Genomic DNA, 72,089 nt, shown 5'->3' with positions numbered 1-72,089 from the left:
GAGGAAACGGAGACACAGAGATGCTGTGGAGCTGGTGAGCGGCACAGCTAAGCCTTGAAATCTCCCGGTCTGCTGTCCAGCCAAGCGGGACCACCAAGGTGAGGCAAAGACAGATTCTCCCCAGTAGGAAGTTTGATTTCCAAAGTGTGTATGGGTTCATTCAGCCTTGCAAATAATTCCACCGAAGGGTCAAGCCTGTAAACACACCCCATCAGCCTACATTGTTGCTCAAGGATCTGACACATTTACTGCTAATTATCCTCTCCCCTTCATTTCCCCTTCTATTTTTTTAAAAATCTACCCCCTCCACCATCACCCCAAGCTTTCAAATGGTTATTTAGAGCTTAGGCATCAGGCCCTCACTGGTATTGATTCAAGACTTTGTGCCCACGTGACACCAGTTTATGGCCGGAGGTTTTCTCTGCTCCCAGGGTTGACGCCCTTCTCTCCCTCCAGTTTCTCCCAAGGTCAGTGACTCCTGGGAGCTCTGGCTGTTAATTTGTGAAATCCTCTCCCCCTGGCAGCATGAGAAGTGGCCGTGCAACAGATGGCATCAGATGACTTCACTTCTACCAAGCTGGTAATAAATTGCATACCTGGAAAATCTATATTTCAATAGTCACATTATTTACATTTTCATTTATTAATCCTATTAGGAATATTCCCTCCAGGAGAATAATAAAGGTGGAACAAAGAAGCAAGACAAATGGGCAACTGTGGAAAAACATCCCATTCAAAGTCCTGCTGTTTCCCTCGGAAACAAGCTTATGTATCACCTGTGTGCAAAAAAAAAACATCTGACGTGGTGAAGATATGACAGCATCTGCTGCTCCAAGTGGCTTCTGAATTTCCCCGCAGACCCTGTGATGTCCCAGCCTAGGGAGTCTATTTTTCATGGGAAGCTGCAGTAAACATTTCTTTTAAAAATTCTGGTAATAACCCTATCCAATGCTACAAGAAGTGTTGAAAAGACAAAATGTGTTTTAAAAAAATAAGCCAATGGAAGAGCAAGAAAGCACGGGCTGTTTAGGTGGCTGGCTGGTGGTAACAAGTGTGCAGTGGGCTAAATATTGACCTGAGTTGACCAGCAACACAGTGGACGCTCCTGCCTGCATTTCAGCCCCGCTGGCACTCAGGAAGCCCAGGATTCTGGCTGACTCACAAGGTCATCAGTGTGTTTCATCATCAGTGGAAGAAGACAACTCACCCTTAGGGACTGGCTCGCACACTGCCACTTCCGTTAATGCCTCCTGGCATCTGTGCCTCCTCTGAAACTGTCAAGCAGGGCTCCACTTCTGCGCGCTAATGTTTGTTAGTCCTTTTCCTATTTTATATCCCTTATTGGATTGCTAGCTCTACAAGAACTATACATTTTATTCACCCTTTTTACCACTCCCATGGCATGCAGCAGGGGCACAATAAATAAGGGATGCATTTTTCTAGATTCCACATATATGCACTAATATATGATATAGAAAGTTTTTCTCTATTTGCAGAGCAGAAATGGAAACACAGATGTAGAGAACAAATATATGGATACCAAAGGGGAAAGAGGGGTGGGAGGAACTGGGAGATTGGGATTGACACAGGTACACTATTGATACCATGTATAAAATAGATGATTTTATATATATATAAATGATGATATAAAAGATCATGACATAAAATGATGCCATGTATAACTGATGAGAACTTCCCTGGTAGCTCAGCTGGGAAAGAATCCGCCTGCAATGAGGGAGACAAGGGTTTGATCCCTGGGTTGGGAAGATCCCCTGGAGAAGGGAAAGGCTACCCACTCCAGTATTCTGGCCTGGAGAATTCCATGGACTGTACAGGCCATGGGGTCACAAACAGTTGGACACGAGTGAGCGATTTTCACTTTCAATTTCAATGAGAACATACTGTAGAGCGCAGTGAACTCTACTTAATACACAGTGGGGACCTGAATGGGAAGGAAGTTCAAAAGGGAGGGGATACATAGGACTGCATGGAGATCCAACCTGTCCATCCTAAAGAAATCAGTCCTGAATAATCATTGGAAGGACTGATGCTGAAGCTGAAGCTCAAATACTTTGGCCACCTGATGTGAAGAACCGACTCATTGGAAAAGACCCTGATGCTGGGAAAGATTGAAGGCAGGAGGAGAAGGGGACGACAGAGGATGAGATGGTTGGAAAGCTTCATTGACTGGATTGACATGAGTTTGAGCAAGCTCCGGGAGTTGATGATGGACAGGGAGGCCTGGTGTGCTGCAGTCCATGGGGTCACAAAGAGTCGGACATGACTGTGCCACTGAACTAACTGACGTAATACATATACGTATAGCTGATTCATTTTGCTGTACAGTAGAAACTAACACAACACTGTGAAGCAACTATACTCTAAAACAAATTAATTAAAAATACGTAAGTGATGCAGTCTCAGAAGTTGACAGCTGCCATATTTTTCTTGTTTGTCGGTAGTTTAATTTCAGCATCCTCATTCTCATATTGTAGTATTAGAGATGGGAGAAAGATGCCATAGAGCAGACATGCATAGGGAAGGGAAAGTCTTTTTCCCACTTGCCTTCTTGCTTTAGCCTTCTTGGATTTTGCGAGAATAGAAAGGATCATGGTAAAGAAAAATAAATAAATTAAGAAATGCAACCTATTCTTGGAATATAAGATGGAGTCATGAGTTTCTAAAGTCACAATATTTTCACCTCTATGATGAATAGTAATTCCTATTCTAGTTACCTCACAGGGCTATAGGCTCTGTGAGGCTCAAATAAGATAATATACATCTGCAAGCTCTTTGCTGGTAGGAAAGCATGATATCCATGTGAGGTATTATTATCCCTTTAATCTTTCTCTGCTCATAATGGAGAAAATTTTCCAAAGACAAATTGGGAGCTTGTTTCAGGCTCTCAGCTGCCTCTTGCTACATGATGTCCATGATAATGAATGCCGCAGAAGAGCCTGGCTGAATTCAAATAAACAGCAGGTGGAGCACAGTTGTCAAGCCTCCGGGGCTGCTGAAATCAGGTGGGATTCTCCCATAAGCCTCTGGGACTCAGCATGGGCTGAGACGCCACTTCACATGAGAACACCACAGATGCCATTCCAGGTAAGCCTTTTATTTCACACCTTCCTGTATTCTGTTCTTACCAGGCCACCAAGGGCCGTTTTGCAGGAGGGCATGGCTGTTCCCTGTAGAGCACAAAGCCCCCAGTAGTGAATTAGGGGAGCTCTGCATAGACCCCAGCCCACTTTGGGACTGAGGAACCCATTTCCACAGCTGCAGGGAGTCATGGCAGCTGATGGCTATCCATCAAGTCCCAGTCTGAGCATTGCCCTCAGCCTGAGGGCCCCTGTTCCAGGGCCACATCCCCTCCCACGCCCAGTGACTGGTCAGAGTGGGGAGGGGTGGGATGAGGGCCTGACTTCCTTGTCTCAGAGTGGGACAACTCTGAAAGATGTTCCCTCTCCAGAGCTCCCCAGAGGATCTCCTAAGAGCTTTGAGCCAATTTTATTGCCACCCAGCTTCTTCCTTTGCCAAGTCTTGTGTCCTTCACCCCTCACAGGTGTTGTCCTACAAAGTGAAAGTGATAATCGCTCCGTTGTGTCTGACTCTTAGCGACCCCATGGACTGTAGCCCACCAGGCTCCTCTGTCCATGGGATTTTCCAGGCAAGAAGATTGGAGTGGGTTGCCATTTCCTTCTCCAGGAGATCTTCCCAATCCAGGGATGAAACTCAGGTCTCTTGCATTGCAGGCAGATTCTTTACTACAGAGCCATTCTACAAACACTACTTAATAAAGTGCCTGTGTGCTGATCTGCAAGCCGCTGTAGCTATAATACGGAGAAGGCAATGGCACCCCACTCCAGTACTCTTGCCTGGAAAATCCCATGGACGGAGGAGCCTGGTGGGCTGCTGTCTATGGGGTTGCACAGAATCGGACACGACTGAGTGACTTCACTTTCACTTTTCACTTTCATGCATTGGAGAAGGAAATGGCAACCCACTCCAGTGTTCTTGCCTGGAGAATCCCAGGGGCAGGGAAGTCTGGTGGGCTGCCATCTATGGGGTCGCACAGAGTCGGACACAACTGAAGCGACTTAGCAGCAGCAGCAGCAGTAGCTATAATATGGCTCAGTTTTATGGTGAATGGGTGGCTGGGCTACAGGGACTGGTGCTCTCAGCCCTTGGAGAAGTTGGGTGGGTTTCACGTTAACCCATGTCCCTGGGGCGAGTTGCCTTATCCATAAGCCGTGTTCTCCATTTACCCTATGTTGCCAGACCAGCCTTATTTTATAGGTCCCATGATGCCAAAAAGGAAGGTTAGGAGACCCTAAAGGAATATGCTGAATGGAATGTGTATTAATGTATTTTAATACAGTAATTAATCTATTTTAACATAGTAAGGCTGCCTTTCCAATATCCATTCCCTCTCTTCCTTACTAACTACACCCTGATTTTAATTCCAGCTGAAAAACAAAACCCCACACTCCCCAACCTCCTCTGCAGCCAAGGAGAGTCACGTCCACAGTTCTTTCTCAGTGGCGAGAAGCGAGGACTTGTCAACCCTCTAGCTCCTCCCATAAGGGCATCTCCCCACTTGCTTTCTGCTGCCTTCCTTGTCTTCCTGCAGAGAACAGGGGTGGGAGGCTGGTGAGCAAGAGGAGAGCCACGTGCTGAGTATATTCATCATCTATTGTTGTTTAGTCACTAGGTCGTGTCCAACTCTTTTGCAGCCCATGGACTGTAGCCCACCAGGTGCCTCTGTCCATGGGAGTCTCCAGGCAAGAATACTGGAGTGGGTTGCCATGCCCTCCTCCAGGGGATCTTCCTGACTCAGGGATTGAACCCACGTCTCTTACCTCTGCTGCATTGGTGGGCGGGTTCTTTACCACTAGCACCACCTGGGAAGTTCATCCAGGGCATTTCCACCCCCAACTCGTGTTCTCTACAGCAGAGGTCTCCAGTCTCCAGACCTAATGCCTGATGATCTGAGGTGGAGCTGATGTAATAATAATAAAGTGCAAAAAAAAAAAAATGTAATGCGCTTAAATCATCCCTAAACCACCACCCCCCTACTCCACACTCCATGGAAAAATTGTCTTCCACAAAACCGGTCCCTGGTGACAAAGAGGTTGTGGACTGCTGCTCTGCAGCACAGCATTTCAGCCTCAAGCCTGACACGTGAATGTGTTAAGACAAAGGGGGAAGGAAGATGGTTTGGTTGTTACTCCAACCCTCTCTCTGCCTCCCCATCCACTGCACACTAAAACCAGAGGATGTTGATATGAACCTGTACACGCACACAAGCTTCCCCAGAGCACACTGTGAGAAGTGGTGCTTTAACCAAACAGGCAAGACCAAGAAAAGGGCACTAAGGCAGGAATACCAAAACTGATATTTCTGAGATGAGAACAAGATCAGAAATGCAGCTGGCGAGTGGCCGATCCAGCAGAAGCCAGCTGGGGGTCCAAACTCTTCTTCAACCCTCCCTGAAGCTCCCCATAGAAAGCGGTGATATAGCACAAGTGGGATGGGGTGGGAGATGCTGGTGGGCTTAGGACTGAGATGCCTAGAGCTGGGAGCAGGAAAGGAATAACAGAACAGTTTCTAGAGCAGTGTGCCCATCTTCCTTTAACCTTCCAAGATGTTCTGCAAAGCCAAGGACACAGCACCACCCCTTGGGAGAATATCTCTAGTTGTTGAATTGTCTAACTGTGACCTGAGGTCTCTCTTTCATGGCTCGTTGATGGTCCATCTCTGGCATCTTGTTAATTTCTGATAACTCTCTTGGGCACAATTAGTTAAGCACTTCCTTCACTGTGTGATCTGTGTGAAAAGTCACACTTACAGGTTCTTGGAGGACAATTCCAGAATCAGATCTAAAAGCCAGCCCTGAATATCACTCTGCTGGCTCGGCTATCTGTGCAGATGTTCCCAGAGGTTCAGTCATTCTCTGTGTGTGTATTTTTATAGTTCATTCCTCAAAATTAACATTAATAACCAGATGAAATTCATTTATTTGCTTTTTTCCAACTGAGGCCGCCAAACCAGATCTGAGGTTCAACCTTTTCCATCTTGTCCCCAAGTAGCAAAAATTTTAGAGCATATAACTAGTAGCTAGCATCAGACCACCTTGGCTATCAGTCTCTATCTGATCCTGGTCCCTCGTTTCCAATCATTCCTCCTGCTTTGTTTAATCCGACCCCAGCTTTGCCGTGAGCCCCAATTCTGACCGAATCTTGGCCTTGGTTCCAAGGACTTCAGCACATCCAAGGATAGGATAACACCTCATTCTGCATCCTCTAAGGACTGAGGTCCTCTTTTGGAACCTAAATTCCTTAAGGAATCTTGTTTTCTACCTAGTGGGGTCTCCCCTGGCACCTACTTGTTCCAGACTTGGAACTTGAGTTTGTTGGAAGCCTAACTGTTCCAGATCAAGGTCAATGGTCTTTCCACTATGTTTCTCACTTGTCCAGAAATTGAAAGTTGTTAGTCACTCAATTTGTTGGAGAAGATTCTTGAGAGTCTCTTGGACAGCAAGGAGATCCAACCATTCCATCCTAAAGGAAATTGGTCCTGAATATTCATTGGAAAGACTGATGCTGTAGCTGAAAATCCAATACTTTGGCCACCTGATGTGAAGAATTGACTCATTTGAAAAGACTCTGATGCTGGGAAAGATTGAAGGCAGGAGGAGAAGGGGACGACAGAGGATGAGATGGTTGGATGGCATCACCAACTCAATGGACATGTTTGGGTAAACTCCGGGAGTTGGTGATGGACAGGGAGGCCTGGTGTGCAGTCCATGGGGTCACGAAGAGTTGGACAAAACTGAGCAACTGAACTGAGTCACTCAATTGTGTCTGACTGTTTGTGACCGCATGGATGCAAAGAGCCTGCAGGGCTCCTCTGTCCGTGGAATTCTCCAGGCAAGAATACTGGAGATGGTAGTCATTTCCTTCTTCAGGGGAATCTTCCTGACCCAGGGGTTGAACTCAGTCTCCTGCATTGCAGGCAGATTCTTTGCTGTCTGAGCCACCAGGGAAGCCCCTTACTTGCCCAACCACCTATGAAAAACATGGTTCTCATAGCTGGAAGGGACTTGAAATATCATTTAGTTCAACCTGTCTTGCCTGACAATAAACTCAGAAAGTTATTCAAACAACTTTACAAATTCAGAGCTCTCCCCTTGTCATTTTTGAATAAGAACAACTTAAAGTCAACCATTTCAAAAAATTTCTCTCTAACAATCATGGCCACAGCCGCCTTTGAAGTCTAAGGATGCTATTTTTCAGACTGTTTTAATAACTGTCTGGATAATGAGTAGAAGAAGCCTGGCCCTTAATGTCAGACACACACAAACAAGTTTCAGACAGCCAAGAGGGGACAGGGGATGAGGGGAAGGCAACCCCACACACTACTGGCTTCTCAGTCCCTGTCAGCTTTCTGGGGGGGGGGGGGCGGGGGTGAGACCTCCACTGCCGATTCAGTCCCAAAATGAGTCCACCTCCTCAATTACAATCAAGGGCTTGACTGAACAAGGAGGACAGCCTTATGGGTTTCAGTTTTTCAGTCTGGGGATGATCTAGGAGTCTATGAATCTGGACTGCTGTTGATGGCCCTTTGTGTGCATGCTCAGTCATTCAGTCATGTCTGACTCTGTGACCCTATGGACTATGTAGCCCGACAGGCTCCTCTGTCCATGGGATTCTCCAGGCAAGAATACTGGAGTGGGTTGCTATGCCCTCTTCCAAGGGATCTTCCCAACCCAGGGATCGAACCCAGGTCTCCTGCATTGGCAGGCAGAGTCTTTACCTCTGATGGCCCTTTAATTAAAGACACAGAATAGCTTTCCTGACTCATGGTCGGCTACAGAGCCATGGACAAGCCATGCAAACAGGCTCCCAGCTCTACCCAAAACTTTAGAGCTTCTTCAGACTGCAACCACTCCCTACAGCGAGCCCTGAGGAAACTCAGGATACTGGCCCCAGATTGCTGAGATGCATATCAAAGGAATGACTTCAGTGAGCCTAGATGCTTGCATCTTCCCATACAGAGAAAAGTACTGAATTCCTTAACTTAGGAGATCTGGTTTTCCTTTAATTAACAATTATCTTTTGATTTTCCGACTACCTGCCCTTTGTCGCAAAACATCTGTATAACCTGGGTCCCCCTCCTCACCTCCTCTGAGCAGTTCTCTCACGGTTACTTGAGATGCTGTCTCCTGGGCTTGAAGTCCTAAAAGTTCCCACTGGATAAAACAACTCTCAACTAAAACAAAACAAAACCCTTTAGATCTTCTTTGCAAATCAACAACATCCCTTGAGTAGTCCGTGCAGGCTCCCCCCAACCCCGATCCTACCACGTCTGGGCACGGTGCTCAAGCCAGTCCTGGTCCCTCTTTGTCCGAAATGACTCTCTCACAGGCCAGCCAGCCCACAGGACCCCTGACAGGCTGGATGGCCAAACTCATTAGGGGAGGCTGGGGTGCGGGCAGAGTGCATTTTGTAGACATGGAGAAAGCACTGTCAACTAGATCTGGGGAGTCCATGAATTGTGGCAGATTTGGGGCAAAGTGGAATCAACAGGGACAAAAATAATTTAGGAGACGCCCTGCTGGGAGCTCCAAAGCTTCTAAGAAGATGCTGCCTGACGGCACCCAGCTCAGCTTGACTGTCCCACAAATCAAGGGCACACTTGGCTATGGTGATGATAGTACCTGGGCAGAGGGAGAAAGGCATAGAACCACACGACTCAGATGCTTTGGGCCACTTCTAGAATATTTATTGAAGCAGGCAGTTTGGAGGTATCTAGCCAAATTACTTAATCATTCAACTATTAATCATTCAATTAGATGTAAATATATCCCTGGGAATGGATGGGGTTCACTCAAAAGTTTTAGAGGGGTGAAAAGTCTTTTTAGGGACTTCTGTCTTGGTTCAGTGGTTAAGACTGTGCTCGCCATGCAGGGGACTGTGGGTTCAATCCCTGGTTGGGGAATGATGATCCTGCATGCTGCTCATTGGTGCCAAAAGAAATAAATAACAATTTAAAAATTAAAAAATTAAAGAATATCAGCTTTTTTTAAAAAAAACGACTTTTTAGGGGGTGGTAAAATTGCACAGCTCTCAGAACAGGTGTGGCTTGTCCACATGGAGATCCCTGATGTCTGGGGGCCAGAAAATTCCATTGGGACCCCAAACACGGGGGAGACCCCACAGGGCCTTCAGAGACCTACAGGCAGAGCACGCTCCTTTCCACCAGCACCGGCAGGGCGTGGAGTCGATGAGCACCATCCATGGCAGAACTTGGCCGGGAAAGGCGATTCCAGAAGAGAGCAGACCTGATTAATGCGCTGCAGCCTCTGAGAAGATTAATGTGCGGACAAGGGGAAACCAATGAAGGCAATTTATTTAGACTTTCAGAAAGACTCCACACTAAGGGCTATTTTTAAAAGTCACTGAGGAATCTAGGTTTTAAAGGACTAGCTTTTTGAGATTAACGCCAACGAGACACCCACATTTTCCTGTTGCCTCCACTACGAAATATGAATGACTTCTGACTTTCACCCCATGGGGCATTTCTAAGCAGGTTCCCTCCTCTGCTGGCCCCTCCAGAAGTAGTTTTTGATTCTTCTCTCTCTTACCTAACGTCTTCCACTTTATATGTAATTATATGTATAAATGCATCCCTGGTAGACTGGAACTCACCTGAGGACAGGGCAGAGTCTTCCCCATTTTTGTATCCTATCCAGCACTCGGACTAGGATTCCCTCTCCCTGATTCACCCTGACGCATGACGGCAGACCAGCAAACTTGACCACTACAGTTTATGTCTGGGGCTATGTTCCCACGAAGGCTGCCCTGGTGGCTCAGCAGTAAAGAATCTGCCTGCAATGCAGGAGATGGAGGTTCGATCCCTGGGTCCGGAAGATCCCCTGGAGGAGGGCATGGCAACCCACTCCAGTGTTCTTGCCTGGAGAATCCCATGGATCCAACTGAAGCGGCTGAGTACACACACATGTCCCATGCACCTCAAGTTCAGCCTGACCAGCCCTGCAGTCCCCAGCCCCAGCCCGTCACATTCAGCTGCTCTTCCTGTGCCCCCTTTTGGCTAGTGGCATCTGCATTCTCACTGCACCCACCTCGGTTGGGGCCGTCACTCCTGCACCTGTGTTACACCTTTCCATTGGTCTAGTCTTTCGAAGGCCAGTGAGCAGGGTTCTCTGTGTCCCCTCCCCATGGCCTCTCCAGTCTCACCTTCTGTTCCATATGTACAAAGCCCCTGCAGGTCCTCACATACCCTGAGAACTCCTGCTGTCCTCCTGTGACCTCCCGCTCCTCCTCACCCGGATTCTTCCCGCTTCTTCCTGTAGTGAAATCCTACTTGTTCTTTATATACCAACCCAGGTGCTGTCTCCTCTGAGAAAATTTCTCCCAGTCCCCAGTCCGGGTTTATTGTGTTTCCTATGTGCTCATTCATTCATAACAAACATTTCTTGAGCAACTTCTATGTAACAGGCATTCTCTTAGGCAAGGGTGATAGAATGGCAAACAAGACTGTTGGTCTCTGCTTTCATAGAGCTCAGCATTGCATGAGGGGTGGAGGCAATTTTACAAGGAATTATAAAAAATATAGTAAGTGTTAAAATAAATGCCCCCTTCTGCCACACGGCCTTTGCTTATGCCCCGCTCTCCCCCAGGACTCTCTCTTCCCTTTGACTAGTACTCCTTCAGATTGCATGCAAAATTGCTTCAGTCATATCCGACTCTGCGACCCTGTGAACTATAGCCCTCCAGGCTCCTCTCTCCATGAGATTCTCCAGGCAAGAATTCTGAAATGGGTGGCCATGCCCTTCACCAGGGGATCTTCCAAACCCAGGGATTGAACCCATGTCTCTAGTATCTCCTGCATTGGCAGGTGGGTTCTTTACCACTAGCACCACCTGGGAAGCCCTTCAGATTAAATTTAATTATTTTCCCAGGTTAGATCAAATCTCTGCTCTCTATGCTTTTATCACATTTTGTACTTCATCAAAGCTTGTAACACAATTATAATTTTATATATATTTGAATCACTGCTTGATTCATGTCCAACTCCTCTAGGCTGTAATCTTTGTGAATGATGGGCCACGTCCGGTTTGCTCACCTTGGTAAACCTGGCTTAATGGAAACTTAGCAGGTATCTGCAGAGAAGGCAATGGCACCCCACTCCAGTACTCTTGCCTGGAAAATCCCGTGGATGGAGGAGCCTGGTAGGCTGCAGTCCATGGGGTCGTAAAGAGTCGGACACGACTGAGTGACTTCACTTTCACTCTTCACTTTCATGCATTGCAGAAGGAAATGGCAACCCACTCCAGTACTCTTGCCTGGAGAATCCCAGGGACGGGGGAGCCTGGTGGGCTGCCGTCTATGGGGTCGCACAGATTTGGACACGACTGAAGCGACTTAGCAGCAGCAGCAGGTATCTGTGGTATAAAGCAGTGCCAGGGAGGTGAACAGAAGACCTCCACCTGGTTATTATGTTATGCAAAGCTGCCCAGAGTAAGTAAGAAGTTAGACACCCTGCAGGGAATGAAGGAATTAGGCCAAGAGCAAGTGCCCAGCCAAAGTGCTCCAGGTGGCAAACAGCTTTGGGAAGACTGTAACTAGAAGGGCTGGTGTTTTCAAGCACGTGTTTCCATGGTAGAGGACTTATTCTCCAAAGGGTGCATAAGATAACCCATTAGGAAGCAGGAAGAAAACATATTCATCCCCTTATGCTGAATTTTTAATCTAACTGAAAAAGAAATTAAGCTTTACGATGATCTAATAAACAGGCTGAAACCAGCAACTCCTGTAGTGTCAGAGGGTCACATGCCATGCAAAGTACGAAGCCCATGAAGTATTCTGAAGGAAGAATGGCCACGCCCTACAAGCAGTGTCTGTGTGTCTTTTATGTGAACACATGGATCACATGACTTAGCCTAAACCAAACCTCACGAAGTGAAACATGGCTCACAGAGTTTACTGCGAAGAAGTCACAGACGGAAGGTAATGCTGATAATGTAAGTACAAGTGAACAAGAATTTTCTTCTGAACTGACACTGCCTCATACAAGTTCTTTGTCAACCATGTTATGAAATAAAAACAATGGATTAATCAGACCTGACAAGAAGACTACCAAAAGAATACAAAATTATCTCCAAGTCTTCTTGAAATATGGATTTGCATCCTCTATTGTTAAAGGCAAACCTGGGCCTGTTTATGGTTCTCATCTGGACATCTTAATTAATGGTGATAATGCATGTGTACAATTTATAAATAAATATACATATCTTGGGGTATATACATAGGTGTGTGTGTATATATATGTATATACACACACAATGTATAGAATGTTTTTGCTTATTTATTTGTGGTTTTCTAGTTGTTTCTAGAATGTTTAGAGCCTAGAATGTTTTTGCTTATCTATTTGTGGTTTTCTAGTTGAGGTGTACAACCAAGACTTGGGGAACCATTTCTTTCAAGAACTGAAAGAAGACAATATGGTAGAACTGGGGATGGGCAGGGTGGGTAGAGGAGAGCAATTTGTCTAGAGAGATAAGCAGGATACATAGCTCTATCATGATACTTATCATACTATTTATAATTGTTTATTTTAGGGATTCTTAACATGGTACCCAATAATTTATGTGTAGGTATATTTTGTGGAGATGATCCATAAACTTCATACAGTTCTCTGAAGGTCTATATTTTAGTAAATGTTAAGAACTATTGATTTAGTTAACGGTCTGCCTCTCCCAACTAAACTGTGTTCTTTGTTGTCAAAGACTTTTGTCTTTATGATCATCATCATAATAGATATAAAACAGGGATTCAATCATTGCTGCTGCTGCTGCTAAGTCACGTTAGTCATGTCCGACTCTGTCCAACCCCATAGATGGCAGCCCAACAGGCTCCCCCATCCCTGGGATTCTCCAGGCAAGAACTCTGGAGTGGGTTGCCATTTCCTTCTGCAATGCATGAAAGTGAAAAGTGAAAGTGAAGTCGCTCAGTCGTGTCCAACTCTTCAAGACCCCATGGACTGTAGCCTACCAGGCTCCTCCATCCATGGGATTTTCCAGGCAAGAGTATTGGAGTGGGTTGCCATTGCCTTCTCTGCAATACTTATTGAGTGAATGAACAGTTTACTTTTTGCTTTCTCTTCCAGCATCGGGAGACAAAAATCAGAAAGCCACTTGCAGTCCAAAGCAATTCTTTCTTATAGAGAGTTTTGTAGGTTTTATTCAATCCATGCTTCCATCGCACTTATTGTATGAAGGGACTAAGTCTCTGAGCAATATTGACTCCTTCAGTCCTTGTAATAAAACCTAGGAGGAAGGTACTATTGATGTCCTACTTCTTGAGCAGTGAAGCTGAGGGACAGAGAGGTTAAGTGGCGTGTCGAGGGAATACAGCTGGTAAATGACAGAGGCAGGGGTCAAACCCAGTCTGGCTGCAGAGTCTGTGCTTGTGAGCAGCACACTGTGGCATGATCTGCAAGTTGGCTCATGGGTAAAAGGGTCGTGTCATCAGAAGACACTCAGTGTAACCTGACAGTAAAGACATCTGCTGTAACCGCCGTTGTTCTGTGGCAAATATGCCCTTCAAAAGCAGAGCAGGAAAAAGCAGAGCTTGATTCAAAGGGCTTGAGTTCATGCAGCTATGAGTGGGCTCAAGTGGTTAGCTCCACCTTGTAAAATGCCAACTGCTGACCAAGCTGTGAGATTATATTTAATGTTTGATTGTGGAAATTCTCTCAAATATATTCAGAATTGTAGAGAAAAATACAATGAACCTTTGTGTACTCATCACCCAGCCCAACAATTAACCACATGACCAATCACATTTCATCCATACTCTCACTTGCTTCCAAACTGTATTGTTTTTAACACATTATTGACCAGAAACATGTTAATACCTCTTTTGTTACCTGAATATTATTGACTAGCATGTTTCAATTTTCGCTTACATAACAAATCACCAGCCACAAGTGTTTCTGCAAAAATCCCCCAGTCAATAAAGAGTTAAGTCAACTCTAGATATCATGTGATTTCATAATGGAACTTTAAAAGATTGTGCTAGTCACTTAGAAACTGTCTAGAACTGAATTCAGAAGACTTGGATTTTGCCTCGACCGCATTTCAGCTGTGTCCTTGGGCAATAAATTTTCTGAGCTTCAGTTGCATCATCTGTAAAGTTTGTTTACAGATGTTTTACCATATTGTTTTGAGGATTAGATAATTCAACACATGTGAGTAATATTTAAACTAAGGCTTTGATTGAACCTCAGTGTAGCTCTGCTTCCATCTTGCCCCACCATGAGAACCGTGATGGTTAATTTTATACGTCAACTTGGTGAGACTATGGTGACCAGCTATTTGGCCAAATACCAGTCTGAATGTCTCTGTAAAGGTATTTATATCTTACTGAAGTATAGTTGATTTAAAATATTACATTAATTACATGTGTATAGCATATTACATTACATGTATATAGCATGGTAATTGTGTATGTTTACGGATTATGCTGCATTAAAGGCTATTGCAAGACCATGGCTATGATTCCCTGTGCTATACAGTATATCCGGGTTGCTTCTCTATTTTATACATAGTAGTTTGTATCCCTTACTCCCATACCCCTAATTTTCCCTTCCCCTGTGCCTTCTCCCCTCTTTTGTTGGAGTATAGTTGCTTTACAATATTGTGTTAATTTCTGCTCTACAGCAAAGTGAATCAGCTGTACCTATACACGTGTCCCCTCTTCCTTGGATTTCCTCCCCATTTAGGTCACCACAGAGCACTGGGTAGAGTTCCCTGCGCTGTTGAGTCATTTCTCATTAGTTATTTATTTTATACATAGCAGTGTATATATGCCAATCCCACACACCCCTTCCCCGCTTGGTTTCCGTACATTTGTTCTCTATGTCTGTGTCCCTATTTCTGCTTGCAAATAAGTTTATTTATGCAATGTTTTATGTGTTGGTATATGATAATTGATTTTCTCTTTTTTACTTATGTCACCCTCTATGACAGTTTCTAGGTCCATCCACATCTCTGCAGATGGCAAAGAAAAAGAATTTTAAATGTGGGATTAACACTTACAATCAGTTGACTTTAAGTAAAGCAAACAACCCTCCAAAATACAGGTTGGTCTCATCCAATCAGCTGAAGGTCTTCAGAGAGGACTGAGGAGACAGGTTTCCCACCCGAAGAAGAAATCCTCTCTCTAAATTGTAGCATAGAAATTCTGCTTGATTTTTTGGCCTTTGGACTACAGCCTGCAATGTCAACTTTTATTCAGATTTGCAGCTTACCACTTGACTATGGATTTTGGACTGGACAGCTCCACAGTCAAGGCTGACTTCAAATTGGGATTTAGCCAAAGGGGGTCAACAGCAGGCAGTTGGAGGATGTGGGGAGAGAGAGGCTGGGGCATTTGTCCCCTTGGCTTTCTGCTGGTAGGTTATTCCAAGCTGCCTTCCGAAGTGGTCCTTCCCACTGCTGAGGTTCAGTGCCGCTTCCTCCCCTCCCCTCTCCAGGAGACCAGGCGACTGTCCTCCCCCACGCTGTTCCAGCCCCTGGCACCATCCCTGTGGTTTCCTCACACTGGGCCCACACTTTGGCAAACAGTTCCTTTATTAAACTCTTCTTAAGTACCCAGTTTGAGGATGCCATCTGCTTACTACAGGGACCCCAAGGGTACAGATGCCAGAGCAAGCCATTTAACAGACAATCACAGACCAGGTATGTGGATTAAACAATGTCAGGAAGAATTCCATTAGGAAAACTTCAAGTGCTCATCACTTTTCTGGAGTCCCCAGACTGCCACCTTCCAAGCTGTCCAGCTGTCTGGGAAAACTCAGCGTGTGTCTTCCCCACCCCCTTCCTCTCCAAGGTGTTCTCTACTGGGAATGGAACTCACTCAGGTCCCTCTCATCTACTCTTGACCTTTTTTTTTTTCTCTTTTTACTGCATCTTGGCAGCAAGGAAAAGCAACTCCTCCCATTTCCCACAGTATCACATCATCTTTCCACACCCTCAGCATCCCCTTTCCCCAGCCTCTGAGACTTGCTGTCTGTGGGACCAGCTAGCCCACAGCCTCTGAAGCCAGCACAGTCAAGGCCAGAGGTTCCCCAGCAGTGTCTAGAGATCACCTCACACACACACACACACACACACACACAAACACTTTGGTTATTTAAATTGTTATTGTCATTTTTCTTTTAGATGTGGTGATTCAACAGTTTGGTCATTTCTACAGGACTACACAATTAATTTCCACCCACAGCTAATTGGATATCCTTTCATTTCCCCACTAGTCCCCTAGTGTGGCTCCTGCCACCCCTCGCCCCCATAAATATGTATAAAGTCGCTCCAAATATTAGCAGTATGTTTTGAAAAACACAACCAATTATACCAGGAATCTGATATATTCAAAGCTAGTCACAGCCTTTCCTTCCTTGGCAGCTTACTTTGAAAATTAGAAAACAGCCACTCTTGTTTATTAAAAACAAAAACAAAAACTTGCCCTCTATTCACCAACACAACAGTGTGTAGAAATTTTGCTTTAAATAATTAAAAATATTAATGAACTACAGAGCAAGAGATGTCCATTTTAATGAGACACTGATACAATATAGCAGTTTTGATGTTCCTCTGGTTTCATTAAACTGGGATTATGTGTGGATGGGTGTGTGTAGCCGTAAGAGCAAACTCAAAGACCAAAGAGTACAAACGCTGTTTGAAAGCTAATTAAAATGGCCTTCAGGATTTGGGGAGCAGCAATAAAGTCAACACCATCTTCTGCCAACTTCCATCTCTGTCACACACATACTGTTTGGATCAGCCAGCATTTCTGCTTTGGAGTTTATGACTCAGCTGGTGAATGGCCCTTGGATGTGAACATTAATGACCCCAGAGTCATCAGTCAGCAGGAGTCTCTTTGACATCCTTTCCCACTCAAACCTCCATTTATCATTGCATCTGGAAATGAGGGACCTTCCCCATGCAAATCCGCTCAGCTGCTGTGGTTGGGGAAGGTTCTTCTACTCAATAGTGGGGAGGAAGAGGCTGGGACGAGGCTCAGAGAACCAGCCTGCTGGGGACCACAGCACTGACCCAACCCTCCACCCAGCCTGATTCCCTTATCTGGTCTAAATCCCTGCCTAGAAGAAGCTGCAGAAACCAGAAGGCCCCCACAAGCTTCCAGCTTTTAAGAAGCACATGGCTTTTCTTTGTCTTTATACGCCATTAGCCTCCACACCTTGGAAGCCACTTAGAAACAGTAAGTGAGACGTAAAGAAACATGCCCAAACTTGCCCCGCTTCTGGGCACGCTTCACTCTCCTGTCCTCTAAACTCTTCCTCTCCAACCCCTGCCTCCTTCATTCACTCCACCATTTTCCCCAAACCCACGTTGAAAGAGGATATCAAATAGTCAAAGAAAAGAAAGAGGTCTTACATGGAAATGTTTGTCTTTCACGTTTTCCACTCTGGAATTAAACCCCAGGGCTGTGTGGTGAGTGTGTCAGTTGGGATGCTCAGTTCTCTCGGGATGGGCCTGGGCTTCAGGATCAGGTAGGTCTGCGTGCTGTTGATTACTAGATGACTTTGTGATATTTAACCTTTCTGGGTCTGTGATTCCTTACACTTGTCAATAGGACCTCATAATGGGATATTTATGAAGATTAAGTTTAGTTAATGAATACAAAAAAACTATGGGCAGAACTTAGAAGATCTTGGGTCTTCAATCACAAAAGACACCATGAATATATCCAAACCATTCCAGGGGCACAGAATTTGGATGCTCCTTGGAAATGAGTTGTTAAGGCTCATTCTGAACATCGACATTATGAGACTTACCAAGCAGAAATCCTAGCCTGGAAGCTTTGAGAAACAGGCAGAGTGGCTTCACCAGGATACTCTCAACTCCTTGGCTTCTAAATCTCTCCTGAGAATTAGGGTCCCCCATGAGTTTGCCGGGCTTCCCAGGTGGCGCTAGAGGTAAAGAATCCACCTGCCAATACAGGAGACATAAGAGACATGGGTTCAATCCCTGGGCCGGGAAGATTCCCAGGAGGAAGGCATGGCAAACAACTCCAGTATCCTTGCCTGGAGAATCCCACCATCAGAGGAGCTTGGCGGGCTACAGTTCACAGGGTTGCAAAGAGTTGGACATGATTGAAGTGGGCCAGCATACACACATGCACAAGTTAGAATTCTCCCAGCTGCACTGGGCCCCAGGGTCTCCTGTTATTTACATGGATCATAAGTTCAAATGTCTACATGATCTTGCTTCTGGGCTTAGCTATGACACTTCTTCCCACCAAGCCCACAAGACTTAAATCAGGTCTCCCTGTCCCAGTTTTGTCCCCACTACAGTCTGTTCTCACAACAGTGAGAGGAATTTTCTTAAAAATAAAGCAAACGGTGTCTCTCCTCTGTTCACCACCCCCCCAAGAGGGCTCCCATCTCACTCAGGGTGAAATCCGGGTTCTCCATAGTGACTAGCAAGTTGCAATACGACATGGCCCTCCCCCACCCCTGCTGTCCTCTTCAAGCTCATCCACTCCAGCCACACTGACACCAAACACACCAAACACATAACCAGCCACAGGGCCTTTGCAATTGCTTCCCTTGATCTGTAAGGTTTTCTTTCTTTTTCCCCACCAGAAGTCTGTATGACTTTTGCCATCACTTTTCGAAGACTTCTCAAGTCTTAGAAAGTCACATCATCAGTGAGGTCATCCCTAACCTAAAGAATAAAATAGTTTGCACACATACACACACCCCACCACACTATTACTTCTGTACCTATGTGTTGCTTTAATTTTTCATTGCACGCATCATTATCCAACATACCATGCCTTTTTAAATGAATAGGTTTTAAGTTTAGAACAGTTTAAGATTTATAGAAAAATTGAGCAGAAAGTAACAGAAAGTGAAAGTGAAGTCGCTCAGTCGTGTCTGACTCTCTTCGACCCCATAGACTGTAGCCTACCAGGCTCCTCTGTCCATGGGATTTTCTAGGTAATACTACTGGAGTGGATTGCCATTTCCTTCTCCAGGGGATCTTCCCAACCCAGGGCTCGAGCCCTGGTCTTCCGCATTGTAGACAGACGCTTTACTGTCTGAGCCACCAGGGAAAGTTAACAGAGAGGTCCCACAAACTCCATAGTTTACACTAGAGTTGACTCTTTGTGTTGAACATTCTATGGATCTTGACAAATGCATAAGTTCTTGTACCCACCATTACACGTTCTATATCCACCATTATGGTATCATACAAATAGTTTCAACTGCCCTAAAACTCCTTGTGCTCCACCCACTCATCTCTTCTCCTTCCCCCAAACCCCTGGTAACCACTGACCTCTGTTCTGTCTTCATAGTTTTGTCTTTTCCAGAATGTCATGCAGTTGGAATCATACAGTACATAGTCTTCTCAGATTGGCATCTTTTACTCAGCAATATGCATTTAAGATTCCCTCATGTCATTGTGGTGGTTTGTGTGCTTAGTCACTCAGTCGTGTTTGACTCTTTGCGACCCCACGGACTATAGCCCACCAGGCTCCTCTGTCCATGTGATTCTCCAGGCAGGAATATTGGAATGAGTTGCCATTTCCTTCTCCTGTGGTGGCTTAATAGTTTATTAAAAAAAAAAAAAATCACTGAACCATATTCCATTGTATGAATTGATCACAGTTTTTCAGTTTTGTTTTTTTTTTTTAATCCATTCACCTATGGAAGGACATTGTGGTTACTTCCAATTTTTGGCAATTATGAATAAAGCTTCTATAAACATTTGGGTGCAGGGTTTTTACATGGATATTATTTTCAACTTGTCTTCCCAGGTGGCACAGTGGTAAAGAATCCGCCTGCCAAGGCAGGAAATAAAAGAATTCAATCCCTGGCTTGGGAAGATCCCCTGGAGGAGGAAATGGCAGCCCATTCCAGTATTTCTGCCTGGAAAATTCCATGGACAGAGGAGTCGGGTGGGCTACAGTCCACAGGGTTGCAAAGAGTTGGACGTGACTGAGTGACTGATTTTCGGTCAGATTGGCATCTTTTATGCACAATTTTCAACTTACCCAGGAGCACAATTGTTGGATCATATGTCAAGAATGAGGAGGGCCTGGCAACCCACTCCAGTGTTCTTGCCTAAAGAATCCCATGGACAGAGGTGCCCGGTGGGCTATGGTCCATAGGGTAGAAAAGAGTTGGACATGACTGAAGTGACCTAGCAGGGAGGCAGGCAGGCATGGTAAGAATATGGTTAGCTTCCAAAGTGTCTGTATCATTTTGCATTCCCACCAGCAATGAGTAAGAATTCCTACTGCTCCACATCCTCACCAGCATTTGGTGTTGCCAGTGTTTTGCACTTTAGCCTGCTAATAGATGTGTATGATACCTTGTTGCTTTAATTTGCAACTCCCTGCAGATGGTGACTGCAGCCATGAAATTAAAAGACACTTACTCCTTGGAAGGAAAGTCATGACCAACCTAGATAGCATATTCAAAAGCAGAGACATTACTTTGCCAACAAGGGTTCGTCTAGTCAAGGCTATGGTTTTTCCTGTGGTCATATATGGATGTGAGAGTTGGATTGTGAAGAAAGCTGAGCGCCGAAGAATTGATGCTTTTGAACTGTGGTATTGGAGAAGACTCTTGAGAGTCCCTTGGACTGCAAGGAGATCCAACCAGTGCATTCTGAAGGAGATCAGCCCTGGGATTTCTTTGGAAGGAATGATGCTGAAGCTGAAACTCCAGTACTTTGGCCACCTCATGGGAAGAGTTGACTCATTGGAAAAGACTCTGATGCTGGAAGGGATTGGGGGCGGGAGGAGAAGGGGACGACAGAGGATGAGATGGCTGGATGGCATCATTGACTCGATGGGCGTGAGTCTGGGTGAACTCCGGGAGTTGGTGATGGACAGGGAGGCCTGGCATACTGTGATTCATGGGGTCACAAAGAGTTGGACACGACTGAGCAACTGAACTGAACTGAACTGAATGACATATAACATTGAACAAGCCTTTGTATTTTTTTCCCTAGTTCACCAGGCCTCTGGTAACAGAGACTCCTCTGTTTCACTCATTGCTACTTCCCCCAGACTCAGAATAGCATCTATATAAAGTAGACTATTAATAAGCGTTTCTTAATTTTAAGAGTGGGTTTTATGAATTTTAATTCTCAGTTGCACTTCATGTCCAAGATGACCCCCCACCATCTTGTGGAGACTGGTCTTCGACCCAGAGGCCACTGTGGACCTGACACTGGGAAGACAGCTCCAGAAGGGGCAGGGTGCGGAGGGCAGTCTTTTTGATATGTGGGGGAATGTGGGCTGAATAATGGCCCCACACATTGAGCCCCATACAGCTGAGCCACTGGGGAAGCCCGTTAAGGTTTTCACATGGATGCAGTTTTCAATTTGGCTTCCCCAGGTGATACTAGTTGTAAAGAACCCACCTGCCAATGCAGGAGACAAAAGAGATGAGGGTTTGATTCCTGGGTTGGGAAGATCCCCTGGAGGAGAGCCTGGCAACCCACTCCAGTGTTCTTGTCTGGAGAATCCATGGACAGAGGAGCCTGGCCAGTAGGGTCCATAGGATCACAAAGAGTGGAACATAACCAAAGAGACTCAGCACACAGCACAATAAGACCCACATCTTACTCCCTAGAACCTGTGAATATGTTGCCTTAAGTAATAGAAGGGATTCTGCAGGTGTGATTAAATTGAGGCTCATGAGATGAGCTGAGTAGCATGAATTAGCCAGGTGAGTCTAATTAACCACAAGCATTCATAAATAAGGGAGGCAGGCTGGGTCTGGGCCCTAAAGCAGGCACTGATGAATATGTAAGAGGTCATGTGACGACGGAAGCGCCAGTCAGAGTGCTGCATGCAGCGCCTCGAGCAGAGGAGTGTGGCAGTCCCTAGAAGTTGGAAAAAGCCAGGGGCAAAAAAAAAAAAAAAAAAGGATTCTCTCCAAAGCTTCCAGAAAATCACACCCTCTCTGACTTCCAGACCTGTAAGAGGATAAATTTGTGTTGCTTTAGGTCATGACGTTAATGGTAATTTGTTTAGCAGCAATGGAAAACCAATGCAGGAGGCACCTGTGTGTAAGAAAATAATGGAAATATGTGAGAAATGCTAGAATCAAAACTCATCTCTGTGATAGACTGATCTGGAAGACGAGGAAATGATAACCTGTTTAGGTGACAAGAATTGTGTTTTCAACAGGGTGCTCAAGAAAGGAAAAAGGGGTCCATCCCCTGGACCAACAGGCTTCTCTGCTCAGTTGGTAAAGAATCCATCTGCAATGCAGGAGACCTGGTTCGATTCCTGGGTCAAGAAGATCCGCTGGAGAAGGGATAGGCTACCCACTCGAGTATTCTTGGGCTAACCTTGTGGCTCAGCTGGTAAAGAATCCGCCTGCAATGCGGGAGACCTGGGTTTGATCCCTGGGTTGGGAAGATCCCCTGGAGAAAGGAACAGCTACAAACTCCAGTATTGGAGAAATCCATGGACTGTGTAGCCATGGGGTCGCAAAGAGTCAGACACAGCTGAGTCACTTTCACTTTCCCCTGGCTCGACAGTGCAGAGAAGCTGAGCACTGGTTTCCCACAGATGTTGTGATGTTTATTCCTGTAGGCTCAGGGTCCGCTGAAGTGTCAGGCACACAGGTGGCGCTCACTGATTGCGTGGAGTGGCCGGGAATGGAGTGGGAGGGAGAGCTGGAGCAGAGGCAGAGGTCTTACTGGAAACGGGGGAGACCTGGTCACCAGAAGGGGCCCAGCCTGTCGAGGGCCCTCCTGGAAGAGGCAAGGGAATGCTTACTGCAAAGAAGGTCATAGGAGGTGGCTGTTGAGGTCCGCTTTGCCTCCACTTTCAGTGATTTCTGAAGCGTTCTGCAGTTCCTAAGCTGTGTCTACCCAGACTTATAGACCTGTCTTAGCTCCTCCTGGGCCCTTACCGGGCACATCTCCTGGGGCTCAATTTGCATAACAATTTGCATAATTAAGGACCTGGTGGGCTGACAGGTTTGATTTCAGTCCACAAACCTGGTCTAACTGTGCAGATGGCAACTGGTCTGTCTGCCCTTCCTTTATCTGTTTCTGTGGCTGCTGTTTTGCCCCCAAGTCAGCATATACACAAGGTCATCTCCCAATAGCTTTTTTTCCCATAAGAAATCCAATCAGACCAACCATTTTATGGTCTTTAATAATACTAGTGAAGAAGAATCCCACTGTGTGACACATGACCTCCTGCTATCTTGTTTGTTTGGCTGCAAAGGATCTTCAATCTTCATTGCAGCATGCAGGATCTTTTTAGTTGCACTGTGAACTCTTAGTTCTGCCTTGTGGAATCTAGTTCCCTGACCAGGGATCAAATCCAGGCAGGCCTCCTGCATTGGGAGCTCAAAGACTTAGCCACTAGGGAAGTCCCCTCCCACTGTCTGGTTATCTTATTCTTCCTCCTTTTTACTCTCCTCTTTCACATCTCCATGACAAAATAAATGGGTAGATAAATTACGTTTGCTTTCTTAAACAGAGCAACGTTGGCCCTTTCTTGGAAACCTTGGCACCAGAGAACAGCTATACTTCAAAGGGAATTGACTACACAAGTGAGCTTATCAAGGCATTTTTCTCAAAAAGGCAAATCTTTTACTAAGATAAATTCTTGTACCAGAGTCTAACAGGATAGCGCTTCCCCCCCCCCCCCCCCATCTCATTGTGCCTGGGAATTGCCACTGAGTAGAGTGAGGGATCTGTCAGACAAACCACGTCCTCCTGGCTCAGACCCCAGGTGCTCATGGCTGAGTTCTGCAATAAAAGGGCAAGTCCGATCTCCGTGAGCTTTTTCATCACCGTCTCCACAGGGCTCTGAGAACACAAGAAGCGGCCATATTGGCCCCAGCAGCTCTGCAATGGTGGGAGATAGTGCCAGGGACTTCAGAAGTACCATACAACTCCCTTGCTCTCATGTCTAGGCCTTTTAATCAGACATCAGGCAGCCGCAGTGGGGACCTAGAAGGAGAATTCATGCTTAGATGTTGCTTTTGGAGTTGACCCAATCTAGCAGCATCCAATGAACAAGAAAAGGAAAACTGCACTGTGCAACCAAGATAACAGATGCACAGAATCCACAGGAGACACCCTCACTCCAGGGTGCCTGGAATGCTCTGGGAGGAATTTGAGCATTAAAGGGATTAACTGTCCTAGGTTCTTAGCAGAGGATAACAAGGGGACCTATCTGGGTCTCTCTGCTAGGTTTTCTACAACCGAATAGGAAATAATCCCTCAAACAAAACATGTGCTTTGTCAATTTGTCTTCCATGGCACATAGCAGCGCGGCTTGTCTTGCTCAAGGTTATTTAAGAATAACTTCAAAAGTGGAGGAAAGAGAGTTTGGATAACTTGGCCCTCTCTTGCCTTTTTTCTCTTCCTTCTTCCTCTCTGAGGGACATAGATATATAGCGCAGAGAAGGTCCTGTATCTGATTAAAGGTGCTCCTGAATTTTCATAACTTCCTTATCTCTCCATCTTTCCCCCACCTCCCAGTCAACTCTGTTTACATGTAAGTTAAGATCTTCAGACTTAAATTGAAGAAAGTAGGGAAAACCACTAGACCATTCAGGTATGACCTAAATCAAATCCCTTATGATTATACAGTGGAAGTGAGAAATAGATTTAAGGGCCTAGATCTGATAGATAGAGTGCCTGATGAACTATGGAATGAGGTTCGTGACATTGTACAGGAGACAGGGATCAAGACCATCCCATGGAAAAGAAATGCAGAAAAGCAAAATGGCTGTCTGGGGAGGCCTTACAAATAGCTGTGAAAAGAAGAGAAGCGAAAAGCAAAAGAGAAAAGGAATGATATAAGCATCTGAATGCAGAGTTCCAAAGACTAGCAAGAAGAGATAAGAAAGCCTTCTTTAGTGATCAATGCGAAGAAATAGAGGAAAACAACAGAATGGGAAAGACTAGAGATCTCTTTAAGAAAATTAGAGATACCAAGGGAATATTTCATGCAAAGATGGGCTCAATAAAGGACAGAAATGGTATGGACCTAACAGAAGCAGAAGATATTAAGAAGAGATGGCAAGAATACACAGAAGAACTGTACAAAAAAGATCTTCATGACCCAGATAATCACGATGGTGTGATCACTGACCTAGAGCCAGACATCCTGGAATGTGAAGTCAAGTGGGCCTTAGAAAGCATCACTATGAACAAAGCAGGTGGAGGTGATGGAATTCCAGTTGAGCTATTCCAAATCCTGAAAGATGATGCTGTGAAAGTGCTGCACTCAATATGCCAGCAAATATGGAAAACTCAGCAGTGACCACAGGACTGGAAAAGGTCAGTTTTCATTCCAATCCCAAAGAAAGGCAGTGACAAAGAATGCTCAAACTACTGCACAATTGCACTCATCTCACATACTAGTAAAGTAATGCTCAAAATTCTCCAAGCCAGGCTTTAGCAATACGTGAACCATGAACTTCCTGATGTTCAAGCTGGTTTTAGAAAAGGCAGAGGAACCAGAGATCAAATTGCCAACATCTGCTGGATCACTGAAAAGCAAGAGAGTTCCAGAAAAGCATCTATTTCTGCTTTATTGACTATGCCAAAGCCTTTGACTGTGTGGATCACAATAAACTGTGGAAAATTCTGAAAGAGATGGGAATACCAGACCACCTGATCTCCTCTCGAGAAACCTATATGCAGGTCAGGAAGCAACAGTTAGAACCGGACATGGAACAACAGACTGGTTCCAAATAGGAAAAGGAGTACATCAAGGCTGTATATTGTCACCCTGCTTATTTAACTTATATGCAGAGTACATCATGAGAAACTCTGGGCTGGAGGAAGCACAAGCTGGAATCAAGATTGCCGGGAGAAATACCAATAACCTCAGATATGCAGATGACACCACCATTATGGCAGAAAGTGAAGAGGAACTCAAAAGCCTCTTGCTGAAAGTGAAAGTGGAGAGTGAAAAAGCTGGCTTAAAGCTCAACATTCAGAAAACTAAGATCATGGCATCCGGTCCCATCAGTTCATGGGAAATAGATGGGGAAACAGTGGAAACAGTGTCAGGCTTTATTTCTCTGGGCTCCAAAATCACTGCAGATGGTGACTACAGCCATGAAATTAGAAGACGCTTACTCCTTGGAAGGAAAGTTATGACCAACCTAGATAGCATATTCAAAAGCAGAGACATTACTTGGCCAACAAAGGTTTGTCTAGTCAAAGCTATGGTTTTTCCAGTGGTCATGTATGGATGTGAGAGTTGGACTGTGAAGAAGGCTGAGTGCCGAAGAATGGATGCTTTTGACCTGTGGTGTTGGAGAAGACTGTTGAGAGTCCCTTGGACTGCAAGGAGATTCAACCAGTCCATTCTAGAGGAGATCAGCCCTGGGATTTCTTTGGAAGGAATGATGCTGAAGCTGAAACTCCAGTAGTTTGGCCACCTCATGGGAAGAGTTGACTCATTGGAAAAGACTGATGCTGGGAGGGATTGGGGGCAGGAGGAGAAGGGGACGACAGAGGATGAGATAGCTGGATGGCATCACTGACTCGACGGATGTGAGTCTGAGTGAACTCCAGGAGTTGGTGATGGACAGGGAGGCCTGGCGTGCTGCGACTCATGGGGTCGCAAAGAGTCGGACACGACTGAGTGACTGAAGTGAACTGAAGATCTTCATACCCATGCATTGCATGCTCAGTTGCTTAGTCGTGTTTGACTGTTTTCGAATCCATATCCTGTAGCCCTCTGGGCTCCTCTGTCCATGGGATTCTCCAGGAAAGAATACTGGAGTGGGTTGCCATTTCCTACTCCAGGGGATCTTCCCCACCCAGGGGTCGAACCCACGTCTCAACATCTCCTGCATTGGCAGGGGGATTCTTTACCACTATGCCACCTGGGAAGCCCTATGCATTAAGGGATAACTTAAGGCATTAACCTTCTTAAGGTTTAAAGTCCTGGTCCTATAAACCTCAGATCAAGCCAGGAGCTTTATAGTCTGCTCAATCGTATAATCATTTTTACAAAGTGTGAAATTTACTCCACACTCATTATGTTGTCATCAATATCCTTCTAACTGTTTCAAGTTGTAAATAGATGAGCCACAAATTGGAAAAGATCAGAAATCTGCTGGAAGGGAGTTGAAAGTTCAGTGCTATTGTAAGCTTTACTTCATGTCAATACCAATTTGTTTCACCTAATGATCTGCATGGGAATAAGCATAAAGTGTGTAAACAGGTGTGTGCTCGTGGTTATAAATCGTGTACTTGAGTTCATGGAGACTCTCTGGCCTGTGCCTGACATCTCCCATTGCTCAAGGTTGCTTACACCTTTCCCTAGGCAGGGAAGCCACCAGACCAGAGGTCACCTGGGTGCAGCAGGACCCGCTAACCTCATGCCATCTTCCCCTTCATCCCCACATCTCTGCGTCCTCCCTAGCACACAGGAATGACATCCTAAATGGCCGCTCAAAGGCTGGACGTTTTAACATCAGCATCCTTTCTTTATCTGAAAGCTGAATTTCAAGTGCTTCTCTGGACCATCCACCATGCATTTTCTGTTTTATACCAAACATCTTTGGATCTTCTCTTCTGTGGATTTTTTTTTAATGTTTATTTTTCACTGTGCTGGATCTTTGTTGCTGAGCAGGCTTTTCTCTAGTTATGGCAAGCAGGGGCTGCTCTCTGGGTGTGGTGCACGAGCTTCTCATTGCAGTAGTTTCTCCCGTGGAGCCTGGGGTCCAGAGCACAGGCTCAGTAGTTGTGGCACTGTGGCTTAGCTGCCCCGCGGCATGTGTAATCTTCCCAGACCAGGGATCAAACCTGGGTCTCCAGCATCAGCAGGTAGATTCTTTATCACTGAGCCACCAGGGAAGCCCTCTTTTGTGGATTTACTAATATTTCTTTTTTTAATTTTATTTTTTTGGCTGCACCTCATGTGTGTGGGATCTTAGTTCTCCGACCAGGGAGCCCCCACATTTTAACCGTTGAACCACCAGGGAAGTTCCAGTTTATTAGTATTTTTAAACCAGCAATAATATCTATAATTTTCCCCCATAAAAAAGTACAAAGTACAAAGTGAAGTTGCTCAGTCTTGTCCAACTCTTTGCGATCCCATGGACTGAAGCTTATTGGGTTCCTCCATCCTTGGAATTTTCCAGGCAAGAGTACTAGAGTGGGTTGCCATTTCCTTCTCCAGGGGATCTTCCCAAACCAGGGATTGAACCCAGGTCTCCCGCATTGCTGGCAGACACTTTACTGTCTGAGCCACCAGGGAAGCATGCATAATTCCCCCATGGTGTGCATCATTTAAGTTTTAATCTGTATTATTCTTATATTCTGTCTCTTTTTACCTCCCGATATACACACAGTAAAAATATTATGCCCAATACTTCACTTGTTAGAATACCTTTTGCCTGCACATTTACACATTTCTGACTCATTTTCTACCATGCTGTGATGAGAAACTTAGACTTACAATGACCACAGTCTTTTGTACTAAGTAATACTGGCTATCATTTGTCTAGATCTGAGTAATACCTGATATAGAGACCAGGAACTTGGCAGCCAGTGTTTAAGGGACTTACTTAACATTACTCTGTTAGTAAGTGGTGGCTCTGACGCTTATTTCATGTTTCTTTTGACTCTAGAACATGTTTTCTTAACCCATGGCCTGGTTATGGTACCAAGTATTTGAAATCAGTACTGACACTAACATTTGATTGCTGTACCAGTCCCCTAAACTTCTAGACTCCTCATCTTTCCACATAATTCTTATAATTTTAGGAAGGTTGAGGGAATCCTTGTGCATTCTGTCCCGTCTTTATGCTGCTAACCGCAGGCATCTTCGCCTAGTCAATCCCACTCAGCAATTGCCCCAAGCCACACTCCCCATCCATCAAAACTCAGATGGTAGATGAAAGCAACCTGCTTTATTTTCAGACCTTAAGTGTAAAACGAATCCCACTTTAGAATCAGTCTAGCAGTCACTTTAGAAATGGTTTATAGTTTTGTCCTTGAACAGTAACGTTAAAATTTGGACATAACCTTTCCAATCTTCCTAGCCTGAAGATGAGCAAAACCTAGGGGCTGAAAATAACCAAGAGGATTTGAAATGGCTGGTGCACACCAAATTCCTTTTGTGATTAATAAATAACAAAATAATACACAATAAACACTCCACTTGAATAAGATTGAAAGATATTTTATGGTTTAGATTTTCACCATTTGGGGGGGCTCCTCGTTGAGGGACATAGAGCAATTCATTTTCAGCCTGTCTTTCTGTTATCTGATTTGAAGGTCTGTACATCAAAGAGGTGAGAATACCTAGAGCTGGGGTTGAGTAGGTGTGAATTCCAGATTGATGGCAATTAGTATTTTAATAAGGTATCAGGTTGAATAAGGTCCTTTTTATCCTGATGTCAGTCTGCTCTCAAAATAACTTTTCCCCCGAATCTAGACTGTTTGGATGAATTTTGTATTATTAGAATGTTTTCAAATGTTCTTAGCAACTCTCACCTGTTCTCCAGATGAACCTTGTAATTACATTGCCAATTTCCAAAAAGTAGTCCCATCAGCATATTGATTGGGTTTTTAATAAGTAGATAAACTAATCTGGGACAAATTAACATTTTTACAGTATTCAACCCTGGTATCTAGAAGTATGCATATGTCTCCATCTTTTTAAAACTTTTTTTAAAACTATTTAAATTTATAAGTAATAAGTATATTTTGCTGTTTTACCTCCCAAACTATACTCATCTTATGCTATTTTTTAAAAAGCAATTTCTGCTTTTATATCTGCCATTTCATTCCTTCTGTTTTCCTAAGATTAGTTTTAATATTTTTATATTTATTTTTTATGAAGTATAGTTAATTTATTAATTTTGTATTTTAGGTATTCAGCAGAGAGATTCAGTGTTTTTTACAGATTATATTTCATTAAAAGTTATTAAAAGATAATGGCTATTACTCCCTGTGCTATACAATATATCCTTGTTGCTTATCTGTTTAGTACATAGTAGTCTGTATCTTTTAATTCCATCTTGCCTCTTCCCTCTTTCTCTCCTCCACTAGTAACCACTATTTTTCTATAGTGTGAGCCTGTTTCTGTTTTGCTATGTACATTAGTTTGTTTTACTTCTTGGATCATGCATGTGAACGATACAGTATTTGTCTTTCTCTGACCTCTTTCACTAGGCATAGTAATCTCTTAGGCTTCCCTGGTGGTTCAGATGGTAAAGAATCAGCCTGCAATGCAGGAGGACCTGGGCCCATCTATATTGCAGATGGCTGAATTTCATTCTTTCTATGGCTGAGTAATATTCCATTATGTGTGTGTGTGTGTATACAGATATTTCCCCCAGTAGTCTTTTATCCATTTGTCTGTTGATGGACGTGGATTGCTTCCATATCTTGGCTATTGTAAATAGTGCTGCTATGAACATTGGGGTGCATGTATCTTTTTGAATTAGTGTTTTGTTTTTTCCCATATATATACCTGGGAATGGGCTTCTCTTGTGGCTCAGCTGGTAAAGAATCTGCCTGCAATGAGGAAGATATGGGTTCAATCCCTGGGTCCGGAAGATCCCCTGTAGAAGGGAAAGGCTACCCACTCCAGTATTCTGGCCTGGAGAATTCCATGGACTGTATAGCTGTATAGTCCATGGGGTCACAAAGGGTCCGTCGCGAATGAGCGACCTTGACTTTCACTTTCACTTTCACCCAGGAATGGAGTTGCTGTATCATTTAATTGTTCTAGTTTCTTTCTTTCTTTTTTTTTTTTGAGGAACCTCCAAACTGTTTTCCGTAATGGCTGCACTAATTTACATTCCCACCAACAGCGTACAAGAGTTCTCTTTTCTCCACATCTTCACCAGCATTTGCCATTTGTAGATTTTCAGTTCAGTTCAGTTCAGTCACTCAGTTGTGTCCGACTCTTTGCGACCCCATGAATCGCAGTACTCCAGGCCTCCCTGTCCATCACCAACTCCCGGAGTTCACTCAGACTCACGTCCATCGAGTCAGTGATGCCATCCAGCCATCTCATCCTCTGTCATCCCCTTCTCCTCCTGCCCCCAATCCCTCCCAGCATCAGGGTCTTTTCCAATGAGTCAACTCTTCACATGAGGCGGCCAAAGTATTGGAGTTTCAGCTTCAGCATCAGTCCTTCCAACGAACACCCAGGACTGATCTCCTTTAGAATGGACTGGTTGGATCTCCTTGCAGTCCAAGGGACTCACAAGAGTCTTCTCCAATACCACAGTTTAAAAGCATCAATTCTTGGATGACAGCAATTCTGACAGATGTGTGGTGATACCTCATTGTGGCTTTGATTTGCATTTCTCTAATAATTAGCAATGTTGAGGATCTTTTCACATGCCTGTTGGCCATCTGTATGTCTTCTTTGGAAAAAATTTCTATTCAGGTCTTCTGCCCATTTTTTGATTGAGTTGTTTTTTTTGACATTGAATTGTATGGACTATTCATACACTTTGGATATTAACCTTTTGTTAGTCATGTCATTTTCAAACATTTTCTCCCATATATAGGTTGTCTTTTTGTTTTGTTGATGTCTTCCTATCCTGTGAAGAAGTATTTAAGTTTAATTAGATCCAAGTTGTTTATTTTTGCTTTTATTTTTTTGCCTTGCATAATAGATCTAAGAAAATATTGCTGTAATTTATGTCAGAGTATTCTGCCTATGTTCTCTTCTAGGAATTTTATGGTATCATGTCATACACTTAGGTCTTTAATCCATTTTGAGTTTATTTTTGTGTATGGTATGAGGAAATGTTCTGAACTCAATGTTTTACATGTAGCTATCCAGTTTTCCCAGTATTACTTATTACTTATTAAAGAGACTATCTTTTTCCCCATTGCATATTGTCGCCTCTTTTATCATAGATTAATTGACCAGAAGCACATGGGTTTATTTGGGGGTTCTTTCTTCTGTTCCATTCATCTGTGTGTCTGCTTTGTGTCAGTACCATTCTATTTTGATTACTGTAGCTTTATAGGATAATCTGAAGCCTGCAAGGGTGGTACCTCCAGCTTTGTTATTTTCTCAAGATTGTTTTGGCAATTCTGTTTTTTTTTTTTTTAAATAGTTCCATGTTAATTTTAGGATTACTGTTCTAATTCTGTGAAAACTGTCATGGGTATTTTGATGGAGGATGCATTAAATCTGTAGATTGTTTTAGGTAGTAAGGTCATTTTTAACAATATTCTTCCAATTCAAGAGCACAAGGTATCTTTCCATTTCTTTGTGTCATTTCTTTGTATTCTTATCCTTTTTTCTTTTACAAAATAAAAAAATGATTTGAGTCTGAGTTTACCTGTTAATAGTGCTTTGACTGCCTTCCATTGGACTTCATGTATTCATAGCTGATCTTTTTTAAATTATTGTTTTCCTCTTTAAAATTTTATTATTTGGGGTAATAGCTGGATCATCAAAAAAGCAAGAGAGTTCCAAAAAAATATCTATTTCTGCTTTATTGACTATGCCAAAGCCTTTGACTGTGTGGATCACAATAAACTGGAAAATTATGAAAGAGATGGGAATACCAGACCACCTGACCTGCCTCTTGAGAAACCTATATGCAGGTCAGGAAGCAACAGTTAGAACCGGACATGGAACAACAGACTGGTTCCAAATAGGAAAAGGAGTACGTCAAGACTGTATATTGTCACCCTGCTTATCTAACTTATATGCAGAGTACATCATGAGAAATGCTGGACTGGAAGAAGCACAAGCTGGAATCAAGATTGCTGGGAGAAATATCAATAACCTCAGATATGCAGATGACACCACCCTTATGGCAGAAAGTGAAGAGGAACTAAAGAGCCTCTTGATAAAAGTGAAAGAGGAGAGTGAAAAAGTTGGCTTAAAGCTCAACATTCAGAAAACAAAGATCATGGCATCTGGTCCCATCACTTGATGGGAAATAGATGGGGAAACAGTGGAAACAGTGTCAGACTTTATTTTGGGGGGCTCCAAAATCACTGCAGATAGTGACTGCAGCCATGACATTAAAAGATGCTTACTCCTTGGAAGGAAAGTTATGACCAACCTAGATGGCATATTCAAAAGCAGAGATATTACTTTGCCAACAAAGGTCTATCTAGTCAAGGCTATGGTTTTTCCAGTGGTCATGTATGGATGTGAGAGTTGGACTGTGAAGAAAGCTGAGCACAGAAGAACTGATGCTTTTGAACTGTGGTGTTGGAGAAGACTCTTGTGAATCCCTTGGACTGCAAGGAGATCCAACCAGTCCATCCTAAAGGAGACCAGTCCTGGGTGTTCATTGGTAGGACTCATGCTGAAGCTGAAACTCCAACACTTTGGCCACCTGATGCGAAGAACTGACTCAATGGAAAAGACTCTGATGCTGGGAGGGATTGGGGGCAGGAAGAGAAGGGGATGACAGAGGATGAGATGGCTGGATGGCATCACCGAGTCGATGGACATGAGTTTGGGTAAACTCTGGGAGTTGGTGATGGACAGGGAGGCCTGGCGTGCTGCAATTCATGGGGTCGCAAAGAGTCGGACATGACTGAGCGACTGAACTGACTGACTGACTGAGAGGATATGACCAAAAACTATTAACAGTAAAAATACCAATAGCTAGTATATATCGAGTGCTTATTATATACCAACCACAGTAATAAGTTCTGTAAAAACTCATTTTGTCCTCATAATACCTATAGAAGGTAGGTATTATTAATCTTCACATTTTGCAGATTAAGAAACCATGGTTCAGTTAGTAAGCCAGAATGTGGCTCCACAATTTCTGCATTGTGCTTTCAATCCACATAGTAATCCCCACTCATCTGAACTTATTGAGATTGTCGTATGGGCTCTTATTTAAGTTCAGCTGTTGGTAATATAGCATATGTGCTTGATAACAATGCTGTTGAAATTCATCAGTTTTGAAGTAGATCTATTAATGGACACTCCATTTGTCATTATTTGTATTGCCTCCCTCATAAAAGACCAAGAAGAGGTTTATTCAAGTCTCAATGATCATGCTTCTCTCTGTGTCTCCTGATTGTGCCTGAAATAACTAAACCTTTTAAAATTTGTAAAGATCTGCCTGTCCCGTCATTGAGCCTGTTGGCCACAGTTTCAATCCTGTCCTTTATTAACTCCAAAGTGAATTTTGAAAAATTATTAAAAAAAACAATATATTGCCTTTTGGTTTCCCCACAAGCCTATCTCCACTGTCTCTCTCTCTCTCTTTTTTTTGCCTCACTCCACTGCATTTTCATCTCAGCTTCTCCCATTACTTTATTCTGTTTTGTAGAAACTGTATCTTCTTACATACTACTAACGATATCATATTACCCTCTACAATTTTCTTCTAGTTTCAGAGGCCCTCCCCACCAAGCCATGAAAATTGCATCCTTCTTTCTCCCCATGCTTTCTCTTTTTTCTCTGTTTATCCTAAACTTGCTTCCTGCTAAGAGACAGGGCATGGGAGTATCATTGGCCTTACTCTCGGCCCCTTTCTTGCTCTGTATTCGGCTTGAGTGTCAATGTGCAGGACCCCTACTCTGGTTCCTTGGTCCTTCAGGCTTTTTGTACCCAGATTTGCTGAACAGAAATGGGACCTCTTTCCCCCAGCTCAACTTCCTGATGCTCTGACCAATGTGAACAGTCAAGGACAATCTAGGCTTGCGTGCTGAATAGAGCTTGTCTCATCTCCATCTTGGCTATCAACAGTTTTTCTCAAATGTGCATCCAGAAACCCATGAGTTCTATGAGAGTTTTAAAATCCTGTCTTTTTACTTTTATAATAATCTGAAAGCATTTATTATTATAAAGATTAATTTCCATTTCAGTGATAATTTACAAATGGAAGACATTTGCACAGGGCCAAGGTTTCATTTTTTTTACATCACAGATCTTAATTATCATGAGTCATTATTAGTACAACTAGCAGATTTCCTGATTTTGATAATATTTTTTATATTAATAAAAAAAGAAAGCTCTTGTCTTTAGGAAGTAGACACTGGAGTAATTATGAATGTGAATGAAGGCTACAGAGATTTTTCAGATGAGTGTATGTGTGTATACTGTAGGCTTGTAGATTGATAAATGAGCAAGTGGGGCAAAATGTCAAAAACACGTTAACAACTGATGAATTCGGTGAAGCTTATATGGATGTTCTTTATATTTCTTACAGTTCTTAAGTGTGAAATCATATAAAAAATATTTTTTTAAGTGTCATGTCTTTCATGGACCTAGGTTCGATAAGTGCTCTTAAAGTATACAATTTTTTTTTCCTTAAAAGTTATTCAAGTTGAGAAATGTGAGTAAATCCTCCACTATCCCACCAGGCTGACCAGTTTTAGAACCCCAGCCGTTTTCCTTTCCTGCTTAGAATGTTCCGCTGGTCCTTGAGCACCACATTTCTAGCCTGGCCCACAGGACTCTCCTGACATAACCCTTGCCCAGTCCCAGCTGCGACAACTCACTGCACTTAATTTAAAAGCACTAAGTATCAGTACTTGTGGCTTCATAGGAGGACTCTGTGGTTTCCCTCTTCTCTGCCTTCGGCCTGGTTTCTCATGTTGTACAAACTGCCATCTTCTAACTTGCCCTCCTTACACACCCTTCTTTCTTTAACTGAATAAGTGTTAAGCATTTGCTAAAGTCCAGTTCAGACTCCTCTTCCTCCAGGAAGCCTTTTTTGAATCCTCTCAGGCTGTGTCCACTCTGGGCTCCAAGGGCCCCCCTGTGGGACCCTCCGTCACAGCCCTCTTACTGCTGTCTGTGTCTCCACTGGACTGTGAGCGCCAAAAAGGCAGAGAAGTCTGACCTAGCACAGTGACTGGGAACAGAGAGGACATTAGCCCTGAGGAGTAGAGAAGCTTAGCAGATGGTTAAGTGGGGTCCTGCCATGTGTGCAAGAAGAGAATAGAGCCACCTTGTGATGGATGAGTTTAAAAGTTCCTAAAGTATCTGCCTTCTTTGAATGTCTCCCATGATTGTTTCTCAATGTTTGAAATTTCCACCTAATATCCTTTCTTAGTAATATTGGTTCTAAAAAGATAAAGTTTAGCTACACTTAAGTTTTCTGGTATGGATGACCTATTTGTGTGCATTTGCTAATGGTAAGCAATCCTCCTGCCAATGCAGGAGATGCAAAAGATGTGGGTTTGATCCCTGGGTCAGGAAGATTCCCTGAAGAAGGAAATAGCAACCCACTCTAGTATTCTTGCCTGGAGAATCCCATGGACAGAGGAGATTCATGGGCTACAGTCCACAGGGTCTCAAAGAGTTGGACGCAACTGAGCGACATGTGTGTTATTATAACAGCACAGATGATCACCATTAATGAATATCCTATAGGTCTGTAAGCACTTTGATTTATAACTGATGTAAGTTTCTTGAGGGTCTCAACTATCTTTCCATGTATTTTTGTTCTTTCCAGCCCGGCAAAGTCCCTGAACATACTAAGTGCTCAATAAAAGTATGTTGTGTAAATAAGTGAATGAAAGACGTTCACATGTGTTATCTCAATAGATACTCACAGACAAAACCCAAAGCCAGGAGAGGTGGTTGACTACAAACCTTCCGACATCATTTACCTAAAGGAACGAACTGTTTGGAGTCAGAGAGGGGGCCACCCCAAAGTAACACACTTGTCTCATGAGTGTGTGCGTTTGCTCATGAACTGGGGCTAGCAAGAGTAAACTTTTTGAAGAGGAGGAATGATGATGGATTTACCTGAGCCTCAAGTAGGTGCTGAGATACCTTTTCTGAATCCCACGGATTCAACAAAGGGTTAATGGAAGCTTTTGAGCTGGCTAGATAATTAACAGGATTAAATCTCTACCTGTCAATTAAGCCAATGTATTTGAGTATAATGCTATTTAATTCTGTTGCAGGAACAGTGCAATAAATCAAAGTTTACAGATGTCTTCAGCAAGCCCTTGATGGATGAAACACTGTAACTCAGAGGTGCATAGAAAATCTCAAATAAGATAACCTCCCATGTGATTAATATAGCTGTCTGCATTGGCATTGGCTCCAGAAGGTTCTAATCCAAACATGTTTAACATCACATACTTTATTGTGACAGATTTAGACACCAGAACTAACTAACCAGGCAAACGGTGCTTAATTATACTGACTCACTGTGGACCTCAGCCATAAAGCTGGGATGCAGAATTAGGTGTTAATTCCCATCACACACAGTCACGTACAGCACAGGCAGCCCAGTGTCCAGAGTGCCTTCCAGGGTCTGGTGCACAAAGCACTGAGCAGAGGAATAATCTGATTCCTCTAAGGGACACTCCTCTTCTCTCTGTTCAGTGGCGCTTGTCTGCAGGCCTCGTTCAGACTGCCTGACCACCAAATGCCATTACTGATCACAAGGGGAAAAGAGACAAGTGAAGATGAACATGTCTATGAATATTTCCCCTTAAAAAACAAAAAGAATTGAGGTTCAAGATTTTTTTAAAAAAATATTTATTTGGCTGTATTAGGTCTTAATTGTGACGAGTAGGATCTTCCTTGTGTCATACAGGATCTTTCATCGTGGCTTAGTAGCTGTTGCATGATGGCTTAGGTTCTCCAAGGCATGTGGGATCTTCATTTCCTGATCAAGGATTGAACCTATATCCCCTGCGTTGTTGTTGTTGTTTAGTCATTAAGTCATGTCCAAGTCTTCTGTGTCCCCATGGACTGTCCCCTACCAATCTCCTCTGTCCATGGGATTTTCCAGGCAAGGATACTGGAGTGGGTTGCATTTCCTTCTCCAGAGGGTCTTCCTGACCCAGGGATCGAATCAGTGGTCGAACCTGCATCTTCTGGATTGGCAGGTGGATTGTTTACTGCCATTAGGGGAAGCCCCTTCCCTGCATTGCAAGACAGATTTTTAACTACTGGACTACCAGGGAAGACCCCCTCAAGTCTTTTTTAATAAACAAAGTTGGTACCTACTAAAGTACATTTACATGATTGGAAGTCTATTGTTGAACAGACTTGGATAAATACTTGTTAACATTCAGTATTTATTCTGGAAAACAATTCCAAAAGCATGGCCTTCTAAACAGGTATACAAATTTCGTTATCTAAGTGGGCTAGAAACTTGCAGATAGAAACAGCTAGAAACAACTCCCAGCCCTGTTGCTGAGCTGAACTTACTCAGAGAGGACCCCTCTCTGTCCCATAGGAGAAGCAAAATATGCAAAATTGATGCTAATTTTCCCAATAGGATCAAGTTGTCGGATTCCATCTGTGCTAATGTCATACCGGAACCATAGAGGAATGGGTCTCAGTCACTGCTTGCTGATGGACTGAAGGATCAATAAGGTGTGACACATGTGTAAAGACGGTGTGAGACAGACATGAAGCAAAACAATGGTCTCTGCTCTCAGGACATGCCTAATTTATTGGGGAGAGCATCTCAACACATAGTAAGAATCAGTTATGGTGTTGGCTATACATGAAATAAGAATTCAGTGAGGAGAGACCAGTGTGGGCTGCTATTAACCAAGAAAACCTTCATAAAGATTAGGCTAACTATGGAGAACAGTGTGGAGATTCCTTAAACAACTGGAAATAGAACTGCCTTATGACCCAGCAATCCCACTGCTGGGCATACACACTGAGGAAACCAGAATTGAAAGAGACATGTGTACCCCAATGTTCATCGAAGAACTGTTTATAATAGCCAGGACATGGAAGCAACCTAGTCCATCAGCAGATGAATGGATAAGATGTGGTACACATACACAATTGAGTATTACTCAGCCATTAAAAAGAATACATTTGAATCAGTTCTAATGAGGTGGATGAAACTGGAGCCTATTATACAGAGTGAAGAAGTGAAGTCGCTCAGTCGTGTCCGACTCTTTGCAACCCCAGGAACTGTAGCCTACAACACTCCTCCATCCATGGGATTATCCAGGCAACAGTACTGGAGTAAGTTGCCATTTCCTTCTCCAGAGGATCTTCCCAACCCAGGGATCGAACCTGGGTCTCCTGCATTGTAGGCAGATGCTTTACCATCTGAGCCACCAGGGAAGTCATTATACAGAGTGAAGTAAGCCAGAAAGAAAAACACCAATACAGTATACTAACACATATATATGGAATTTAGAAAGATAGTAACGATAACCCTGTATGTGAGACAGCAAAAGAGACAGGTATATGGAACAGTTTTTTGGACTCTGTGGGAGAGGGCGAGGGGGGGATGGTTTGGGAGAATGGCACTGAAACATGTATAATATCATATATGAAGTGAGTCACCAGTCCAGGTTCGAAGCATGATACTGGTTGCTTGGGGCTGGTGCACTGGGATGACCCAGAGGGATGGTATGGGAAGGGAGGTGGGAGGGGGGTTCAGGATTGGGAACACGTGTACACCCGTGGTGGATTCATGTTGATGTATGGCAAAACCAATACAATACTGTAAAGTAATTAACCTCCAATTAAAATAAATAAATTTATATTAAAAAAAAAAGATTAGGCTGAGATGGTTAGAGAAAGTGGAGGCTTTGGACAGAGACAATGAAATAGGATGTTCAAGATGGGAGAAAACACAGAAGTACGGAGGTAGAAATTGATGTGTTGAGTCAGGGAGGCATTTAAAGAATGTGTATTACCTGTTAGTGGTGGGTGGGATGGGTGTGATAACACCACCCAGAAAAGCACCCAGAGAAGTCTAAACCTAAAACCAGTGTCAAAAGAGAGACATTCGACATAATTGGGTAAAGATGTGACAACATGAGAAGAGGGTTTTAAGAACCTTCATCTAGCAGGGGGTGTGTAGAATGAACTGGAGAAGAACAAGATGAGTTGGAGCAGGCAGGTAGGAAGCTATTGCAAAATCTTGACTTTGGTAGTCAGAGAAAAATTAAGACAAAAGGGATCAACCCAGGAGAATAAAGGGAAAATGACCCAAATTCTCTCTATTTCCATTTTGCAGCTGTAAATTTTTCCAAGTGGAAATATAAATAATGTCTGTGATAGACTCCCCAAATACCTATTCCACCCAAATGCTCATCCTCTTACACCTGAGCTGATGGTTCTCAACCAATCGTGACAATTTTATCCTTCTCACCAGTAATGGCTTCAGGATTGTGCTTGTGATCACTTCTGACCAATGGGAAGTAGCTTCTGGGAAATATTTTCTCTCTGTAAGTAAGAAACACAAGATGGGATGATCTCTTATAACCTTCTGAACATCATCCTGTGTAGATGTGATGTCTGGAACTGTTGTACTGCCTCACTACCAACTTCAGAAAATAATCTAAGTCCTTGATGATAATCTAAGTCCTTGATGATGTGATCAAGCTGCTGGATGGGCTAGCCCTGAGCCCCACAAAGCCCCTAGACTCTTAAAAATGTGAGATAATTCAGGTCCTTACTGTTTCAGTTTGTTTGTGTAGGGGTGGGAGGGTTGCTGCTGCTGCTAAGTCGCTTTGGTCATGTCCGACTCTGTGCAACCCCATAGACGGCAGCCCACCAGGCTCCCCGTCCCTGGGATTCTCCAGGCAAGAACACTGGAGTGGGTTGCCATTTCCTTCTCCAGTGCATGAAAGTGAAAAGTGAAAGTGAAGTCCCTCAGTCATGTCTGACTCTTAGTGACCTCATGGACTGCAGCCCATCAGGCTCCTCAGTCCATGGGAGTTTCCAGGCAAGAGCACTGGAGTGGGGTGCCATTGCCTTCTCCAGGGAGGGTTGCTACTTGTAGTCAAAAACATTCTAATTGCAGTTCTGTCTTCTTGAGGTGAGGATAGAAAACTTTTGTGACAACGGCACCCCACTCCAGTACTCTTGCCTGGAAAATCCCATGGACGGAGGAGCCTGGTGGGCTGCAGTCCATGGGGTCGCTAAGAGTCGGACACAACTGAGTGACTTCCCTTTCACTTTTCACTTTCACGCATCAGAGAAGGAAATGGCAACCCACTCCAGTGTTCTTGCCTGGAGAGTCCCAGGGACGGGGGAGCCTGGTGGGCTGCCATCTATGGGGTCGCACAGAGTCGGACACGACTGAAGTGACTTAGCAGTAGCAGTACACGGAAAAGGAGGAGGAGTTGTGATTCAAAAGTTACAACACAATTTAAACTTGTTTTTAAATCATTTCATGAATCTATTGCTAAGCAAAACATACAATTTCAATTATGGCACAACAAACAGATTATGTAATCCTCAGATTTACTAAAATTGGTATTTTCCTTCCATTCCCACTAACAAAGATGCCACTAACTCAAATGGAAATTAGTGCCTTCCTGCTTACTTTGCAGGAATAATTATTAGTGATTGCCATCTATATTTTTATTATTCTTCAAGAACTCTGTGGGATGATGGCTGAGATTTTAACTACTAATATTTTGAGTGATTTCAGTTCATTTTAAGAGTTGACTATAGCTATAGCAGGCTAAAAGCCCACACTGTACTGGTTAGGATAAGCTAGGTGATGCTGCAGTAACAATGTAAATATCTCAGGGGCTTAACAGTAAATGGTTCCTTCTCACTCACATAAAGTCCACTTTGAATCTAGAAAACTGTCTGGGCAACTGTACTCCATGTGATGATTCAGCGGCACCAGATATTCATTTGACTCACCCCACCCAGGCTTCCAGGATCACCATGGCAGGAGAATAGAGGGCTGGAGAGTCTTACCTCATCAAATAAGCATTCAGTCCTGGAGAATGACACCCCAGTTACAACCCACTGACAGGCACTAAACACATGGTCTGCCTGACCACCAGGAAAGCAGGGACATGAAACCCACCTGTACGCCCCCCAGAGAGAGAATAACTAGGTATGAGTTTGGTATTAGCATACTCAAACTATTATATATAGAATGGATAAACAAGGTCCTACTGTATAGGACCCAATCCATCCCAGGCTCCAATCCATTCCTCCCCCTCGATAACCCCAAGTCTGTTCTCCATGTTTGTGAGTCTGGTTTTGTTTCATAGATAAGTTTGTGCTGTGTTTTAGATTCCACATATAAGTGATTTCAGGCTTCCTTGGTGGCTCAGTGGTAAAGAATCCACCTGTCAAGCAGGAGACGTGGGTCCAGAAGATCCCCTGGAAAAGGAAATGGCAAACTGCTCCAGTATTATTGCCTGGAAAATCCCATGGACAAAGGAGCCTGGCGGGCTACAGTCCATGGAGTTGCAAAGAGTCAGACATGACTTAGCAAGTAAACAGCAGCAGCAACACAAGTGATATCATGTGGTATCTGTCTGTCTCTTTCTGACTTAACTTCGCTTAGTATGGTGACCTCTTGGTCCATCCATGTTGCTGCAAATGACGTTATTCTTTTTTGTGGCCCTTGCAAGGGTTCAATGTGTGAACCTCATTCATCATGTGTGTTATGGGAGGTGGGGAAGTAGACCTGCGGACTACTGTCTTGGCGAAGGCCCTGTTTGTTTTGGCCTCTTCCCTGTTTGTTTTGCTTGCGTTCCGGCGGCTGGACTACTGGGTTAGGGGACAGCAGAGGCTTCTCCAACAAGAAAACGTGCATGACTTCCGTTTCAGGAGGGTTGTTCCTCTCTGAGTGCTAGGTCCTGGGAGGGCTGTCCTGATGGGAGGAGCAGCTCTGTTCCATGCACTTTCTCCTTTCTTGTTGTGCCCCCTACCCTCCAGGGCGTTGGGTCTGGATGGCCAAAGCTGGGTCACCTCGCCTACATGCTGGCTTGCAGAAATTTAGGGAAGGTTCCCTGGTGGCTCAGAGGGTAAAGAGTCTGCCTGCAATGTGGGAGACCCAGCTTTGATCCCTGGGTCAGGAAGATCCCCTGGAGAAGGAAATGGCAACCCACTCTAGTATTCTTGCCATAAAAATCCCATAGACAGAGAAGCCTGGTGGGCTACAGTCCATGGGATCACTAAGAGTTGGACATGACTGAGCGACTAACACACACACAATTTTCTTTTAGTTAGTATGCTGCTCTTTATTTTGCCATGCCACATGGCATATGGTCTTTTAGTTCCCTCACCAGGGATCGAACCTATGCCCCCTGCAGCGGAAGCATGGAGTTTCCCATTGGCCCACCAGGGAAGTTCCAAGGGAAAGTGATTTTCTTTTTTTAGTCATTCTCTTATTCTTATTTTCCTTATTAGAAACAGGGAATATATTTTGATATACTGTTACTCACAAAACAACCAAGACTCTCATGTGTTTACCGGCAGGAACAGTGTTGTCACGGGAATTGCCCACTGCAGCCACTTACCGTGGTGGCCCCTGAAAGCACATTGTGGCTGCGGGCTGCTGCCTCTTTTTTTTTTAAGAGTGCTTTTTAACATTTTATTTATTTGTTTTTTGGTTGCTCTGGGGCTCGCGGGCTTTCTCTAGCTGCAGTGAGCAGGGACCACTGTCTAAGGTGTGGTGCTTGGGCTTCTTGCTGCACAGGCTTCCAATTGCAGTGACTTCTCTTGTTGCGGAGCATGGGATCTACGGCACGCGGGCTCAGTTGCTTCAAGGCATGTGGAATCTTCCCAGACCAGGGATTGAACCCATGTCCCCTACACGGGTAGGAAGACTTTTAACCACTGAACCACGAGGGAAGTCCTGAAAGTAATTTTCTTATAAGCAACAGTGGCAGGTGTTGGGGCAATAATTGCAGTCTCTCACACTCATGCCAACCAGTTATTCCTTACTCGCTTCTTCTTTGGTAATTCTGTGAAGGGCCAACTCTATTGGCTCAGGAACAGCGGGAACCCAGAGCATGAGGGGGAAATATATTATCACAAATGCAGAGTGTCTCATTCGGCGTGACCAGCTGTTTCCTTGTGCCAGTGAGAACAGAATGTAAAACATAGTCTTAAAATTCAGTGCAGAGACACACAGTTGATATAGGAAAGGACTGTCTTTTGGAGGGGTTAAAACATTGTAAGCTGGGATATTGTAAAAGACTGTCAAATCATCTTTCCTGCAGTCTCTTTCAGAACGCCATTGTTAGTGATCATTTCTGCCTGGAAAGCAGAAGGTGAGCAAGGTGACCCCTTGAACTCCCTCCAGATTTATGATTTTTATTACTGTGATCCCTAACAGGCATGTCATTCCTGCCATACCCTCCTAAAAACAACTTAAAAAAATAACCTGTGTAAAAAGAAATGCTATCAGAGAGGGGGGAAAGTCAATTCCTAAATAATTCTACTTTCATGTTAGGAGATTTCCTTTCTTCTATTGTTCTGGTTTAGGCCATTTGCATGGAAACTGAATCATCATCCATCCACTAGCGTTACTTCTCCTTGTGTTCGTGTTCTCGCCTGTTCGGTGACGTGACAGTCGGTCGCCGTGGAGATGCCTGCGTGTGGCAGGAATACAGAATGTCATCATTTCAGGTGTCGGATGACTCTCTCCATCCCTGGCTGATAGTTTCTGTGATAGTTCTGGCTCCTGAGCTGCTCTTATAAGAGCAAGGAAGATCTCCTGTTGAAAAGAATTCTTTTGATTAATATTTTGAAAACTTATTTCTTTTCTTATTCTCAACTCGCATGTATGGTGTCCATCCAAAGTCACCGTCACTTTACAGTTATGGCAATTCCAAATGTCAACAGAAGAATATCTCCTGGGTTGCAGTCTTGCAGAAAATAAGGTGATGCTATGCATTCATGAGCAACACATCAGAGTCCCCGGGGCTGGGAGTGAGCTGACATTTGGCAGAAGCCCAGAAGGTAACTTTATTTCAAGGGTCTGGGTAGTTTGCTGTCTCTCCCCAAACATATTTCTCAATCAGCTGACATTTTATAACTTAAAATTCCTTCTTTGGTCATCTGCTAAAAGGCAAAAGCTGCCTTTGGTCTCCCACCCCCATCCAGTTACCTGAAGAAGAGACAAGGGCTCTGGAAGATGAGGTTGGAAGGGAAATGCACAAAACACAGGAAGAAGGAGAAAGGGGCAGCTGGGGATGCGAGAACCAACATCCTTTTCTTAGAATTTTCCTTGAAGGCAAGAAGAATGCATGGCAGAGCTAATGAATGCAGGGCAATGCATCCCTCCCCTGCCCAGCTCGAGTCACCTGCAACTCAATGGAAAGTTTCCATGCAAGGTGATGGCTAACTTTCTCAAGCACCTGTTATGCTTTTTTATTTTTTTGTTCTGTTTTAAACTGAAGTACAGTTGATTTACAATGTTCTATTAATTTCTGCTGTACAACCAAGTGATTCAGTTATAGATACATTATTTTTCATATTATTTTCTACTATGGTTTATCACAGGGTATTGAATTTAGTTCCATGTGCTGTAGAGTAGGACCTTATTACCTATTAAGTATATAATAGTTTATATCTGCTGATCCCAGACTCTCAATCCATCCCTCTCCTACCCCCGCCCCCTTGGCAACCACAAGTGTGTTCTCTGTGTCTGCTGAGTCTTGCTTCTGTTTCATAGATACGTTCGTTCATGTCATATTATAGATTCCACATGTAAGGGATACCACATGGTATTTTTCTTTCTCTGACTTACTTCACTTGGTATGATAATCTCTAGGTCAATCCATGTTGCTGCAAATGGCATTATTTCTTTCTTTTTTATGGCTGAGTTCTATTCCATTGTGTATACACCACATCTTATTTATGCATTCATCTGTCGATGGACATTCAGATTGTCTCCATGTCTTGGCTATAGTGAATAGTACTGTCACTTTTGAAGGCTTTCTCTGACCTCATACTAGGAGTACGTTTAGCTTGCTTGCGGAGAGGCCATAATTGCAGGGAGTTAAAGACCCAGGTGCAAACTTCAAGCCAGTAAAATAGAACTGGATAGATCAAAACCTCAGTTTCCTCATGCCTCAGTGTGGGACCATCCTGAAGTCTTACTCACGACTGTGCCACTCTTCATTGTCAGACTTCACTGGAAGGCTTTAATTGTGTTTGCTAAATGCATGCTTATTCTCAGCTTTATTTCTGGAAGCTTAAAGTGAAAGTGAAGTAGCTCAGTCGTGTCTGGAAGCTTAACTGGGTCATGAAGTCTAACTGCAGCTTGAACTTTCTCATCCTTCATCACAGGCTAAATGTAAAGATACTTGTAAAGTTTGAATGAAATTGTGTTTCTTCATTTTCCGTTAACTATGAAGGAAAGTGATGATATCTTTAAAAATGGAAATTGTTCATTCTGTGACTCGTGATCAATTCCAAGGGGATCAATTCCAAGGGAATCAATTCCAAGGGAAAAATCACTTGAGTGTTCCTCAAGTTTCTGGGAAGACCCCAGCAGGATTGCGCCCTGGTTATGCACAGTGACGACCCTCATTCACATGCTTTGCTGACTTTCCATCCTCCTATCTCACTTCCTTTCTCTTTTTTAATTTAAATATATGTTACTTATTTGGCTGTGCCAGGTGTTAGTTGCAGCATGCAGGATCTTTATTTATGTCACTGGAACACTTAGTCTTAGCATGGGGGATCTAGTTCCCTGACCAGGGATTGAACCTAGGCCCCCTGCATTTGGGAGCATGAAGTCTTAGCCACTGGACTGCCAGGGAAGTACCCCATCTCACTCTCCCACTTGCTCACCACATTTCTTGTTCTCACTTCCTGAATAAACTGCTTGTCCCCAATTCCATACACAGGGTGTGCTTTTGAGGGAACTCAGACCAGGACAGCATGTCTTCTCAAAATAGTCACTACCGTTTCATATCCCATGTCACCCAGCACTCTACATCATTTTTTCCCAAGTCCCCACAGAGAAACATCTGCTTCAGTCTCACCCTTTCCACAGCTGTTCTCTGATGCCTACTCAGTCCCATCTCCACATCTTTCAACACAATCTTGCCCTCCCTGGAAGAGCCTCCCAACCTTTCTCCCCACCTAAGTCCTTCAAGACCCAGGAGCCAGTCCTGCACATTTATGACAAAGTGATTTGCCAACATTGTAGACTTTTTGATGACTTCAGGTCATCTACTTTGCCTCCTGACCATCTCTGTTTCATTGCTTCATTAGATACTAGTCTATATCACTGATCCTATCAAAATAAAGATGACCTGATGACCAATGGTCTGTCTATATGCCTCAAATGACAAACGCTAGTCATCAAAACAGCTACAGACATGGCTTGATTAAAATTAGGGGACTTGTGCAAGAGGCGTGTGTGATTCTCTGGGCAGAAGCAGTAGTGTGTTCTTATTTTCTTTCAGTGGAAAATGGTAAATTTCACACACATGGAGAGCAAATAGAATTGTGACTTATGCTTCACAATTTATATAATTGATTTCTTGGATTTTTGACAGGTCCATCATGCCTTCAACAAATATTTCTTTCCTCCCTAGGAAGTTAGTCATATGGTGTTGGGAGGGGGTAGTCCAGGGAGCCCTGATTATTTTCCTTTCTTTCAATTGCAAGGCAATTACTGCCTAAATCATTTATTTGGCACTTTGAAGAAGCCATCTTGCATTTTTAATTTTTCTACCCACAAAAGCCTTGCTTCCCCAGGCAGGCGTCTTGCCTTTTACTTCTCCCAGGATCTGATAATTGCCAGTCGTCTAAAAATAGAAAAATAATTTTTTCTTGTTATTGATGAGAATGCTGACACTTTTCTGAAATGCATTATGAAATTTTCTGCCTTCCTTAAGAGAGATGTTGGCAGAATTGGGTCTCAGCGATCGTACCATGCACTGTGAGGTTTCCTCACTGAGTTTAGATTTCTACCTTCCTCTTCTTTAACCAGCTCTTCTGCTCTCACCCGTCTCAAATGACTCCTCTTTCTACAAGTCTCTTCCCAGTTCCCAAACTATAGTCTCTTGGAGGCTAGGGATCCAGTGTCCCAGCTGGGACTTGGCTTAGGGTGAAGAAGGTACCAGATGTCTATCTTTTGTTCAGCTCTGGGATGGACATATCCAGTGCTCAGAGACCATCCTCCCCACATCTCCAGACTGGGGCTGTTAGTTGCAGAATGCTTCCTTCTCTTCTCAGCTTGGCCAGGTCAGGGCAATGCATGGCCAGTATCAAATGATGCATTGACAATCTAAAAGCCAGTATGCAACCGCCATGCATGGCTGTGACTCATGCAATGTCATTTCTAGCCTTAGTTTTCCATGATTCCAGAACTGGAACAAAATGTAAGGCAACTCACTTTCTCAGAATTTAGAAGTACCTATTGATCCTCAGCAGCTCTGCCCACCCAGGACAACGTTCCCCAGCACTCCCCTCTATTAAATTTACTTTGGCCCATGGCTAGAAAAGTTTATCCCTTAGGGGGAAATCAACCTTAGGCAGCCATCCTGGATCCACTACAGAAACTAACTTCAACCCATGTCCTATTCAAGGTGATATGGTAACATTAAAATTCCCATTCCAATGGGGGCGGGGGGGCGGGGAAGAATGCAACCTACAAGGTATTTAAAAAGGTTTGCTATCTCTTTTCTACAAATGAGGTATGTTGGTTGTATAAGCAACCTGCTATTGCATGCAAAAAAAGAGTATAACTGAACAACTGGTCCTGTCTGTAATTCAGGGTCTTAGGAAATTTGAGCTACATCATTTGTGGGCATTGGGCTTCTCTGTTTTAGTGGACTAAATTATCACAACATTTCATATACATGTTCCCTCCTGCAGTGTCAAAACCCTGCCAGAAAAGCTGTGTCTGGCAAAAAAAAAGAAAAATAGAATGGAGGGAACTTTGGTTCCCCTTTGACAGAAAATCCTGGTAAAATTCCATTTTCATGGATATTTTAGGTTCTGTGCATGCCCAATCAGAAACAACTCCTCTGTGCTGCCAACAAGCTGGTGATGACTGTTGGTGGAAAGTTTCTGTAGCTGAGTGAAGTTAGCTAAAAAATGTCCCCATGTCAGGAGTGGGCTTCCCAGTTGGTGCCAGTGGTAAAGAATCCACCTGCCAATGCAGGAGACACAAGAAACGTGGGTTCAATCTCTGGGTCAGAAAGATCCCCTGGAGAGAGAAATGGCAACCCACTCCAGTATTCTTGCCTAGAAACTTCCATGGACAGAGGAGCCTGGCCACGAGGTCGCAAAGAATCGGACACTACTGAGCACGCGCATGCATGCATATGCTTCTCTCTCAATTCGTCCTCCTTCCTCCCCCTCTGTGTCCACAAGTCGGTTTTGAATGACTGTGCCTCTATTCTGGGGCTTCCCAGGTAGCTCTAGTGGTAAAGAACCTGCCTGCCGATGCAGGAGACATAAGAGATGCTGGTTTGATCCCTGAGTCAGGGAGATCTCCTGGAGAGGGAAATGACTACCCACTCAAGTATTCTCGCCTGGAGAAGTCCATGGACAGAGGAGCCTGGGGGGCTACAGTCCATGGGGTCGCAAAGAGTCGGACATGACTAAAGTGACTGAGCAAGCACACATCAACAGTGGTTCAACTGAGGAGAATCATGGAAAATGATAGTGAAACCAGCAATTTCTAGGGAAAATTCACCACCTTTTTGGCAATCTAAAAGGCTATCATTCAGGGACTTCTCTGGTGTCTAAGACTCCACATTCTCAATGCAGGGGGCCCAGGTTCAATCCCTGGTCTGGAAACTAGATCCCACATGCTGCAACAGAGATCCCATGTGCCACTAAGACCTGGCACAGCCAAGTAAGTACATTTTTTTTTTTTTTAATGAGAGCGCATGCTTAGTCACTTCAGTCATTTTTGAATCTTTGCAACCCTACAGACTGCAGCCTGCCAGGTTCCTCTGTCCAGGGGATTTCACAGGCAAGAATACTGGAATGGGTTGCCATTTTCTCCCTCCAGGGGATCTTCCCAACCCAGGGACTGAACCAGCATCTCTTATGTCTCCTGTATTGGCTGGCAGGTTCTTTACCACTATCACCGCCTGGGAAGCCCAGGTGTATGCATGCACTACAGATAACTTTGTGGTCCAATATTAGGCCAAGGTGTACTTGGCGATCTTGTGACAACACTAGCTGATGAGCAAGGTGATGTTCTCAGATATGCTTTGTATGGACAAAGATGAGGCCAGTGAACTCCAGTTAGGGCCAGAGGCATTACCCACATTCATTTAGTCTCACAATCTGCCGCATAGATTCTGGGATAGGTATATCCTCATTTTATAAACAAGCCTCAGAAAACTAAAACAATCTGCCCAAGGTCACCCAAATAGTAAGAATCAGGACCAGCATTAAAATCTATGACTTTTCCATTGAAGCTACATACACATTCTCAGGAAGATGCCTATTTTGAAACAAAGTTTCTGGTGATACAAGTTCTCTGCCATGACAGTCAAAATATGGAGCCATCCTAATGCCAGGGCACTGCCCAGTCAGATGGGAGCCAGTAGTAAATAATGTGTACAGCCATAAAGGTGCATATCTGCTGAATACCCGCCCTTCCTCAGCAGCCCACGAACGAGCTTCAGCACTCTCTGATGATAGAAGAGAGTCTGACTGGTCATTGTCATCAAAATACTTTTTCTTTCAAGTAATATTTTTGATGACAGAGAAATGTAGATTGATTGCATAAAAAGACAAAATATTTGAAGGCATAAAGAGGAAATAAAAATTGTATGTAATTCACACACCCATATACTCTTGCTGTACATTAGATCTTGCTTCTTTTTTAAAATATGTTCCCATATTGTTAAAAAAAAAAAAAACAACTCTTATGACATTATGTACAGGGCTGCTTAATATTTCACTTTAGGGATGTAGCATAATTGATTTAACCTTTATCTTCTTATAGCAAATTTTGAATATTTCCAAGTTTTTGTTTGTAGAAATAATGCTTTGGTAAATATCTTTGTGCCTGGAGCTCTATTTGCCTGTCAGTTTATGTCCTACAGAAAATTCTTAGAACAGTTGCTGGTATTCACCTAATATTGTAAACCTGAATTCTAAACTGATTATTATTTTCTAGTTCAGCTCCTCAGTGAAATGCTGGGAACTGGTTAAATGTAAAACCTGATTTCAGTCTTTTGGCAAACTTGGGGAGAGTTCACAAACTCTGGAGTGTTCACATATTTTCCCATTTGAGTAACTGCCACATAGAGGGTTCCTACCACGCTGTTGGAGACAAAGGCAAGGCTTCAGGAATGGGTGAGATTAGAGCTGGTCCTTGAAGTGAACCATGCAGCAAAGACCTCCGGCAAGAAACAGCCCCTGTGGTGAGCCAGAGGCAGAGCCGGTGGTTAACATTTGCCCTCCCTCAGAGTTCTAGAGGCTAAGAGGGCCGGGTGCTCGGGAAAGCTTGTGAGATGTGACAGGATGACACAGGGTATATTCATGCTGTAATCCTCATTCAGAGACAAAGTCTCTTAGTGCTTTTCTCTGTGGAACCACTACTAACAATACTTTTAAATGTCACTTTAGGGACTTTAGGGGCTTCCCTGTGGCTCCACTGGTAGAGAATCCACCTGCAGTGCGGAAGACCTGGGTTTAATCCCTGGGTTGGGAACATCCCCTGGAGAAGGGAAAGGCTACCCACTCCAGTATTCTGGCCTGGAGAATTCCATGGACTGTGTAGTCCATGGGTCGCCAAGAGTCAGACAAGACTGAGTGACTTTGGCTTTGCTTCACTTCTTCAGGGCCTGACCTGGTGGTCCAGGGTTAAAACTCCATGCTTCCACGACAGGGTGTGTAAGTTTGATCCCTGGTCAGGGAACTAAGATTCTGTATCCTGCATGTCATGTGATGTGGCCAAAAATAATAATAAAGAAATAGTGTTATTGTTACTTCTTTTACATTTGCACTAGCACTGTTAGTACTTCTATATAATTCACGGGACAAAGAGCTATTCTCAATGGAAAACAACAAATACATTAACTGAATAAAATGAAAATGCAACATATCAAAAAGAATTTTTTTAATCGCTTTGGCTCAGCATAGGTTTGGCATGCCTATATTTGCAAGTGTGGCCATTAGACCACGGAAATGGAGTCTTCATCTCTGACCCTTCACCTGGGAGGAAAGAGGCAAAGTTAACAGAACTCAGTCAGGCGCTGAGTCTGGATTAGACCCTCAGCCCCCCTGTGACCCCTCCCTCTGCCCAACTGCCTCCCCATCTTGGCCTCCTATTACCCAGTGAGTCATCCGCTGCCTCACTCATCTGGCAGGCTGGCTGCCTGATGAACCACGGGGCTTTAACGGCTGAGACATTTTTCTGCTGCTCAGCGTGTCCACCTTTCACATAGAAGATCTCGCCTCCCCTCCTGTGTCTACATGTGGATTTCCAGTGGGGGAAAAGAGCACACAAAAATGAAGGAAAGGAAACAAGAAGGAAAACAGGACAGAAAGGACGTTCTGGAATTGTTTCTCTGGAAGCTTGGGAGCAGGGGACTGAAATGAAACCAATGGAAGACCACCTCTGTGCCCCTCCCGCTGAGCCCCACGTCCAGCTCAGGCTTCACGGCTCCCTTTCTGTATGTGGTTGTCAGGAGCAGCAGCCCTGTAATCTGTGAATCATGTCACATGGATTCACTTTCTTAATTGCATTTTTCATAGGCTATTAAAACGAATTTGGACTTGACCCTGTTAAACAATAGGGACCCATCACAAGTTCTTAGTTGAGAGAAATAGTTGAATGTAGTGGTTTATATTTTGTATCTGCCAGAATGGTGGCAGAAATGAATGGCATGTTCCCAGTTGGTGCTTGAAGGAAGTTCATTAAAGAGACAAAGTACAATGGGGTGGGTGGAGAATAGCAAATGGAGCAAAGGAAAGTGTGGGAGACCCTGAACAGTTACTGCAACAGACGGCGGGGAGCTGTGGCCTCTGATGGAGGAACAGAGCATGGTTGGGATGGAGGGAGCCAGAAAGAACCTGGCTCCCGCCCTCCAGTCTCCTTCAAAAGCCTCCCATTGGCTAAACGCGGGTGTGAGACCCAGTGTGGGGGTCCGGGGGGCAGGCAAGGGAGCCCTCAGACACCGTGCATCCGTGCATTCAGGTCAGCTTCCCAGGGTCAGAGCCAGAGACAGGTAGGCACATGAGGTGCTGGGTCTAACAGAGAAGATCTAGTCTGCACTTGTGTAGTATATTCTGACATCCAGAGGCAGAGACACGTAGATCTTAATATAGAGATCTATCTTTAAACACATTTTACAGGTTTCTTTTAAATTTTATTTTACATTGAAGCACAGTTGATTTACTGTGCTGGTTGTGCTGGTTTCAGGTGTACAGCAAAGTGATTTAGCTATACCTAGGAACCAGAGATCAAATTGCCAACATCCACCGGGTCATCAAAAAAGCAAGAGAGTTCCAGAAAAACATCTATTTCTGCTTTATTGACTATGCCAAAGCCTTTGACTGTGTGGATCACAATAAACTGGAAAATTCTGAAAGAGATGGGAATACCAGACCACCTGACCTGTCTCTTGAGAAACCTATATGCAGGTCAGGAAGCAACAGTTAGAACTGGACATGGAACAACAGACTGGTTCCAAATAGGAAAAGGAGTACGTCAAGGCTGTATATTGTCACCCTGCTTATTTAACTTATATGCAGAGTACATCATGAGAAACGCTGGGCTGGAAGAAGCACAAGCTGGAATCAAGATTTCTGGGAGAAATATCAATAACCTCAGATATGCAGATGACACCACCCTTATGGCAGAAAGTGAAGAGGAACTAAAAAGCCTCTTGATGAAAGTGAAAGAGGAGAGTGAAAAAGCTGGCTTAAAGCTCAACATTCAGAAAACTAAGATCATGGCATCTGGTCTCATCACTTCATGGGAAATAGATGGGAAAACAGTGGAAACAGTGTCAGACTTTATTTTTGGGGCTCCAAAATCACTGCAGATAGTGACTGCAGCCATGAAATTAAAAGATGCTTACTCCTTGGAAGGAAAGTTATGACCAACCTACATAGCATGTTCAAAAGCAGAGATATTATTTTGCCAACAAAGGTCCGTCTAGTCAAGGCTATGGTTTTTCCTGTGGTCATGTATGGATAAGAGAGTTGGACTGTGAAGAAAGCTGAGTGCCGAAGAATTGATGCTTTTGAACTGTGGTGTTGGAGAAGACTCTTGAGAGTCCCTTGGCCTGCAAGGAGATCCAAATAGTCCATTCTAAAGGAGATCAGTCCTGGGTGTTCTTTGGAAGGAATGATGCTAAAGCTGAAACTCCAGTCCGTACTTTGGCCACCTCACGTGAAGAGTTGACTCATTGGAAAAGACTCTGATGCTGGGAGGGATTGGGGGCAGGAGGAGAAGGGGATGACAGAGGATGAGATGGCTGGATGGCATCACCGACTCTATGGACGTGAGTTTGAGTGAACTCCAGGAGTTGGTGATGGACAGGGAGGCCTGGAGTACTGAGATTCATGGGGTCACAAAGAGTTGGACACGACTGAGTGACTGAACTGAACTGATACATCTATCCTTTCTCAGATTCTATTTCCCATATAGATTATTACAGAATATTGAGTAGAGTTCCTACTGTGCTACACAGTAGGTCCTTGTTGATTATCTATTCCCACCTTTCCCCTTGGGTAACCCTAAGTTTGTTTTCTAAGTCTGTGAGGTTGTTTCCGCTTCACAAATAAGTTCCTTTGTATATCCTTTTTAATCTCATTTGATCCTCTACACAATGCTCCCAGATATTCATGTGTTTCTAGTAAGGTAACGGTTCTCTAATAGATCAAATCTACAGCCTAGCTAGAAGCGATGGCAAAGTGAGGACACGAGTCTAGGATTTTACCCTTATGCCTGTCGCTCCCTGCCTGTCTCTTTTCATACTGTACCTCCCCTACCCCTCACTTCCTAGGGTGGACCTGTTCTTAAAGTCTAGTTCAAGCCCCGTTTGAATGAAGTTAAGTCCGTTGATCCCACCCCTTCTGACTACCAAGCACCCTTCATGGTGTTCAACTATACTCAACTTAGCAACTGTTCCTTTATTGACTTTGCATGGTCCTGGGGTGCTGATCCCTGAGTTCCAGAGTCTATTTTCCCTTGTTCTGCTTTTAAAAAATGTTTATTTATTTTTGGTTGTGCTGGGTCTTTGCTGCTGCATTCAGGCTTTCTCTAGTTGCAGCGAACAGGGGCTACTCTTTAGTCGCGTTGCATGAACTTCTCATTGTGATGGCTTCTCTTGTTGTGGAGCACAGACTCCAGGGTGCCTGGGCTCAGCAGCTGCGGCTTGTGGGATTAGTTGCTCCACAGCATGTGGAATCTTCCCACAGCAGGGATCGAACCCATGTCCCCTGCACTGGTAAGCAGATTCTTAACCATGGGACCACCAGGGAAGTCCCAGAGTCTATTTTCTTAATATGAGTTCAAAAGAAGTTGCCTTTGGACATCAACTTCTGATAGCCCTTGGCACACTGTATTCCTCAGCAGATAACAGATGAATACTTCCCAAAGATAAATCACGGGGAGTGGGAAGACAGCCAGAAATAGATATGTGTATGTGAGTGAGCATACATGTGTCAAGCAGGAAACAGAACCTCTCCTGCTGAAATGGATGGAATATAAGAATCAGGCATTCCTGATATCACTGGGCAGGCAGAATAAGGGACCACCTTTAAACTATTGGTTTCAAGTTCAAATTACTCTGTGATTCCCAGGTCAGAAAGCTGGTATTGCTGGTGATGCCACACCATGACCTCACAGCTCTGCCTGCTTCTCCACTCTTCATGCCAGTCCAGCTCACTGGCACAAGCTGAACTGCACCTAGAACCCTAGCTCTAAGAAAGAATGAGAAGGCAGCCTGTACATGCTGCCATTTTTCAGAAGCCAGGACAGTCATGTCAGGGTATCTAGGAATCAGGAGGCTGGGTGAGGTGAATTCTTTGGAGGTATTTTAGATTGAGCACCTTTCTTCCAGTTGGTGCAATTTGATGGAGGTCTTCAAGATCAGCCTTGGAGAGATGTGATGGCAATGAAAAATGATCTGTAACATGAAAGGGGCGTATGGACAAGAAGGCAAGCATCCTTCCCACTAGGGGTGCAGTAGGGTGCAGCCAGCAAACCAGAGACTTTGAGGTATGTGAACCAGCTGCTCAGTAAAATCCCTCTCTCTAAGCCCCCTACCATCGCCCTACCACCCACTCCATCCCTCAACCCTGGTTGCCATCTTGAGTTTCTCCTTGATCAACAGGGCCCCCTAGTGGTATGTCAAAAACACTCACATTTTTTGGAACATAGCAACAAATTAGCTCAGTTTGAATTATACTTTTATTCGGAGGAAAGACACAAATGTAAACTGAGAGAATGAGAGAATTGGAACTGGAACTCAGCATGCTTAGCTCCTGGAAACGAGGGAAGCCCCTACCTCTTCTGATGTGCCAGGTCCTGATTCAGGGCAGTGGTTCTCAACTAGGGGCTGTTCTGGAGACACTTTTCATTGTCCCTGCTTGGAAAGGGGGGCCTACTGGCATCTGGTGGGTCGAGACCAAGGATGATGCCTAAACATTTGCAGTGCACAGGACAAGAGAGAAGTATCTGGTCAAAAATGTCAATAATACCTCAGTTGAGAAATTCTGCCTTTAGAAGATTGTCCCCTCAGGATGCTCTCCAGGGTGTCACCAGGCTCAAACCCTCTGCATTGCTCAAGGCTGTCTTTAAACTTGAGACGGGAGAGAGATGCAAAATAGGATAAAAGCCCACATATCTCACACCTGTCAAGATGGCCATTATATATATATATTTGTTAAAGGGAAAATAAAGTGTTGGTGAGGATGTGGAGAAATTGAAACCCTTGTTCAGCACTTGCAAGAACATAAGATGGTGCAGTCATTGTGTAAAACGGCATAGCAGTTCCTCAGAAAGTTTAACATAGACTTCCCTTGTGACCTAGGTGGTGCTAGTGGTAAAGAACCCGCCTGCCAGTGCAGGAGATGTAAGAGACACAGTTTCAATCCCTGGGTCAGGAAGATGCCCCGGAGAAGGAAATGGCAACCCACTCTAGTATTCTTGCCTGGAGAATTCTAGAAAAGCCTGGTGAGATACAATCTATAGGGTCAGACATGACTGAAGCAACTTAGCACATACCTTTTGACCCAGGAATTCAGTATATTCCCCAAAGAGCTGGAAGTAGGGACTTAAACAGATATTTGTGCACCAGTGTTCATAGAAGCATTAATCACAATAGCCAAAAAGTGGGAAAAAAACAAATGTCCAACAGAAGAAAGGATAAACAGAGTGTGGTATATGCTTGCAATGGAATATTATTCAGCCTTAGGAAGTAATGAAATTCTGGTAGATGCTACAATATAAATGAACCTTGAAAACATCATTTTAAGTGAAATAAGCCAGACACAAAGGACAAATATTGTGTGATTCCACTTTTGCCTAGAAGAAGCAAATTCATAAACACAGGAAGTAGAATGGTAGTTACTAGGGGCTGGGAGATAAGGGGACAGGACTTATCATTTAATGGGTAGAGTTTCTTTTGGGGAAGATGCAATAGTTCCAGAAATAGCTGTGATGTTCGCACAACACTGTGAATGTACTTAATGCCACTAAATTGTATGCTTGAAAATGGTTAAAATGCTAACAGTTTTTAAAGATTTATTTATTTATTTATTTATTGGTTGTGGTGGGTATTTGTTGCTGTGCGAAGCCTTTCTCTAATTGTGGCGAGTGGAGGCTACTCTTGCTTGCAGTGCCAGCTTCTCATTTCGTGGTTCCTTTTGTTGTGGAGTACAGGCTCTAAGTGGGCTTCCTGATAGCTCAGCTGATAAAGAATCTGCCTGCAATGCAGGAGACCCCAGTTCGATTCCTGGGTTGGGAAGATCTGCTGGAGAAGGGATAGGCTACCCATCCCAGTATTCTTGGGCTTCCCTGGTGGCTCAGATGGTAAAGAATCTGCCCACAGTGCGAGAGACCTGGGTTCGATCCCTGGGTTGGAAAGATCCCCTGGAGAAGGGCATGGCAACACACTCTAGTATTCTTGCCTGGAGAATCCCCATGGACAGAGGAGTCTGGCAGGCTGCAGTTCCTGGGGTTGCAAAGAGTTGGACAGGACTGAGCGACTAAGAACGCACACACGCACAGGCTCTCAACTTGTAGGTTTCACTAGTTGCAGCTTGCGGGCTCGGTGGTTGTGGTGCATGGTCTTAGTCGCTACGCAGCATGTGGGATCTGCCTGGACCAGGGATTGAACCCATGTCCCTTGCATTGCAAGGCAGATTCTTAACCCCTGAGCCCCCTGGGAAGAACTTTTGTATTATGTATATTTTATCACAATAAGAAAAACCTCATAAACTTGAGGTTCTTGGCTCTTCTAGCCCAAACAGCAGCCAAGGTCAGCAAGGTCCCCAGCTTACCAAGAACTTCTGACATTGACCCATCAAGGCCCAAAGTATATTTGCCAGGACTTAGGCCAGGTCATGTCATATTAGCTGAGGATTGGCCGCACATGGCTTTGATAACCCGGGCTCAGTCTGGATTTCATGAAAGCGGGGACAGCTGGCAGCCATGCATCCCCAGCTTCAGCTCACCAAGAGGGCATCACTTAAAGGTCTGAAATGCATCTCCTCAGAAGCCTTTTTGGCTTCATTTGCAGAGTCAGCAGGACTGTCTTTCTGGGGGAAAGAAGATAAGAAAAAGGGGCTGGAATTTGTCAGAGGAACAAGGATGTTGCCAAATCCTTCTGGCTTTTCCTGATTCTCTGCTGTGCCCAGGAGATGCTAGCTCTGCTCAAGTTGTGACAAGTCTACGTTATTTATCTCAGTCCATTTCTCTGTGGCTTCTCATTGTCTGTACGTACATGCAGGTGTCTGTGTGTGTGTGTGTGTGTGTGTGTGTGTGTGTGTGTGTACACTCATGGGGCTTCCCCCAGTAGCTCAGATGGTAAGGAGCCTGCACTGCGGGAGACCCGAGTTTGATCCATGTATACCCATGGATCCATGTATACCCATGGGTGGTTTATTTAGCAGTTTCCTCTGAGCTAGTGATCTCGGTTTTTAGAATACAGAGATGATGGGTCCAAGGTTGTAGGTTCAATTCCGATTGTAAACTAGTAAGCATTACATAGTGAAAACTGTTTTAGGTCACAGAGTATTATGGTCTCAGCTCACTGGCTTGCACAGAAATCAGTAAAGGAATAGGATGCCATCCAGGAAACAGAAGCCCTTGAAAAGCAGAGAGTGGAGCTGAAGGGCATGGAGCACATGCTCTTGCTCAGGCAGAGGATGCTACAGACCCCAGATGTACCCCATAGCTGTTATCAGTCACTTCCCATTGGCTGAATAAGCTTCATGCTTCAAGCTTAAGCTTAAGTTTCAAGCAGCATGCTCTCACATTTCTCTTCCTGAAGCAATGGGTGATATCCACTGTGTGCAACCCAAGATTTTCCCACTGGCCCCTTGGGGATCCCCATTGAGAGCATCCAGTGAAAGAAAGTTGGAGCTGGGTGAATGCAGTTCCTCAGCGGTCAGGACTGGAGACTTCTATATACCAGACCAGTCCCTGCAGAATCCACAGACCTTGAGGACATCCTCTTCGGAGGGTCTTGTCCAGCAATGCTAGAATTCCTACAACATTCGCTTCAGACAGCCAGAGAAAAGCACGTTCACCAGGGACATGGGTATAGGATCAGAGAAGCCGTGGATTTTCTAAAGCCTAGATGGAGGGGTAACGGTGAACGGCCGCACCCTGGAGTTCAACAGTATCCCTGTCCACTGCCTATTGGTGCAGAGTTCACGGCAGACTGAGAAACACCAGATCTCTTAAATCTTTGCCATGCCTCCTCACCTGAGATTTTCCATGAATAGAATGCCTTCCCATCCACCTCTTAGTACAATCTTCCCCAGTTTCTATCCATATTTATGCATCATATTGTAGCAAGTCAAAGCAAGCCTTTATACACTGTGTTCCTTCAGGAGCCTTTTAGTTGCAACACCCAGATCTGCCAGCAGGTGGCGGTGACACCTCACTTTTTGCTCTTCCGGTTCCCAGCAAACAAAAGCCTGCCTGTCAGACTGCGCTGGGAGCGATGCCTGCGAGATCTCTCTGTGGTCTACAGGGACACAGGGAATTACCACCCCTCCATTTTTGCAGAGGAGGCTGAAATTCTGAGAGGCTCAATTAACCGACCAAAGATCACACCCCGCTCATTAGAGGCAGGGCTGGAGTGGTGGCTGCCTTCAAGGCCACAGTGTTGGCTCTGCGCTTTGGTGTCAGGGGCGCAGTTTCCTGAAGACAACTCTGCGCCGGCCGCCTTTTTTCTAATGGTACAAGCTGCTCGGTTGCCCTCCAGTCCAGGCCCCATCTTGTTTGGCTCTCACCCGAGGACTAGATGACCGGGTTCCACGTCCTGAGCCACATGAGCTGAGAGAGGGCTCCGTGCACTTGGAGGGCTCCCCTGGCATGAGCTCGCGGCGTGGGGGGTGGGGGGTGGGGTGCTTACTGAACTTTAAATATTGGGGAGCGGGGGGATGCTGCCAGACATCCCCTTAATGAGGAGGAGATGAGCAGGGCTGCGCGTGGGGGTTAGTCTGCCAGGCAACCTAAAACCTGTCGCGGTCCAGGCTGGAGGGGTGATGTGAAGACCCCTCAAGGCCCCCCCATCTTCCCTGGGGTGCCCGCAGCTCTTATGAGCTGTGTGATCAGCTTTGCTTGATAAAGTGTCTGAGACCGGGGTGGCGGAGGGGGAGAGAAAGGCTGGGGTCAGAGAGGTGTTGAGAGAAGGGCAAGTGAATGAGCAGGAGGAGGGATGGAGCCAGGGCTTGCCAAGGCTCTCAGTGTTCCTGGGGCACCGCCACGGGGAGGTGATTGCATCAGCTGAGGGAAGGGAGGTGGGAGCCCCTGTGAGGAACGGGGGCGGGGGGGGGGGGGGCGGGGGGAGGGACGGTTTCCAGTTGGCATCCTGGGCTTGAAGAACCCTGGTCCCTACCATCCCCTCAGGCTCCGAGGCTCCCCTCTGGGTTCCGGGTCCCCTTCCTGTCCAGATGATCCTAAACAGCATCACTTGATCAAATACCCGCGCTCCCCCGGAGGAGGGGCAGAGACGCAGCCAGCGTGGTGGTGGGCTCCTGCGAGGTTGGTGCGGGGTGTCTGGGTGATGACGGAAGCCCGGGAGCAGATAGAGCCCAGAGTCCGGTTCCGTGTAGGATGTGGAAATTCAGGAGGTGGAAGGGGAAGCTCACAGGCAGGAAAGGCGGACTGGAAGCACAGGAAGTGAAAAGAGAGGTCAGAGGGCAGGACCAGGTCGCTGACAGGAACCAAGGAGGGTCCAGCCCTGCCTGCAGGGGGTGCTGTTGGCCTCCCCTCCCGGCCTATTGCCCGGGAGGCTCAGCCAAGTGGACCTTGAACCTCGCCGCAGGTACACTTGGTTGGGCCCTGCGAACGGAAAATGAGGCTTTAGGGGTCAGCCTCTGAAAGTGGCCTCTGATTTCTAAGAAGAATCCTCCAAGGACTTCCCTGATGGTCCTTTGGCTGAGACTCTGCCCTCCCAAAGCAAGGGGCCTGGGTTCAATCCCTGGTCAGGGAACTAGATCCCACATGCCGCAACTAAAAAAAAAGATTCTGCATGTCGCAAGGAAGACCCAGCACAGCCAAATAAATAAGTAAAAAAAAACATTTTTTTTTTTTTAATGGCCCTTGAGAAATGACAGCAATACCAGCACATGCAGCTATGCTGGGAATCTCCTGAAGCCACTTCTGAAGTGGCTGGGCTCGGACTTAGCTTGAACTGCATGACCGTGTGATGAGTGATTGCTTATGAACCCTCTGAAGTAACTGGGACTTCAGTCTGTAGGATGCTTTTGCAGGAATTCTCTGGAATAGTGGTTCTAATGAGCAGGAGGAAGGTTGCGGAGCACAGCATTGAGAGTCCTTACTGGTCAGAAAGCCTAGGGCAAAGCACTGGAGAGGAAAGGAACACAAACCCCAAACAGGACAGACAGAGGCTGACTCACTCCCACCTTGTACCTCCAATACTGTCGCCAAAAGAGACCCCAGATCCCCCAACACTCCAGCACCTTTTCAGCCACAGCCCTGTTGACAAAGAAAGAATACTTAGCCCCTCAGAGTAGAATTTCTGATGAGCAACCATACCATAGCGGCCAGAATTGAAGCGTCACTTACATCATCTCAGTCCTATATGAAGGGGAAGTTACCTACGCAGCTCTGGATTGCCTCTTTGGTTGAATCACCTGCAGGCTCCAGAGTCCGTGTGTGGTTGACTTCTGCCTGCCTCCTGACAATTCACAAAGCCCTTTAGCCCTCTCGCTTGTGGACTCTCACTCAAACCTCACGATGGTCCTGAAAAGTGAGCTTTACCATCCCAATTCTATGACTGAGAAAGCCAAGGCTGAAAGACAAGAAGTAGCTTGCCTCATGGAGAAGGCAATGGCACCCCACTCCAGTACTCTTGCCTGGAAAATCCCATGGATGGAGGAGCCTGGTGGGCTGCAGTCCATGGGGTCGCTAGAGTCGGACACAACTGAGCGACTTCACTTTCACTTCTCACTTTCATGCATTGAAGAAGGAAATGGCAACCCACTCCAGTGTTCTTGCCTGGAGAATCCCAGGGACGGGGGAGCCTGGTGGGCTACCGTCTATGGGGTCGCACAGAGTCGGACACAACTGAAGCGACTTAGCAGCAGCAGCTGCTTGCCTTGAGCCATGGTTGAATGGGGGTGAGTGGGTCAGGACTTGAGCCAGATCTTTAATCCCAATATCTGCCACCCCCACCTTTTTATAATCAGAGTCAAATGATTAAAAAAAAATCTCAATCTGGTGAGTTCCTAAAAATTTAAGTTTTTCATTTTATAAGATTGTCCTATATTCTGTGATTATTTCCTTCCTGGTTTTTTTTTTTTCTTTAAAATGCCTTTTCTTCATGAAATGATACTAATTGTGGATTAACATTTTTATGTTAGGTTAACTTGGCCAGATTGAAAAAATGACAATCCTATGTTAGACCCCAAGATATATTGATATATTGGGACCTTCCCTGGTGTTTGACCCAGGAAATCCCAGGAAGCAGCAGCCTACAGTTCACAGTGGGCTGGTGGGTCCGCTTATACTCCCTGGGAAGCACTCAAGGGCAGGTGTGTTATTTATGTTACAGCCCCAGGCCTGAGGCATCTGCCTGGCTGAGAGTGGGAGCCACGTTTTTCTGAAATTCCCTTGCTTTTTCTATGATCCAATGAATGTTGGAAATTTGATCTCTGGTTCACTTAAGAAGGCTGTCTTAATCTCTCCTTGCTATTCTCTGAAACTCTGCATTCAGTTGGGTGTATTTTTCCCTTTCTCCTTTGCCTTTCACTTCTCTTCTTTTCTCAGCTATTTGTAAGGCCTCCTCAGACAACAACTTTGCCTTTTTGCATTTCTTTTTCTTGGGGATGGTTTTGATCACTGCCTCCTATACAATGTCACGAACCTCCATCCATAGTTCTTCAGGCACTCTGTTAGATCTAATCTCCTGAATCTATTTGTCATTTCCACTGTATAATTATAAGGGATTTAATTTAGGTGATACTTGACTAGTCTAGTGGTTTTCCATACTTTCTTCAATTTAAGCCTGAATTTTGCAATTAGGAGCTCATGATCTGAGCCACAGTCAACTCCCGGTCTTGTTTTGGCTGACTGTATAGAGCTTCTCCATCCACAGCTGCAAAGAATATAATCAATCTGATTTTGGTATTGACCATATGGTGATGGCCATATGTAGAATCATCTCTTCTATTGTTGGAAGAGGGTGTTTTTTATGACTAGGACATTCTCTTGGCAAAGCTGTTAGCCTTTGCCCCACTTCATTTGTACTCCAAGACCAGACTTGCTTGTTACTCCAGGTATCTCTTGACTTTCCATTTTTGCATTCCAATCCACTTTGAAGAAAAGGACATCTTTTGTTGGTGTTAGTTCTAGAAGGTCTTGCAGGCCTTCACAGAACCATTTGACTTCAGCTTCTTTGGCATTAGTGGTTAGGGCATAGACTTGGATTATTGTGATATTGAATGCTTTGCCTTGGAAATGAACCAAATGAACCAAAATCATTCTGTCATTTTTGAGACTGTACCCAAGACTGTACCCAAACATTTTGAACTTTTTTGTTGACTATGAGGGCTACTCCATTTCTCCTAAGGGATTCTTGCCCACAGTAGTAGATATAATGGTCATCTAGATTAAATTCATCCATTTTAGTTCAGTGATTCCTAATATGTTGATGTTCCCTCTTGCCAACTCCTCTTTGACCACTTCCAGTTTACCTTGATTCATGGACCTAACATTCCAGATTCCTATGCAATATTGTTCTTTATGGCATCAGACTTTATTTTCACCACCAGACACATCCACACCTGTCATTTCCGCTTTGGCCCAGCCACTTCATTCTTTCTGGAGCTTTCTCTGCTCTTGCCCAGTAGCATATTGGACACCTACTGACCTGGGGGGGCTCATCTTCCAGTGTCGTATATTTTTGCCTTTTCATACCATTCATGGGATTCACAAGGCCAGAATACTGAAGTGGATTGCTGTTCCTACTCCAGTGGACTGTGTTTTGTCAGAACTCTCCATCATGACCCATCCATCTTGAGTGGCCCTGTATGGCATGGCTCATAGCCTCATTGAATTACACAAGGCTGTGATTCCTGTGATCATTTTGGTTAGCTTCTGTGATTGTGGTTTTCATTCTGGAGGCTGTGGGGTTGTAATTCTTGCTGCTTCTGTCTGCCCTCTGGTAAGAGGCTTGTGCAAGCTTCCTGATGGGAGGGACCAGCTGTGGGGAAAACTGTGTCTTGCTCTGGTGGGCAGGGCCATGCTCAGTAAATCTTTAGTCCAGTTGTCTGCTGATGGGTAAGGCTCTGCTCCCTCCCTGTTAGTCGTTTGGCCTGAGGTGGCCCAGTCCTGAAGCCTATAGACTCTCTGGTAGGACTAAAGGTGACCTCCAAAATGACCACGTGCCAGTGTCCCCGTGTCAGGCCACTGCTGACCATACCTCCTCAGGGGCTTAAACAGACAGGTCTTACTGCCAAGAAAATCTTCCGGGTCTGTTTTTACATTGTGACACTTTAGCAATTAGATATTCAAAATTCTTTAAGCTCTGGGAAACCTTGAAACGGTGAAAGAAGTAATGCTTCTTAAATTTCGACAATCAAAACAATACATTTTAATGAATCTCTGAAAGCATCACCATGAAGGTGAAAATAGGAGGACAGTTACCATTGGATCCGTGTTTGATCAGTCATGTCTGTTCCTGGCTGTGTGATGCTTACTTGATTGGCTCCCATTGATTGTGAACATAAACAGCTCGTGGAAGATACGTCCAATAGCAGGTGGTCATGGGGCAGGCTTGGTCAAGCCTCGTTTAGAAGACATTAGTCTGTCCACCAATCCGTATCCACTGTTGTTTGGAGCTTATATCAACCTCACTGATGACATCAACTTCCTCCCATTTTAAGTTGGAAAAGAGCTGCTCCATGTGGTAACGTCACTTCCAAGGGTAAATATTATGCAGTCAATGACAAGAAAAACTGACAAAATTAACATCCTTTTATGAAGCAGAAATTATCAAGATAACAACTGCTCAGGTACCCCCTCAAAGCCACCAGCCAAGATCCTCACTCTCCCCATCTTGTTTCATGTGCCAGTAGGTAACTTCCTCAACAAGCTGGCCATAGAGCCCTCCTGACAACAGGCCTGGTCCTGAGAGTGGGCTGGATATAAGGGTTTATCCTCAGCCATTTACTCTGCCTTAAGCTTCTCGCAGTTAAGGAAAAGAAATGTTTGGGCCAAACTGCTTTCTGGCAAATAAGGGAGCAATGCCCACCAGAGCAGCCTTTCTGGACCCTGGGCTGGTTTTGTGTTTTTGTGATAATGTGGCCCTGGAATGTCTGTGTGCTGTGTACAGTAAGTCATTTCAGTTGTGTCCAACTCTTTGCGACCAACTCTATGGACAGTAGCCTGCCAGGTTCCATGGGATTCTTCAGGCAAGAATACTGGCGTGAGTTGCCATGCCCTCCTCCAGGGGATCATCCTGACCCAGGGATCAAGCCCACATCTCTTATGTCTCCTGTATTGGCAGGTGGATCCCTTACTTTACATATATTTGGGGTTGCTTCTTACCTTGGAAGAGTGTAATTGCACATGTTCTACGTTCCACAGGACCTAACCCTGCACCAAACATTTACGTCATAAATGTTGCACTAAGTGCTGGATGAGTTTTAAGTCAGCACATTATAGAAGCCCCTATGGGGCAGACTCCCTGAGACAATTTCTTGTCGTGTTAGAGTTCAGATCTATAAGAAATATCACAGATGCTATGCTCCTGAACTACACCTTCCATCTAAGCATGCCAGAGGAAATTTGAAGGTGATCAGAGGAGATTCATATAGGTGAAAGAGATGAAATAATTTGAATGCCACTTGATAGTTCCAGAAACAGAAGTTACTCCCACAGCATACATAACCTAGAAGGTTCTAATCCTAACACATGCTCCTAACACATCCTAGAACAAGTTGATGGGTCCTGGCTTCAAGATGAATCCAGAGAAGTCAGCAGAGCAGCTACAGCTCTGAGCACATAAATATTGAATATCATGTGCCTATAAAATACTGTGCAAGTGGAAAAAGAATTTTCACTGTTTTGACCAACCACTGCTGAAAACTACAGCTAGTAGCCTAGAGGAGAAATAATAAATTTCTTCATGGTTCACAGTTTACAAAATACTTTCACATACCATAACTCATCAAATCCTTCTAACATCCAGGTGAAGGAGGTGTTATTTTCAGAGGAGGAAGGCTTGGAAATGTTGCAATTTGCCCAAGTGCAGTGGGAAAATAATGTCTCAAAACCAGAATATTTGACTCCTGAGCTAGGCTCTTTTTCTTCTCAGATATATAAAGCTGTATTTTACAAAATTGCTTCCATTACAAAGCTTAAAGTCTGGGAAGTGCCTTTTTCCCTACCCAAAGAGCTCATAAACATGTAGAGGAGAACAAATTCATTTTTAAAAGACTATTACTAAAAAGGCAAAAGATGCTGTCCACAGGCACGGATTTAGATCATCCAACCCTAAGAAACTTACTTAAATGAATCCAAAGGACAATGTGGATGCAAACTGATTTGATTGAAAGTTATTATCTTGCATGTTGGTAATTCCAGTGCATCATGGAATTGTTTTGTAGCCTTCTTGTCTTTTTGGGAATCCTGTCTAATTTTCAGAGTTTCTTGTGGGAAACCTTTTGCTCTCTACTTGTAATTCATTCCAGCGAGTGATTCCTGATCTGCCTTAATCGTAGTTGCAAAACACTGGAGCAAAGAAAACATCCAACCACAGAGGGTGTGTTAGATCAGCCCCGATGTCTTGGCTTCTCTGCTAGAGTATGGAGAATTCTCCCTTTGATCATTCAGCTGTGTCACTCTGGAATGTGAGTTGCCAGCTGGGCTGGTCTCGGTCCCTGCTGCTCCCCCAGGCTCAGGCTGGAGTCCAGGGGCCATGTGACCACAGGAGTCACAGACCTTCTGCTCAGAATTGCCCCTCCCCACTGTTGGATAAGAGGGGGATCCACTTGGTAACACACATCACTAACACCAAATATTAAGTGCCATGCAGTGACAGCCTAATAAAACACTAAATTGTAAAACAAAAAAAAAAAAAATCTATGCCTTTACTAACTTCAGCTGTGGACCAAAGCAGTCTTTTTTTATCCTAAGCAAGATTTCATACACTCTTTGTCCTCTTATCTCCCTATCCCATTACATTTGTATGTTGTACACACCTACACACGTGTGTACGTGTGTGCTAAGTCACTTCAGTCATGTCCAACTCTGTGCACCCCTATAGACTGTAGCCTGCCAGGCTCCTCTGCCCATGGGGATTCTCCAGGCAAGAATACTGAAGTAGGTTGCCATGCCCTCCTCCAGGGGATCTTCCCGATCCAGGGATTAAGCCCATGTCTCTTATGTCTGCTGCATTGGCAGGCAGGTTCTTTACCACTAGCGCCATTTGGGAAGCCCACACAAACACACACACGCCCTCATTTCTGAGGCCCAATGACCAGAAGGATATAAAATGAAAAATAATGGGGGAGGAAGGGTGGAGGAAAAGAAACCACCCAGCTAGATGGACAAGCCTCTGAATCTCAGGAGTACTGGCTAATGTTAGTGTAGCTTAGAGACCGCCTAGTCATTTAATGAAACACAGAGAAGAGAGAGATGCATTTGCTATTCTAAAAAGCCACAAGTCAGTAAATGCAAATGTGCCCTATTGGAGAAAACCAAATTAAAGGAACCACTGGGAATTCTCTGCATAGTTAAGCAGAACAATTTCCCCCCTTTAAGGCCATATTTACCCTTCAGAAATCACATACCCTAAAGCACAGAAACCTAGACAAGCATCATTTTCAGGAAGGATGTGTTGCATTAGCCCAGCCCCATCCTTTGAAGGAAGAAACACGAATGTATCATTGCCCTGAAGGGCTGCTGCAGCTGCCAAGAGAGAGAACTCCAGGGCTCACATCTGACTCTACTTCCAGTTGACCGGTGTCCTGGTGGTCAGAGGCTTGGCCTTCCTGAGCCCATGGCTACACTCCAGCACAAAGACAGTTGGAGAGACTGTAGATCAGAGAAGTGCCATCCCAAACCGGGAACAGGTAACAGGCACTCCATGGGCTGTGGAGCGCTCATGCCCCTGTTCCTGAAATTTGTCACTGAGTCCATTGCAACAAGTGATTCAAGATGTGTATTTTTTTTGCTTAAAGGAAAACTTTCTTCCAGTTGTTCTGTCTCCATCTCTAAACAGCCCTTCTTGGTTTCAAGTCATAGAAATGTACTCAGCTTAGCCCAAGCTAAAACAGGACTGGTGTGAGGATTTTGAGATCTCATAAGGAAAGAAAAAAACTAACAAAACCAAAACCAGAGAAGGCAGGGGTGTATCTGCCTCTCTCTGAGCCTGTGTCTCTCCCTGTCTCTCCACCGCTGGGTCTATATCACTTTTCTGGTAGGAGTTTCTTCTCTTGTTTTCTGTTCTCTGGTAAGAGATTCATTCCCACAGCTTCTGGAGGATTTGTCTTGAATGCAGGCAATGAATAGAGACTGACACCATCTCTGATTCTCAGTTCCAGATTCCAAGAAAATATTGGGTTGGCCAAAAGTTTGGGCTTTTCTGTAAGATGGTAAGAAAAACCCAAGTGAACTCTTTGGCTAACCTAATAGAAACTTGTGAACAACACAAAAAGTACCCCCAGTATTTATGGAACTGTGATTTAGTAGAGATAAAAAGACACAACCAAAATAGGCACATAAGTTTATAAGTTATAAAGCGAGAGGAAGTAGTATGCAGAAGTACAAACTGTTATGGTAGAGAAGAATGGTTGGGGGGAATGATATAGACTGAATGTTTGGGTCTACCCCCAAATTCACATGTTGAAACCTAAGCCCCAATGTGATGTACTTGGAGGTAGGGCCTTTGGCAGGAGCTTACATGGTGAGGGTGGGTCCCTCATGAATGGGATTAGTGCCCTTTTAAAAGAGACCCCCCAGAGAGTTCCCTCACCCCTTCTGCCATTTTGGACATTGTGAGGAAATGGCCATCTGTGCACCAGGAGGAGGGTCTTCACCAGATGCAAAATCTGCAAGCTTAATCTTGGACTTCCTGGTCTCCAGAGCTGGGAGAAATATATTTCTGATGTTAATAGGCCACCCAGTCTGTGGTATTCTGTTATAGCAGCCTGAATAGACAAATACTGGAGGGATATATAACTTAGGGGTTTAAGCTGAACCCTGAAGAAGTAGAAATTAGTCATTCAAGGGGAAGGGGAAGAATATGGATGACCAATAAGAACCTACTGTACAGGACAGGGAACTCTGTTAAATATTATGTAACAGCCTAAAGGAGGAAAAATCTGAAAAAGAATGGCTACATATATATGTATAACTGAATCACTTTGCTGTACACCTGAAACTCTCATAATATTGGAAATCAACTGTACTCCAATATAAATTTAAAAGTTAAAAAAAAAGGGAAGGGGAAGAATATTCCAGTCTAAGCAACCACACAAATGAAGCCACAGGGCAGGGAAGAGCTGAGTTTATTTTGTTGTTGCTATTGTTTTTTAGTCACTCAGTCATGTCTGACTCATTGTGACCTCATGGGCTGCAGCATACCAGGCTTCCCTGTCTTTCACCAATTTCTGGAGTTTGCTCAAACTCATGTCCATTGAGTCGATGATGCTATCCAACCATCTCATTCTCTGTCATCCCTCCTCTTGCCCTCAATCTTTCCCAGCATCAGGGTCTTTTCCAAAGAGCTGGCTCTTCACATCAGGTGGCCAAAGTATTGGAACTTCAGCTTTAGCATCAGTCCTTTCAATGAATATTCAGGATTGATTTCTTTTAGGACTGACTGGTTTGATTTCCTTGCTGTCCAAGGGACTCTCAAGAATCTTCTCCAGCACCAGAGTTCAAAAGCATCAATTCTTAGAGATTCAAAAGCATCAACTCACCCTGCTTTATGTTCCAACTCTCACATCTGTACATGACTACTGGAAAAACCATAGCTTTGACTAGACTGATTTTTGTCAGGAAAGTATGTCTCTGCTTTTTAATATGCTGTCTAGGTTGGTCATAGCTTTTCTGCCAAGGAGCAAGCAGGTTTTAATTTCATGGCTGTAGTCACCATCTGCAGTGCTTTGGAGCCCAAGAAAATAAAGTCTGTCATTGTTTCCATTTTTTCCTCATCTATTTGCCGTGAAGTGATGGGACCAGATGCCATGATCTTGGTTTTTTTAATGTTAAATTTTAAGGCAGCTTTTTACTCTCCTCTTTCACCTTCTTCAAGAGGTTCTTTAGTTCCTCTTTACTTTCTCCCATTAGGGTGATGTCATCTGCATATCTGAGGTTATTGATATTTCTCCCGACAATCTTGATTCCAGCTTGTGCTTCATCCAGCCTGGCATTTCGCATGATGTACTCTGCATATAAGTTAAATGAGCAGGGTGACAATATACAACCTTGACATACTCCTTTCCCAGTTTGGAACCAGTCCGTTGTTCATTTCTAACTGTTGCTTCTTGACCTGCATACAGGCTTCTCAGGAGGCAGGTAAGGTGGTCTGGTATTCCCATCTCTTGAAGAATTTTCCACAGTTTGTTGTGATCCACACAGTAAAAGGCTTTAGTATAGTCAATGAAGCAGAAGTTGATGTTTTTCTGAAATTCTCTTGCTTTTTCAGTGATCCAACGGATGTTGGCAATTTGATCTCTGGTTCCTCTGCCTTTTCTAAATCCAAAGAAAGTTCTCAGTTCACATACTATTGAAGCCTAACTTAAAGGATTTTGAGCATTACTTTGCTAGCATGTGAGAAGAGTGCAATTGTGCAGTAATTTGAACATTCTTTGGCATTGCCCTTCTTTGCAATTGGATTGAAAACTGACATTTTCCAGTCCTGTGGCTACTGCTGAGTTTTCCAAATTTGCTGGCATATTGAGTGCAGCACTTTAACAGCATCATCTTTTAGGATTTAAAGTAGCTTAGCTGGAATTCGATCACCTCCACTAGCTTCCTTCATAGTAATGCTTCCTAAGGCCCACATGACTTCATGCTGCAGGATGTCTGGCTGTAGGTGAGTGGCCACAACATCATGGTTATCTGGGTCATGAAGATCTTTTTTGTATAGCTCTTCTGTGTATTCTTGCCACCTCTTCTTAATCTCTTCTGCTTCTGTTAGGTCCTACCATTTCTCTCCTTTATTGTGCTCATCTTTGCATGATGTGTTCCTGTAGTATCTCTGATTATCTGGAAGAGATCTCTAATCTTTCCCATTCTATTGTTTTCCTTTATTTCTTCGCATTGCTCACTTAAGAAGGCTTTCTTATCTCTCCTTTCTATTCTCTGTAACACTGCATTCAGTTGGGTATATTTGAGAACCTTAAATGCCAGGGTGGCCCAAGGCTGAATTGGGCTGGGTCTCAGAAGTCGCACTTTGCTAGGTCTGACAGCCAGGTTGTGAATGTTATTGGCAGTGCAATTAGGGAGCAATGACAGAGTTTTAATCAGATACATCATTTTTTGTTTATTTTGGAAGATCATCCTAGTGACAGCATAAATGGGTAACTGGAAAGGAAAAGTGGAAGCAGGAAGATCAGTGAGGAGCAACTGAGGGTCCGGAGGAGAAACTATACTGACTTCTTAGTCCAAGATTATGGCAACAGAGATGAAGAGAAGGATTCTAGATTAACTTGGGAGACAGACATGACCGGTGTGTGGATGTATTCTATTGGGAA

At 44.4% G+C, this 72,089-nt stretch overlaps 1 non-coding gene across 1 annotated transcript; it reads right to left on the bottom strand.

Annotated features, from left to right (window-relative positions):
- Positions 1-39,014: 39,014 nt before the first annotated feature.
- Positions 39,015-39,086, bottom strand: TRNAC-ACA (transfer RNA cysteine (anticodon ACA)). The gene has a single exon. It is a non-coding gene; the product is annotated as a tRNA-Cys (tRNA).
- Between the last annotated feature and the right edge of the window lie 33,003 nt (positions 39,087-72,089).

Source organism: Bos javanicus, chromosome 4, assembly GCF_032452875.1.
Source record: "Bos javanicus breed banteng chromosome 4, ARS-OSU_banteng_1.0, whole genome shotgun sequence".
Lineage (NCBI taxonomy): Eukaryota > Metazoa > Chordata > Mammalia > Artiodactyla > Bovidae > Bos > Bos javanicus.
Note: the sequence above shows the minus strand (reverse complement) of the source record. Positions and strands in the feature narration are given on the sequence as shown.